We start from the raw sequence: 72089 nt of genomic DNA, 5'->3' as shown, positions 1-72089 counted from the left end.
GTGGAATGGAGAGGAATGGATTGGAACGGAATCGCATGTAAAGGAATGGAATGATGTGGAGTGGAGTGGTGAGGAGTGTAGTGCTGTGGAATGGAGCAGAAAGTAATGGGATGGTGTGGAGTGGAGTGCAGTGCAGTCGAGTGGAGAGGAGTGCAATGGCGTGGAATGGAATCGGATGTAAAGGAACGTACTGGAGTGGAGTGGAGTGGAAAGGAGTGGAATGGAATGGAATTGAATGTAATGGAAAGCAAAGGAATGGAATGGGATGCAATGGAATTTTATGCAATAGAATGCAGTTCAATAGAGAGTTGAGATGTAATGTGAGCTGAGATTGTGCCTAAGCTCTCCAGGCTGTTTGACACAGTGATATCGTGTCGAAAGAATGGAATGGAATGCAGTGGTGTGAAATGGAATGGAATGTAGTGGACAGGGGTAGAATGGAGTGGAGTGAAGAGGAACAGAGTGGAATAGAATGGGATGCAGTGGAATGGAATGCAGTGGAGTGGAGTGAAATAGAAAGAAATGGAATGGGATGGAATGGAATGCAATGGAATGGAGAACAGAAATGTGAGCTGCGATGGTATGACGACACTCCAGCCTTAGTGACCGAGTGAGATTCTGTGGAAGGAAAGAACTGATTTCAAAGGAGTGGAATGGAAGGGAATGTAGTACAGTGGAGTAGAGTGGAATGGAGTGAAACGGAATAGAATGGAGTGGAATGCAATAGAATGGAATGGAATGGAGTGGAGTGGAATAGAGAGGAGTGCACTGCAATGGAGTGGAGTGGAGTGGAAGGGAATTGAATGCAATGGAATGCAGTGGAGTGCAGTGGAGTGGAATGGAATGGAGTGGAGAGGACTGGAAGGAGTAGAGTGGACTGGAATGGAATAGAATGGAATAGAATGCAGTGGAGTGGAGGGGAGTGGAGGTGAGTGGAGTGGCATGGAGTGGAATGGAATGGAATGGAGTGAAATGGAACCCAATGGATTGGAATGGAGTGGAGTGGAGTGGAGTGGAATGGAGAGCAGTCGAATGGAATGGAAGGGAATGCAACAGAACGCAGAGGTGTGGATTGGAGTGCAGTGAAATGGAGTACTATGGAATCTAAAGGAGTGGAGTGGACTCTAGTCTAGTGGAATGGAATGGAATCAAATGGAATGGAATGGCACGGAATGGAGTGGAGTAGAGTGGAGTGGAAAGGAAGAGAGATGAGTGGACTGGAGCAGAATGGAATGGAGTGGAGTGGATTGGATTGGAATGAGCTGGAATGGAGATTAATGGAATGAAGTGGAACGGAATGGACTGCAATGGAATTGAATGGAGTGAAATGGAGAGGAGTGGAGTGGAGTGGATTGGAGTGGAAATGAATGGAATAGAGTGGAATGGAAGGGAATGGAGACAAGTGGATAGGAATTGAATGAAGCAGATTGGAGTGGAGTGGAGTGGAGTGGCATGGAATGGAATGAAGTGGAAGGGAAAGCAATGGAGTGGAATGTAATGGAATAAAATGGAATGGAGTGGAATGGAGAGGAATGGAGTGGAGTGGAGTGGAATGGAGGGGAGTAAGAGGAAGAGAATGGAATGGAATCGAAAGGAGGGAAGTGCAATTGTGTGGAGTGGAGTGGAGATGAAAGGAGTGGAGTGATGTGGAGTCGAGAGGAAAGGATTGGAATGGAATGGAATGGAGTTAAGTGGAGTGGAATGCAGTGGAAGGTAAAGGAGTGGAATGAAAAGGAGTGGATTGGAATGGAGTGGAATGGAATGGAGTGGAATGGACTGGAGTAGAATGGAGTGGGTTGCAGGGGAGTGGAATGGAGTGGAATGGAAGGGAACGGAAAGGAATGTAGTGGAAAGGAATGGAATGGAGTGGATTGAAATTGAATGGAAAGGATTGGAGTGCAGTGAACTGGAGGGGAGTGGAATAAAATGGAGTATAGTGCAGTGGAATGGAGTGGACTGGAGTGGAAATGAGTGGAGTGGACTGAAATGGAATGGAATGGAGTGGAGTGGAATGGTGTGGAGTGGGGTGGAAAGGAATGGAACAGAATGGAATGGAGAGGAATGGAGTGGCATGTAGTGGAGTGGAGTGAAGTGGAAAGGAATGGAATTGAATGGAATTGAACGGAGTGGAGTGGAGTGCAATAGAACGGAGTGGAGTGGAGTGGAATGCAGTGGAGTAGATTTTAGCGGAATGGAGTGTAGTGGAATGGAATGGGATGGCATGGAATGGAATGGAACGGAAGCGGAGATTGTGCGACTGTGCTCCAGGCTATGTGACAGAGTGAGATAACATTGAAAGAAAGGAATGGAATGGAATGGAATGGAGTGGACTGCATGGGAACAGAGTGGAGTGAAGTGGAGTGGCCTGGAATGGAGAGAACTGCAATGAGATGGAATGGAATGGATTGAAATGGAGCGGAGTGAGGTGGAGCGGAATACAGTGAAATGGAGATGAATGCAAGGGGATGGCGTGAAATGGAGTGGAGTGGAATGCAGTTAAGTGTAGAGGAGTGTAAAGCAGTGGTATGCAATTGGATGTAACGCAATGTAGTGGAGTGGACTGGAGTAGAATGGAAGGAAATGGAACGGAGCAGAGCCTAGCAGAGCTGAATGGAGTGGAACGGAAAGAAAAGGAACAGAACAGAACGGGAGCTGAGACTGTGCCACTGCACTCCATGCTGAGTGACAGAGTGAGATACTCTCGAAAGAAAGGAAAAGAATGCAATGGAGTACAACAGAACGGAATTGAATGGAATGGAATGGAATGGAATGGAATGGAATGGAATGGAATGGAATGGAATAGAATGGAGTAGAATGGAATGGAATGGAGTGGAATGGAGTGAAGTGGAGTGGAGTGGAATGGAATGGAGAGAAATGGAATGGGATGGAATGAACCGGAGTTGATTGAGGTGGAGAGGATAGCAGTGGAATGGAGCGGAATGGAATGAGAAGGAGTGGAATTGAGAGGAGAGCATTGCAGCAAAGTGGAGGAGTGGAATGGAGTGGAATGGATTCGGATGTAATGGAATGTAGTGCAGTGGAGTAGAGTTGATGGAACGGAGGAGAATAGAATAGAATTGAAAGTAATGGAATGGAAAGCAGTGGAAGGGAATGGAATGCAAAGAATGGATTGGAGTGGAAAGGAGTAGAATGGAATGGAGTGGAACGGAATGGAATGGAATAGAATGGAATGGATTGGAGTGGGAAAGATTGGAGTGCAGTGGAATGGAGAGGAAAAGAATGGAGTGGAGTGGAGTGGAGGGAAGAGGAATGGAGTAGAATGGAATGGAATGGAAAGGAATGGAATGGAATGGAGTGGATTGGAAAGGGAGTGGAGTGGATTAGAATGGATTGGAATGGAATGGAATGGAGTGACGCGGAATAGTTTGGAAAGGAATGGCATGGAATGGATTAGAGTGGAATGGAGGGGAATGGAATGGAATGGAATTGAGTGGAATGGAGTGGAATGGAGTGGAGTGGAGAGGAATGGAATGGAGTGGAAAGGTCTGAAAGAAGTGGAATGGAGTGGAGTGGAATGCAATGGAGTAGATTGGAATGAAGTGGAAAGGAATGGAATGGAGAGAAGTAGAGTAGAATGAAGTGGATTGGAATGGAGGGGAGCAGAGTGGAGTTAACAGCAGTGGATTGGAATACAGTGGATGGAGTAGAGTGGAAGGGAGTGTAATTATATGGAATGGAATGGATTGGATTGGATTGGAAGGTAGTGGAGTGGAGTTGAAAGTAAAGGAATCGAAAGAAGTGGAAGGGAGTGGAGTAGAGTGGATTAGAGTGGATTGGAATGGAATGGAGTGGAGTGGAATGGTGTGGAAACGAATGGAAGGGAGGGGAGTGGAATGGAACGAAATGGAATGGAATGTAGTGGAATGGAGAGGAGTGGAGTGTACTGGAGTGGAATGTAATCGAATGGAGTGTACTGGAGTGGAATGTATTTGACAGGAGGGTAATGGACAGGAATTGAGTGGAGTGGAGTGCAGTGAAATACATCGGAATGGCATGGAATTGAATGGAATGGAGGGGAGCGGAATGCAGTGGAGTGGAGTCGATTGGAGTGGTGAGGAATAGAACGGAGTGGCATGGAATGGAGCACAGTGGAATGCAATGGAGTGGAGTGGATTGGAAAGGGGTGGAGTGGAGTGACGATGGGTGAAGTGGAATGGAATGGAGTGGAGTGCAGAGGAGTCTCATGGAATGGAATGGAATGGAACGCAATGGAAGCTGAGATTGTACCACTGCGCTCCAGGATGGGTGACACAGTGTGATACTCTCGAAAGAAAGGAATGGAATGGAATGCAGTGGAATGGAATGGAATGCAATGGGGTGCATTGGAGTGGAGTGGAGTGGAGTGAAGTGGATTGGAGTGGAACGGAGAGGAAGGGAATGTAATGGAATGGAATGAAATGGACTGGAGTGGGGTGGAGTTGAGTGCAATGGAATGGAGCGAAATGGAATCAGATGCAGTGAAATGGAGTAGAGAGGTGTGCAGTAGAGTGGAAAGGAGTGCAATGGAGTGGAATGGAATCGGAAGTAATGGAAAGTAGTGGAGTGGATGGAACGGAAAGGAAAGGAGCGGAGCGGAGTGGAATGGAACGGAGCGGGAGGTGGGATGGGGCCACTGCACTCCAGGCTGGCTGACTGAGTGAGATATTCTCGAAATAAAGAAATGGAATGGAATGCCGTAGAATGGAATGGAACGGAGTGGAGTGGAGTGCAATGGAGTGAGTTGGAGCAGAGTGGAATGAAGAATGCAATGGGATGGAAGGGAATTGAATGAAATGCAGTGGAGTGCATTGCAGTGGAATGGAGCAGAATGGAATGGAAAGGAGTGGAATGGACTGGAGTGGAGTGCACTGGAGAGGAGAGGATAGGAATGCAGTGGAATGGAATTAGATGTAACGGAACGTAGAGGAGTGGAGTGGAATGGAGTGGGCCAGAGTGGAATGGAATGGAATGCAATGGAAAGGAATGGAGTGGAATAGAATGGAATGGAATGGAATGGAATGGAGTGGAATGAAATGTATTGGAGTGGAGTGAAATGGAGTGGAATGGAATGGAGTGGAGTGGAGTGGTATGTGATAGAATGGAGAGGAGGGGAATGGAGCAGAATGGAATGGAGTGCAGCGGAATGGAGTGGAGAGGAATGGAATCAAATGGAGTGGAATGGAACAGAGTGGAATGGAATGGAGTGCAATAGACTAGAATTGAGTGTAGTGTAGTGGAATTTAGTGGAATGGACTGGAATGGAGTGGAATGGAATGGAATTGAGAGGAATGGAATGGAATGGAATGGAATGGAATGGAATGGAATGGAATGGAATGGAATGGAATGGAATGGAATGGAATGGAATAGAATTGAATGCAACGGAATAAAAAGAATGCAATGGAATGCAATGGAATAGAATGCAATGGAATGTACTGTTGACATGTAATATGAGCTGAGATTGTGACACTGCACTCCAGCCAGGGTGACATAGTGATATCCTGTCGTAAGAAGTGAATGGAATGCAATGGAGTGAAATGGAATGGAATGAAATGGAATGGAGTGGAGTGGAACGGAATGGAGTGGAATGGAAGCGAATGCAGTGGAGTGGAGCGGGGTGGAGTGGAATGAAATGGAATGCAGTGGACTGTAATGGCATGGAGTGGAAAGAAGTGGAGTGGAATGGAGTGGAATGGAATTGACTGGCATAGAATGGAGTGGAATTGAATGCAATGGAATGGATAGGAAAGGAATGGAAAGGAGTAGAGTGGAGTAGAGTGGTGTGGAGTGGAGTGGAATGGAGCTGAATGTACTTCAATGGAGTACAATGGAATGGAATGGAGTGGAATGGAATGGAAAGATATGAGGTGGATTGGAGTGGAATGTAGCGGAGTGGAAGGGAATGGAATAGAATGGAATGGAGTAGACTGTAATGGAATGCAGTGGCGATAAGCGGAGTGGAATGGAATGCATTGGAGTAGAGTGGAGTGGAATGCAATGGAATGGAGTGGGGTGGAGGGAAGTGGAGTGGAATGGAATTGAGTAAAGTGGAGTGGAGTTGAATGGAATATCGTGGTGTGGAGTGGAGTGGAAGTGAATGGAGTGAATAGGAGTGGAATGGAGTGGAAGGTAACGGAGTGGAATGGAGTCGAATGGAGTGGAATGGAGTAGAGTGGATTAGAGTGGAATGGTGTCGAACGGACTGGAATGGAATGGAATGGAGTGGAATGGAATTGAATCGAATGGAATGCAGTGGAGTGGAATGGAGTGGAGTGGAGTGGAGTGGAATGAAACGAAATGGAAGGGAGTGGAGAGAAACGCAGTTGATTGGAGTGGAGTGGAGTGGAAAGGAATGGAAAGGAGTGGGATGGAGTCGTATGGATTGGAGTGGAATGGAGTGGAATGGAATGAAGTGGAAAGGAGTGGAACGGAGTGAAATTGAATTTAGTGGACTGGAGTGGAATGGAGTTAAATGGAATGAAATGGAATGGAGTGGAATGGCATGGAATGGAGTGGAGTGGAATGGAATAGAATGGAATGGAATGGAATGGAATGGAATGGAGTGGAGTGGATAGGAATGGAATGGATTGGAGTGAAGTGGAGTGGAATGGAATTGAGTGGAGCGGAGAGGAAAGGAATGGAATGGAGTGGAGTGGAATGGCATGGAATGGAGTGGAATGGAATGGATAGTAGTGGAGTGGAGTGGAGTGGATTGGAGTGTAGTGGAAGGGAATGGAGTGCAGTGTAATGGACTGGAATGGAGCAGAGCAGAATGGAGTGGACTGGAGTGGAGTGGAATGGAATGGGATGGAATGGAATGGGAGCTGAGATTTTACCAATGTGCCCTAGGCAGGGTGACTGAGTGTCATACTCTCAAAAGAAAGGAATGGAATGGAACGCAGTGGAATGGAATGGAACAGAGTGGACATTAGTGGAGTGGAATGTGGAGGAATGGAATGAAATGGAACGTAATGGCATGAATTGGAGTGGTGTGGGGTGGAATGGATTATAGTGCAATGGGGTGGAAAGGAATGGGATGGAGTGGAATGAAGTGGAGTGCAGTGGAGTGGAACGGAGTTGAATGGCATAGAATTGAGTGGACAGTAGTGGAATGTAATGGAATGCAATGGAATCCATTGTAATAGAATATAATACAATGGAAAGTTGAGATGTAGTGTGAGCTGAGATTGTGCCACTGCACTCCAGACTGGGTGACAAGTTATATCCTGTGGATAGAAAGGAATGGAATGCAATAGAGTGAAATGGAATGAAGTGGAATGGAATTGAATGGAATGGAGTGGAGTGGAGTTGAGTGGAGTCGAATGGAGACGAATGGAATTTGACGGAGTGGAATGGAACGGAGTGGCGTGGAGTATCGTTGAGTGAAATAGAATGGAATGCAATGGGTTGGAATGGAATGCAATGGACTGCTGAAAGGAAATGTGAGCTGTTATTGTTCCACTGCACTCCAGCCTTTGTGACGGAATGAAATCCTGTGTAAAAAAAGGAATGGAATGGAATGGAATGGAATGGAATGGAATGGAATGGATTGGAATGGAATGGAATGGAATGGAATGAAGTGCAGTGGTGTGGAGAGGAGTGTAGTGGAGTGGAGTGAAATGGAGTGGAGTGTCGTGGAGGAGAGTGGGATGGAGTGGAATGGAATGGGGAGGAAAGGAACGGAGTGGAGTGGAATGGAACGGAGTGGTGTGGAATGGAATCCAATGGAATGAAATGGAATTGAATCGAATGGAATGAAGAAATATGTGCAGTGATTTGGCCACGGCGCTGGAGCCTGCGTGACAGAGGGAGATCCTGTCGATAAAACAGAGTGGAATGGAAGGGATTGGAATGGAATGGAATGGAACGTATTGGAGTGGAGAGCAGTGGAATTGAGTGGAGTGGAGTGCACTGGAATGGAATGGAATGCAATGGAATGTAATGGAATGATGGAATGATATGTGAGCTGAGATTGTGCCACTGCACTCCACGCTGGGTGACAGAGTGAGATACTCTTGAAAGAAAGAAATGGAATGGAAAGAATTTTTAATTGAGTGGATTCGAGTGGACTGAAGTAGAGTGCAGTGGAATGGAGAGGAATGGAATGGAACGGAATCGCATGTAAAGGAATGGAATGATGTGGAGTGGAGTGGTGAGGAGTGTAGTGCTGTGGAATGGAGCAGAAAGTAATGGGATGGTGTGGAGTGGAGTGCAGTGCAGTGGAGTGGAGAGGAGTGCAATGGCGTGGAATGGAATCGGATGTAAAGGAACGTACTGGAGTGGAGTGGAGTGGAAAGGAGTGGAATGGAATGGAATTGAATGTAATGGAAAGCAAAGGAATGGAATGGGATGCAATGGAATTTTATGCAATAGAATGCAGTTCAATAGAGAGTTGAGATGTAATGTGAGCTGAGATTGTGCCTAAGCTCTCCAGGCTGTTTGACACAGTGATATCGTGTCGAAAGAATGGAATGGAATGCAGTGGTGTGAAATGGAATGGAATGTAGTGGACAGGGGTAGAATGGAGTGGAGTGAAGAGGAACAGAGTGGAATAGAATGGGATGCAGTGCAATGGAATGCAGTGGAGTGGAGTGAAATAGAAAGAAATGGAATGGGATGGAATGGAATGCAATGGAATGGAGAACAGAAATGTGAGCTGCGATGGTATGACGACACTCCAGCCTTAGTGACCGAGTGAGATTCTGTGGAAGGAAAGAACTGATTTCAAAGGAGTGGAATGGAAGGGAATGTAGTACAGTGGAGTAGAGTGGAATGGAGTGAAACGGAATAGAATGGAGTGGAATGCAATAGAATGGAATGGAATGGAGTGGAGTGGAATAGAGAGGAGTGCACTGCAATGGAGTGGAGTGGAGTGGAAGGGAATTGAATGCAATGGAATGCAGTGGAGTGCAGTGGAGTGGAATGGAATGGAGTGGAGAGGACTGGAAGGAGTAGAGTGGACTGGAATGGAATAGAATGGAATAGAATGCAGTGGAGTGGAGGGGAGTGGAGGTGAGTGGAGTGGCATGGAGTGGAATGGAATGGAATGGAGTGAAATGGAACCCAATGGATTGGAATGGAGTGGAGTGGAGTGGAGTGGAATGGAGAGCAGTCGAATGGAATGGAAGGGAATGCAACAGAACGCAGAGGTGTGGATTGTAGTGCAGTGAAATGGAGTACTATGGAATCTAAAGGAGTGGAGTGGAGTCTAGTCTAGTGGAATGGAATGGAACCAAATGGAATGGAATGGCACGGAATGGAGTGGAGTAGAGTGGAGTGGAAAGGAAGAGAGATGAGTGGACTGGAGCAGAATGGAATGGAGTGGAGTGGATTGGATTGGAATGAGCTGGAATGGAGATTAATGGAATGAAGAGGAACGGAATGGACTGCAATGGAATTGAATGGAGTGAAATGGAGAGGAGTGGATTGGAGTGGATTGGAGTGGAAATGAATGGAATGGAGTGGAATGGAAGGGAATGGAGACAAGTGGATAGGAATTGAATGAAGCAGATTGGAGTGGAGTGGAGTGGAGTGGCATGGAATGGAATGAAGTGGAAGGGAAAGCAATGGAGTGGAATGTAATGGAATAAAATGGAATGGAGTGGAATGGAGAGGAATGGAGTGGAGTGGAGTGGAATGGAGGGGAGTAAGAGGAAGAGAATGGAATGGTATCGAAAGTAGGGAAGTGCAATTGTGTGGAGTGGAGTGGAGATGAAAGGAGTGGAGTGATGTGGAGTCGAGAGGAAAGGATTGGAATGGAATGGAATGGAGTTAAGTGGAGTGGAATGCAGTGGAAGGTAAAGGAGTGGAATGAAAAGGAGTGGATTGGAATGGAGTGGAATGGAATGGAGTGGAATGGACTGGAGTAGAATGGAGTGGGTTGCAGGGGAGTGGAATGGAGTGGAATGGAAGGGAACGGAAAGGAATGTAGTGGAAAGGAATGGAATGGAGTGGATTGAAATTGAATGGAAAGGATTGGAGTGCAGTGAACTGGAGGGGAGTGGAATAAAATGGAGTATAGTGCAGTGGAATGGAGTGGACTGGAGTGGAAATGAGTGGAGTGGACTGAAATGGAATGGAATGGAGTGGAGTGGAATGGTGTGGAGTGGGGTGGAAAGGAATGGAACAGAATGGAATGGAGAGGAATGGAGTGGCATGTAGTGGAGTGGAGTGAATTGGAAAGGAATGGAATTGAATGGAATTGAACGCAGTGGAGTGGAGTGCAATAGAACGGAGTGGAGTGGAGTGGAATGCAGTGGAGTAGATTTTAGCGGAATGGAGTGTAGTGGAATGGAATGGGATGGCATGGAATGGAATGGAACGGAAGCGGAGATTGTGCGACTGTGCTCCAGGCTATGTGACAGAGTGAGATAACATTGAAAGAAAGGAATGGAATGGAATGGAATGGAGTGGACTGCATGGGAACAGAGTGGAGTGAAGTGGAGTGGCCTGGAATGGAGAGAACTGGAATGAGATGGAATGGAATGGATTGAAATGGAGCGGAGTGAGGTGGAGCGGAATACAGTGCAATGGAGATGAATGCAAGGGGATGGCGTGAAATGGAGTGGAGTGGAATGCAGTTAAGTGTAGAGGAGTGTAAAGCAGTGGAATGCAATTGGATGTAACGCAATGTAGTGGAGTGGACTGGAGTAGAATGGAAGGAAATGGAATGGAGCAGAGCCTAGCAGAGCTGAATGGAGTGGAACGGAAAGAAAAGGAACAGAACAGAACGGGAGCTGAGACTGTGCCACTGCACTCCATGCTGAGTGACAGAGTGAGATACTCTCGAAAGAAAGGAAAAGAATGCAATGGAGTACAACAGAACGGAATTGAATGGAATGGAATGGAATGGAATGGAATGGAATGGAATGGAATAGAATGGAGTAGAATGGAATGGAATGGAGTGGATTGGAGTGAAGTGGAGTGGAGTGGAATGGAATGGAGAGAAATGGAATGGGATGGAATGAACCGGAGTTGATTGAGGTGGAGAGGATAGCAGTGGAATGGAGCGGAATGGAATGAGAAGGAGTGGAATTGAGAGGAGAGCATTGCAGCAAAGTGGAGGAGTGGAATGGAGTGGAATGGATTCGGATGTAATGGAATGTAGTGCAGTGGAGTAGAGTTGATGGAACGGAGGAGAATAGAATAGAATTGAAAGTAATGGAATGGAAAGCAGTGGAAGGGAATGGAATGCAAAGAATGGATTGGAGTGGAAAGGAGTAGAATGGAATGGAGTGGAACGGAATGGAATGGAATAGAATGGAATGGATTGGAGTGGGAAAGATTGGAGTGCAGTTGAATGGAGAGGAAAGGAATGGAGTGGAGTGGAGTGGAGGGAAGAGGAATGGAGTAGAATGGAATGGAATGGAAAGGAATGGAATGGAATGGAGTGGATTGGAAAGGGAGTGGAGTGGATTAGAATGGATTGGAATGGAATGGAATGGAGTGACGCGGAATAGTTTGGAAAGGAATGGCATGGAATGGAGTAGAGTGGAATGGAGGGGAATGGAATGGAATGGAATTGAGTGGAATGGAGTGGAATGGAGTGGATTGGAGAGGAATGGAATGGAGTGGAAAGGTCTGAAAGGAGTGGAATGGAGTGGAGTGGAATGCAATGGAGTAGATTGGAATGAAGTGGAAAGGAATGGAATGGAGAGAAGTAGAGTAGAATGAAGTGGATTGGAATGGAGGGGAGCAGAGTGGAGTTAACAGCAGTGGATTGGAATACAGTGGATGGAGTAGAGTGGAAGGGAGTGTAATTATATGGAATGGAATGGATTGGATTGGAGTGGAAGGGAGTGGAGTGGAGTTGAAAGTAGAGGAATCGAAAGAAGTGGAAGGGAGTGGAGTAGAGTGGATTAGAGTGGATTGGAATGGAATGGAGTGGAGTGGAATGGTGTGGAAACGAATGGAAGGGAGGGGAGTGGAATGGAACGAAATGGAATGGAATGTAGTGGAATGGAGAGGAGTGGAGTGTACTGGAGTGGAATGTAATCGAATGGAGTGTACTGGAGTGGAATGTATTTGACAGGAGGGTAATGGACAGGAATTGAGTGGAGTGGAGTGGAGTGAAATACATCGGAATGGCATGGAATTGAATGGAATGGAGGGGAGTGGAATGCAGTGGAGTGGAGTCGATTGGAGTGGTGAGGAATAGAACGGAGTGGCATGGAATGGAGCACAGTGGAATGCAATGGAGTGGAGTGGATTGGAAAGGGGTGGAGTGGAGTGACGATGGGTGAAGTGGAATGGAATGGAGTGGAGTGCAGAGGAGTCTCATGGAATGGAATGGAATGGAACGCAATGGAAGCTGAGATTGTACCACTGCGCTCCAGGATGGGTGACACAGTGTGATACTCTCGAAAGAAAGGAATGGAATGGAATGCAGTGGAATGGAATGGAATGCAATGGGGTGCATTGGAGTGGAGTGGAGTGGAGTGAAGTGGATTGGAGTGGAACGGAGAGGAAGGGAATGTAATGGAATGGAATGAAATGGACTGGAGTGGGGTGGAGTTGAGTGCAATGGAATGGAGCGAAATGGAATCAGATGCAGTGAAATGGAGTAGAGAGGAGTGCAGTAGAGTGGAAAGGAGTGCAATGGAGTGGAATGGAATCGGAAGTAATGGAAAGTAGTGGAGTGGATGGAACGGAAAGGAAAGGAGCGGAGCGGAGTGGAATGGAACGGAGCGGGAGGTGGGATGGGGCCACTGCACTCCAGGCTGGCTGACTGAGTGAGATATTCTCGAAATAAAGAAATGGAATGGAATGCCGTAGAATGGAATGGAACGGAGTGGAGTGGAGTGGAATGGAGTGAGTTGGAGCAGAGTGGAATGAAGAATGCAATGGGATGGAAGGGAATTGAATGAAATGCAGTGGAGTGCATTGCAGTGGAATGGAGCAGAATGGAATGGAAAGGAGTGGAATGGACTGGAGTGGAGTGCACTGGAGAGGAGACGATAGGAATGCAGTGGAATGGAATTAGATGTAACGGAACGTAGAGGAGTGGAGTGGAATGGAGTGGGCCAGAGTAGAATGGAATGGAATGCAATGGAAAGGAATGGAGTGGAATAGAATGGAATGGAATGGAATGGAATGGAGTGGAATGAAATGTAGTGGAGTGGAGTGAAATGGAGTGGAATGGAATGGAGTGGAGTGGAGTAGAATGTGATAGAATGGAGAGGAGGGGAATGGAGCAGAATGGAATGGAGTGCAGCGGAATGGAGTGGAGAGGAATGGAATCAAATGGAGTGGAATGGAACAGAGTAGAATGGAATGGAGTGCAATAGACTAGAATTGAGTGTAGTGTAGTGGAATTTAGTGGAATGGACTAGAATGGAGTGGAATGGAATGGAATTGAGAGGAATGGAATGGAATGGAATGGAATTTAATGGAATGGAATGGAATAGAATTGAATGCAACGGAATTAAAAGAATGCAATGGAATGCAATGGAATAGAATGCAATGGAATGTATTGTTGACATGTAATATGAGCTGAGATTGTGACACTGCACTCCAGCCAGGATGACATAGTGATATCCTGTCGTAAGAAGTGAATGGAATGCAATGGAGTGAAATGGAATGGAATGAAATGGAATGGAGTGGAGTGGAACGGAATGGAGTGGAATGGAAGCGAATGCAGTGGAGTGGAGCGGGATGGAGTGGAATGAAATGGAATGCAGTGGACTGTAATGGCATGGAGTGGAAAGAAGTGGAGTGGAATGGAGTGGAATGGAATTGACTGGCATAGAATGGAGTGGAATTGAATGCAATGGAATGGATAGGAAAGGAATGGAAAGGAGTAGAGTGGAGTAGAGTGGTGTGGAGTGGAGTGGAATGGAGCTGAATGTACTTCAATGGAGTACAATGGAATGGAATGGAGTGGAATGGAATGGAAAGATATGAGGTGGATTGGAGTGGAATGTAGCGGAGTGGAAGGGAATGGAATAGAATGGAATGGAGTAGACTGTAATGGAATGCAGTGGCGATAAGCGGAGTGGAATGGAATGCATTGGAGTAGAGTGGAGTGGAATGCAATGGAATGGAGTGGGGTGGAGGGAAGTGGAGTGGAATGGAATTGAGTAAAGTGGAGTGGAGTTGAATGGAATATCGTGGTGTGGAGTGGAGTGGAAGTGAATGGAGTGAATAGGAGTGGAATGGAGTGGAAGGTAACGGAGTGGAATGGAGTCGAATGGAGTGGAATGGAGTAGAGTGGATTAGAGTGGAATGGTGTCGAACGGACTGGAATGGAATGGAATGGAGTGGAATGGAATTGAATCGAATGGAATGCAGTGGAGTGGAATGGAGTGGAGTGGAGTGGAGTGGAATGAAACGAAATGGAAGGGAGTGGAGAGAAACGCAGTTGATTGGAGTGGAGTGGAGTGGAAAGGAATGGAAAGGAGTGGGATGGAGTCGTATGGATTGGAGTGGAATGGAGTGGAATGGAATGAAGTGGAAAGGAGTGGAACGGAGTGAAATGGAATTTAGTGGACTGGAGTGGAATGGAGTTAAATGGAATGAAATGGAATGGAGTGGAATGGCATGGAATGGAGTGGAGTGGAATGGAATAGAATGGAATGGAATGGAATGGAATGGAATGGAGTGGAGTGGATAGGAGTGGAATGGATTGGAGTGAAGTGGAGTGGAATGGAATTGAGTGGAGCGGAGAGGAAAGGAATGGAATGGAGTGGAGTGGAATGGCATGGAATGGAGTGGAATGGAATGGATAGTAGTGGAGTGGAGTGGAGTGGATTGGAGTGTAGTGGAAGGGAATGGAGTGCAGTGTAATGGACTGGAATGGAGCAGAGCAGAATGGAGTGGACTGGAGTGGAGTGGAATGGAGTGGGGTGGAATGGAATGGGAGCTGAGATTTTACCAATGTGCTCTAGGCAGGGTGACTGAGTGTCATACTCTCAAAAGAAAGGAATGGAATGGAACGCAGTGGAATGGAATGGAACAGAGTGGACATTAGTGGAGTGGAATGTGGAGGAATGGAATGAAATGGAACGTAATGGCATGAATTGGAGTGGTGTGGGGTGGAATGGATTATAGTGGAATGGGGTGGAAAGGAATGGGATGGAGTGGAATGAAGTGGAGTGCAGTGGAGTGGAACGGAGTTGAATGGCATAGAATTGAGTGGACAGTAGTGGAATGTAATGGAATGCAATGGAATCCATTGTAATAGAATATAATACAATGGAAAGTTGAGATGTAGTGTGAGCTGAGATTGTGCCACTGCACTCCAGACTGGGTGACACGTTATATCCTGTGGATAGAAAGGAATGGAATGCAATAGAGTGAAATGGAATGAAGTGGAATGGAATTGAATGGAATGGAGTGGAGTGGAGTTGAGTGGAGTCGAATGGAGACGAATGGAATTTGACGGAGTGGAATGGAACGGAGTGGCGTGGAGTATCGGTGAGTGAAATAGAATGGAATGCAATGGGTTGGAATGGAATGCAATGGACTGCTGAAAGGAAATGTGAGCTCTTATTGTTCCACTGCACTCCAGCCTTTGTGACGGAATGAAATCCTGTGTAAAAATAGGAATGGAATGGAATGGAATGGAATGGAATGGAATGGAATGGATTGGAATGGAATGGAATGGAATGGAATGAAGTGCAGTGGTGTGGAGAGGAGTGTAGTGGAGTGGAGTGAAATGGAGTGGAGTGTCGTGGAGGAGAGTGGGATGGAGTGGAATGGAATGGGGAGGAAAGGAACGGAGTGGAGTGGAATGGAACGGAGTGGTGTGGAATGGAATCCAATGGAATGAAATGGAATTGAATCGAATGGAATGAAGAAATATGTGCAGTGATTTGGCCACGGCGCTGGAGCCTGCGTGACAGAGGGAGATCCTGTCGATAAAACAGAGTGGAATGGAAGGGATTGGAATGGAATGGAATGGAACGTATTGGAGTGGAGAGCAGTGGAATTGAGTGGAGTGGAGTGCACTGGAATGGAATGGAATGCAATGGAATGTAATGGAATGATGGAATGATATGTGAGCTGAGATTGTGCCACTGCACTCCACGCTGGGTGACAGAGTGAGATACTCTTGAAAGAAAGAAATGGAATGGAAAGAATTTTTAATTGAGTGGATTCGAGTGGACTGAAGTAGAGTGCAGTGGAATGGAGAGGAATGGAATGGAACGGAATCGCATGTAAAGGAATGGAATGATGTGGAGTGGAGTGGTGAGGAGTGTAGTGCTGTGGAATGGAGCAGAAAGTAATGGGATGGTGTGGAGTGGAGTGCAGTGCAGTGGAGTGGAGAGGAGTGCAATGGCGTGGAATGGAATCGGATGTAAAGGAACGTACTGGAGTGGAGTGGAGTGGAAAGGAGTGGAATGGAATGGAATTGAATGTAATGGAAAGCAAAGGAATGGAATGGGATGTAATGGAATTTAATGCAATAGAATGCAGTTCAATAGAGAGTTGAGATGTAATGTGAGCTGAGATTGTGCCTAAGCTCTCCAGGCTGTTTGACACAGTGATATCGTGTCGAAAGAATGGAATGGAATGCAGTGGTGTGAAATGGAATGGAATGTAGTGGACAGGGGTAGAATGGAGTGGAGTGAAGAGGAACAGAGTGGAATAGAATGGGATGCAGTGGAATGGAATGCAGTGGAGTGGAGTGAAATAGAAAGAAATGGAATGGGATGGAATGGAATGCAATGGAATGGAGAACAGAAATGTGAGCTGCGATGGTATGACGACACTCCAGCCTTAGTGACCGAGTGAGATTCTGTGGAAGGAAAGAACTGATTTCAAAGGAGTGGAATGGAAGGGAATGTAGTACAGTGGAGTAGAGTGGAATGGAGTGAAACGGAATAGAATGGAGTGGAATGCAATAGAATGGAATGGAATGGAGTGGAGTGGAATAGAGAGGAGTGCACTGCAATGGAGTGGAGTGGAGTGGAAGGTAATTGAATGCAATGGAATGCAGTGGAGTGCAGTGGAGTGGAATGGAGTGGGGTGGAGAGGACTGGAAGGAGTAGAGTGGACTGGAATGGAATAGAATGGAATAGAATGCAGTGGAGTGGAGGGGAGTGGAGGTGAGTGGAGTGGCATGGAGTGGAATGGAATGGAATGGAGTGAAATGGAACCCAATGGATTGGAATGGAGTGGAGTGGAGTGGAGTGGAATGGAGAGCAGTCGAATGGAATGGAAGGGAATGCAACAGAACGCAGAGGTGTGGATTGGAGTGCAGTGAAATGGAGTACTATGGAATCTAAAGGAGTAGAGTGGAGTCTAGTCTAGTGGAATGGAATGGAACCAAATGGAATGGAATGGCACGGAATGGAGTGGAGTAGAGTGGAGTGGAAAGGAAGAGAGATGAGTGGACTGGAGCAGAATGGAATGGAGTGGAGTGGATTGGATTGCAATGAGCTGGAATGGAGATTAATGGAATGAAGTGGAACGGAATGGACTGCAATGGAATTGAATGGAGTGAAATGGAGAGGAGTGGAGTGGAGTGGATTGGAGTGGAAATGAATGGAATGGAGTGGAATGGAAGGGAATGGAGACAAGTGGATAGGAATTGAATGAAGCAGATTGGAGTGGAGTGGAGTGGAGTGGCATGGAATGGAATGAAGTGGAAGGGAAAGCAATGGAGTGGAATGTAATGGAATAAAATGGAATGGAGTGGAATGGAGAGGAATGGAGTGGAGTGGAGTGGAATGGAGGGGAGTAAGAGGAAGAGAATGGAATGGAATCGAAAGGAGGGAAGTGCAATTGTGTGGAGTGGAGTGGAGATGAAAGGAGTGGAGTGATGTGGAGTCGAGAGGAAAGGATTGGAATGGAATGGAATGGAGTTAAGTGGACTGGAATGCAGTGGAAGGTAAAGGAGTGGAATGAAAAGGAGTGGATTGGAATGGAGTGGAATGGAATGGAGTGGAATGGACTGGAGTAGAATGGAGTGGGTTGCAGGGGAGTGGAATGGAGTGGAATGGAAGGGAACGGAAAGGAATGTAGTGGAAAGGAATGGAATGGAGTGGATTGAAATTGAATGGAATGGATTGGAGTGCAGTGAACTGGAGGGGAGTGGAAAAAAATGGAGTATAGTGCAGTGGAATGGAGTGGACTGGAGTGGAAATGAGTGGAGTGGACTGAAATGGAATGGAATGGAGTGGAGTGGAATGGTGTGGAGTGGGGTGGAAAGGAATGGAACAGAATGGAATGGAGAGGAATGGAGTGGCATGTAGTGGAGTGGAGTGAAGTGGAAAGGAATGGAATTGAATGGAATTGAACGGAGTGGAGTGGAGTGCAATAGAACGGAGTGGAGTGGAGTGGAATGCAGTGGAGTAGATTTTAGCGGAATGGAGTGTAGTGGAATGGAATGGGATGGCATGGAATGGAATGGAACGGAAGCGGAGATTGTGCGACTGTGCTCCAGGCTATGTGACGGAGTGAGATAACGTTGAAAGAAAGGAATGGAATGGAATGGAATGGAGTGGACTGCATGGGAACAGAGTGGAGTGAAGTGGAGTGGCCTGGAATGGAGAGAACTGGAATGAGATGGAATGGAATGGATTGAAATGGAGCGGAGTGAGGTGGAGCGGAATACAGTGCAATGGAGATGAATGCAAGGGGATGGCGTGAAATGGAGTGGAGTGGAATGCAGTTAAGTGTAGAGGAGTGTAAAGCAGTGGTATCCAATTGGATGTAACGCAATGTAGTGGAGTGGACTGGAGTAGAATGGAAGGAAATGGAACGGAGCAGAGCCTAGCAGAGCTGAATGGAGTGGAACGGAAAGAAAAGGAACAGAACAGAACGGGAGCTGAGACTGTGCCACTGCACTCCATGCTGAGTGACAGAGTGAGATACTCTCGAAAGAAAGGAAAAGAATGCAATGGAGTACAACAGAACGGAATTGAATGGAATGGAATGGAATGGAATGGAATGGAATAGAATGGAGTAGAATGGAATGGAATGGAGTGGATTGGAGTGAAGTGGAGTGGAGTGGAATGGAATGGAGAGAAATGGAATGGGATGGAATGAACCGGAGTTGATTGAGGTGGAGAGGATAGCAGTGGAATGGAGCGGAATGGAATGAGAAGGAATGGAATTGAGAGGAGAGCATTGCAGCAAAGTGGAGGAGTGGAATGGAGTGGAATGGATTCGGATGTAATGGAATGTAGTGCAGTGGAGTAGAGTTGATGGAACGGAGGAGAATAGAATAGAATTGAAAGTAATGGAATGGAAAGCAGTGGAAGGGAATGGAATGCAAAGAATGGATTGGAGTGGAAAGGAGTAGAATGGAATGGAGTGGAACGGAATGGAATGGAATAGAATGGAATGGATTGGAGTGGGAAAGATTGGAGTGCAGTGGAATGGAGAGGAAAAGAATGGAGTGGAGTGGAGTGGAGGGAAGAGGAATGGAGTAGAATGGAATGGAATGGAAAGGAATGGAATGGAATGGAGTGGATTGGAAAGGGAGTGGAGTGGATTAGAATGGATTGGAATGGAATGGAATGGAGTGACGCGGAATAGTTTGGAAAGGAATGGCATGGAATGGATTAGAGTGGAATGGAGGGGAATGGAATGGAATGGAATTGAGTGGAATGGAGTGGAATGGAGTGGAGTGGAGAGGAATGGAATGGAGTGGAAAGGTCTGAAAGGAGTGGAATGGAGTGGAGTGGAATGCAATGGAGTAGATTGGAATGAAGTGGAAAGGAATGGAATGGAGAGAAGTAGAGTAGAATGAAGTGGATTGGAATGGAGGGGAGCAGAGTGGAGTTAACAGCAGTGGATTGGAATACAGTGGATGGAGTAGAGTGGAAGGGAGTGTAATTATATGGAATGGAATGGATTGGATTGGAGTGGAAGGTAGTGGAGTGGAGTTGAAAGTAAAGGAATCGAAAGAAGTGGAAGGGAGTGGAGTAGAGTGGATTAGAGTGGATTGGAATGGAATGGAGTGGAGTGGAATGGTGTGGAAACGAATGGAAGGGAGGGGAGTGGAATGGAACGAAATGGAATGGAATGTAGTGGAATGGAGAGGAGTGGAGTGTACTGGAGTGGAATGTAATCGAATGGAGTGTACTGGAGTGGAATGTATTTGACAGGAGGGTAATGGACAGGAATTGAGTGGAGTGGAATGGAGTGAAATACATCGGAATGGCATGGAATTGAATGGAATGGAGGGGAGCGGAATGCAGTGGAGTGGAGTCGATTGGAGTGGTGAGGAATAGAACGGAGTGGCATGGAATGGAGCACAGTGGAATGCAATGGAGTGGAGTGGATTGGAAAGGGGTGGAGTGGAGTGACGATGGGTGAAGTGGAATGGAATGGAGTGGAGTGCAGAGGAGTCTCATGGAATGGAATGGAATGGAACGCAATGGAAGCTGAGATTGTACCACTGCGCTCCAGGATGGGTGACACAGTGTGATACTCTCGAAAGAAAGGAATGGAATGGAATGCAGTGGAATGGAATGGAATGCAATGGGGTGCATTGGAGTGGAGTGGAGTGGAGTGAAGTGGATTGGAGTGGAACGGAGAGGAAGGGAATGTAATGGAATGGAATGAAATGGACTGGAGTGGGGTGGAGTTGAGTGCAATGGAATGGAGCGAAATGGAATCAGATGCAGTGAAATGGAGTAGAGAGGAGTGCAGTAGAGTGGAAAGGAGTGCAATGGAGTGGAATGGAATCGGAAGTAATGGAAAGTAGTGGAGTGGATGGAACGGAAAGGAAAGGAGCGGAGCGGAGTGGAATGGAACGGAGCGGGAGGTGGGATGGGCCACTGCACTCCAGGCTGGCTGACTGAGTGAGATATTCTCGAAATAAAGAAATGGAATGGAATGCCGTAGAATGGAATGGAACGGAGTGGAGTGGAGTGCAATGGAGTGAGTTGGAGCAGAGTGGAATGAAGAATGCAATGGGATGGAAGGGAATTGAATGAAATGCAGTGGAGTGCATTGCAGTGGAATGGAGCAGAATGGAATGGAAAGGAGTGGAATGGACTGGAGTGGAGTGCACTGGAGAGGAGAGGATAGGAATGCAGTGGAATGGAATTAGATGTAACGGAACGTAGAGGAGTGGAGTGGAATGGAGTGGGCCAGAGTGGAATGGAATGGAATGCAATGGAAAGGAATGGAGTGGAATAGAATGGAATGGAATGGAATGGAATGGAGTGGAATGAAATGTATTGGAGTGGAGTGAAATGGAGTGGAATGGAATGGAGTGGAGTGGAGTGGAATGTGATAGAATGGAGAGGAGGGGAATGGAGCAGAATGGAATGGAGTGCAGCGGAATGGAGTGGAGAGGAATGGAATCAAATGGAGTGGAATGGAACAGAGTGGAATGGAATGGAGTGCAATAGACTAGAATTGAGTGTAGTGTAGTGGAATTTAGTGGAATGGACTGGAATGGAGTGGAATGGAATGGAATTGAGAGGAATGGAATGGAATGGAATGGAATGGAATGGAATGGAATGGAATGGAATGGAATGGAATAGAATTGAATGCAACGGAATAAAAAGAATGCAATGGAATGCAATGGAATAGAATGCAATGGAATGTACTGTTGACATGTAATATGAGCTGAGATTGTGACACTGCACTCCAGCCAGGGTGACATAGTGATATCCTGTCGTAAGAAGTGAATGGAATGCAATGGAGTGAAATGGAATGGAATGAAATGGAATGGAGTGGAGTGGAACGGAATGGAGTGGAATGGAAGCGAATGCAGTGGAGTGGAGCGGGGTGGAGTGGAATGAAATGGAATGCAGTGGACTGTAATGGCATGGAGTGGAAAGAAGTGGAGTGGAATGGAGTGGAATGGAATTGACTGGCATAGAATGGAGTGGAATTGAATGCAATGGAATGGATAGGAAAGGAATGGAAAGGAGTAGAGTGGAGTAGAGTGGTGTGGAGTGGAGTGGAATGGAGCTGAATGTACTTAAATGGAGTACAATGGAATGGAATGGAGTGGAATGGAATGGAAAGATATGAGGTGGATTGGAGTGGAATGTAGCGGAGTGGAAGGGAATGGAATAGAATGGAATGGAGTAGACTGTAATGGAATGCAGTGGCGATAAGCGGAGTGGAATGGAATGCATTGGAGTAGAGTGGAGTGGAATGCAATGGAATGGAGTGGGGTGGAGGGAAGTGGAGTGGAATGTAATTGAGTAAAGTGGAGTGGAGTTGAATGGAATATCGTGGTGTGGAGTGGAGTGGAAGTGAATGGAGTGAATAGGAGTGGAATGGAGTGGAAGGTAACGGAGTGGAATGGAGTCGAATGGAGTGGAATGGAGTAGAGTGGATTAGAGTGGAATGGTGTCGAACGGACTGGAATGGAATGGAATGGAGTGGAATGGAATTGAATCGAATGGAATGCAGTGGAGTGGAATGGAGTGGAGTGGAGTGGAGTGGAATGAAACGAAATGGAAGGGAGTGGAGAGAAACGCAGTTGATTGGAGTGGAGTGGAGTGGAAAGGAATGGAAAGGAGTGGGATGGAGTCGTATGGATTGGAGTGGAATGGAGTGGAATGGAATGAAGTGGAAAGGAGTGGAACGGAGTGAAATTGAATTTAGTGGACTGGAGTGGAATGGAGTTAAATGGAATGAAATGGAATGGAGTGGAATGGCATGGAATGGAGTGGAGTGGAATGGAATAGAATGGAATGGAATGGAATGGAATGGAATGGAGTGGAGTGGATAGGAATGGAATGGATTGGAGTGAAGTGGAGTGGAATGGAATTGAGTGGAGCGGAGAGGAAAGGAATGGAATGGAGTGGAGTGGAATGGCATGGAATGGAGTGGAATGGAATGGATAGTAGTGGAGTGGAGTGGAGTGGATTGGAGTGTAGTGGAAGGGAATGGAGTGCAGTGTAATGGACTGGAATGGAGCAGAGCAGAATGGAGTGGACTGGAGTGGAGTGGAATGGAATGGGATGGAATGGAATGGGAGCTGAGATTTTACCAATGTGCCCTAGGCAGGGTGACTGAGTGTCATACTCTCAAAAGAAAGGAATGGAATGGAACGCAGTGGAATGGAATGGAACAGAGTGGACATTAGTGGAGTGGAATGTGGAGGAATGGAATGAAATGGAACGTAATGGCATGAATTGGAGTGGTGTGGGGTGGAATGGATTATAGTGCAATGGGGTGGAAAGGAATGGGATGGAGTGGAATGAAGTGGAGTGCAGTGGAGTGGAACGGAGTTGAATGGCATAGAATTGAGTGGACAGTAGTGGAATGTAATGGAATGCAATGGAATCCATTGTAATAGAATATAATACAATGGAAAGTTGAGATGTAGTGTGAGCTGAGATTGTGCCACTGCACTCCAGACTGGGTGACAAGTTATATCCTGTGGATAGAAAGGAATGGAATGCAATAGAGTGAAATGGAATGAAGTGGAATGGAATTGAATGGAATGGAGTGGAGTGGAGTTGAGTGGAGTCGAATGGAGACGAATGGAATTTGACGGAGTGGAATGGAACGGAGTGGCGTGGAGTATCGTTGAGTGAAATAGAATGGAATGCAATGGGTTGGAATGGAATGCAATGGACTGCTGAAAGGAAATGTGAGCTGTTATTGTTCCACTGCACTCCAGCCTTTGTGACGGAATGAAATCCTGTGTAAAAAAAGGAATGGAATGGAATGGAATGGAATGGAATGGAATGGAATGGATTGGAATGGAATGGAATGGAATGGAATGAAGTGCAGTGGTGTGGAGAGGAGTGTAGTGGAGTGGAGTGAAATGGAGTGGAGTGTCGTGGAGGAGAGTGGGATGGAGTGGAATGGAATGGGGAGGAAAGGAACGGAGTGGAGTGGAATGGAACGGAGTGGTGTGGAATGGAATCCAATGGAATGAAATGGAATTGAATCGAATGGAATGAAGAAATATGTGCAGTGATTTGGCCACGGCGCTGGAGCCTGCGTGACAGAGGGAGATCCTGTCGATAAAACAGAGTGGAATGGAAGGGATTGGAATGGAATGGAATGGAACGTATTGGAGTGGAGAGCAGTGGAATTGAGTGGAGTGGAGTGCACTGGAATGGAATGGAATGCAATGGAATGTAATGGAATGATGGAATGATATGTGAGCTGAGATTGTGCCACTGCACTCCACGCTGGGTGACAGAGTGAGATACTCTTGAAAGAAAGAAATGGAATGGAAAGAATTTTTAATTGAGTGGATTCGAGTGGACTGAAGTAGAGTGCAGTGGAATGGAGAGGAATGGAATGGAACGGAATCGCATGTAAAGGAATGGAATGATGTGGAGTGGAGTGGTGAGGAGTGTAGTGCTGTGGAATGGAGCAGAAAGTAATGGGATGGTGTGGAGTGGAGTGCAGTGCAGTCGAGTGGAGAGGAGTGCAATGGCGTGGAATGGAATCGGATGTAAAGGAACGTACTGGAGTGGAGTGGAGTGGAAAGGAGTGGAATGGAATGGAATTGAATGTAATGGAAAGCAAAGGAATGGAATGGGATGCAATGGAATTTTATGCAATAGAATGCAGTTCAATAGAGAGTTGAGATGTAATGTGAGCTGAGATTGTGCCTAAGCTCTCCAGGCTGTTTGACACAGTGATATCGTGTCGAAAGAATGGAATGGAATGCAGTGGTGTGAAATGGAATGGAATGTAGTGGACAGGGGTAGAATGGAGTGGAGTGAAGAGGAACAGAGTGGAATAGAATGGGATGCAGTGGAATGGAATGCAGTGGAGTGGAGTGAAATAGAAAGAAATGGAATGGGATGGAATGGAATGCAATGGAATGGAGAACAGAAATGTGAGCTGCGATGGTATGACGACACTCCAGCCTTAGTGACCGAGTGAGATTCTGTGGAAGGAAAGAACTGATTTCAAAGGAGTGGAATGGAAGGGAATGTAGTACAGTGGAGTAGAGTGGAATGGAGTGAAACGGAATAGAATGGAGTGGAATGCAATAGAATGGAATGGAATGGAGTGGAGTGGAATAGAGAGGAGTGCACTGCAATGGAGTGGAGTGGAGTGGAAGGGAATTGAATGCAATGGAATGCAGTGGAGTGCAGTGGAGTGGAATGGAATGGAGTGGAGAGGACTGGAAGGAGTAGAGTGGACTGGAATGGAATAGAATGGAATAGAATGCAGTGGAGTGGAGGGGAGTGGAGGTGAGTGGAGTGGCATGGAGTGGAATGGAATGGAATGGAGTGAAATGGAACCCAATGGATTGGAATGGAGTGGAGTGGAGTGGAGTGGAATGGAGAGCAGTCGAATGGAATGGAAGGGAATGCAACAGAACGCAGAGGTGTGGATTGGAGTGCAGTGAAATGGAGTACTATGGAATCTAAAGGAGTGGAGTGGACTCTAGTCTAGTGGAATGGAATGGAACCAAATGGAATGGAATGGCACGGAATGGAGTGGAGTAGAGTGGAGTGGAAAGGAAGAGAGATGAGTGGACTGGAGCAGAATGGAATGGAGTGGAGTGGATTGGATTGGAATGAGCTGGAATGGAGATTAATGGAATGAAGTGGAACGGAATGGACTGCAATGGAATTGAATGGAGTGAAATGGAGAGGAGTGGAGTGGAGTGGATTGGAGTGGAAATGAATGGAATAGAGTGGAATGGAAGGGAATGGAGACAAGTGGATAGGAATTGAATGAAGCAGATTGGAGTGGAGTGGAGTGGAGTGGCATGGAATGGAATGAAGTGGAAGGGAAAGCAATGGAGTGGAATGTAATGGAATAAAATGGAATGGAGTGGAATGGAGAGGAATGGAGTGGAGTGGAGTGGAATGGAGGGGAGTAAGAGGAAGAGAATGGAATGGAATCGAAAGGAGGGAAGTGCAATTGTGTGGAGTGGAGTGGAGATGAAAGGAGTGGAGTGATGTGGAGTCGAGAGGAAAGGATTGGAATGGAATGGAATGGAGTTAAGTGGAGTGGAATGCAGTGGAAGGTAAAGGAGTGGAATGAAAAGGAGTGGATTGGAATGGAGTGGAATGGAATGGAGTGGAATGGACTGGAGTAGAATGGAGTGGGTTGCAGGGGAGTGGAATGGAGTGGAATGGAAGGGAACGGAAAGGAATGTAGTGGAAAGGAATGGAATGGAGTGGATTGAAATTGAATGGAAAGGATTGGAGTGCAGTGAACTGGAGGGGAGTGGAATAAAATGGAGTATAGTGCAGTGGAATGGAGTGGACTGGAGTGGAAATGAGTGGAGTGGACTGAAATGGAATGGAATGGAGTGGAGTGGAATGGTGTGGAGTGGGGTGGAAAGGAATGGAACAGAATGGAATGGAGAGGAATGGAGTGGCATGTAGTGGAGTGGAGTGAAGTGGAAAGGAATGGAATTGAATGGAATTGAACGGAGTGGAGTGGAGTGCAATAGAACGGAGTGGAGTGGAGTGGAATGCAGTGGAGTAGATTTTAGCGGAATGGAGTGTAGTGGAATGGAATGGGATGGCATGGAATGGAATGGAACGGAAGCGGAGATTGTGCGACTGTGCTCCAGGCTATGTGACAGAGTGAGATAACATTGAAAGAAAGGAATGGAATGGAATGGAATGGAGTGGACTGCATGGGAACAGAGTGGAGTGAAGTGGAGTGGCCTGGAATGGAGAGAACTGCAATGAGATGGAATGGAATGGATTGAAATGGAGCGGAGTGAGGTGGAGCGGAATACAGTGAAATGGAGATGAATGCAAGGGGATGGCGTGAAATGGAGTGGAGTGGAATGCAGTTAAGTGTAGAGGAGTGTAAAGCAGTGGTATGCAATTGGATGTAACGCAATGTAGTGGAGTGGACTGGAGTAGAATGGAAGGAAATGGAACGGAGCAGAGCCTAGCAGAGCTGAATGGAGTGGAACGGAAAGAAAAGGAACAGAACAGAACGGGAGCTGAGACTGTGCCACTGCACTCCATGCTGAGTGACAGAGTGAGATACTCTCGAAAGAAAGGAAAAGAATGCAATGGAGTACAACAGAACGGAATTGAATGGAATGGAATGGAATGGAATGGAATGGAATGGAATGGAATGGAATGGAATAGAATGGAGTAGAATGGAATGGAATGGAGTGGAATGGAGTGAAGTGGAGTGGAGTGGAATGGAATGGAGAGAAATGGAATGGGATGGAATGAACCGGAGTTGATTGAGGTGGAGAGGATAGCAGTGGAATGGAGCGGAATGGAATGAGAAGGAGTGGAATTGAGAGGAGAGCATTGCAGCAAAGTGGAGGAGTGGAATGGAGTGGAATGGATTCGGATGTAATGGAATGTAGTGCAGTGGAGTAGAGTTGATGGAACGGAGGAGAATAGAATAGAATTGAAAGTAATGGAATGGAAAGCAGTGGAAGGGAATGGAATGCAAAGAATGGATTGGAGTGGAAAGGAGTAGAATGGAATGGAGTGGAACGGAATGGAATGGAATAGAATGGAATGGATTGGAGTGGGAAAGATTGGAGTGCAGTGGAATGGAGAGGAAAAGAATGGAGTGGAGTGGAGTGGAGGGAAGAGGAATGGAGTAGAATGGAATGGAATGGAAAGGAATGGAATGGAATGGAGTGGATTGGAAAGGGAGTGGAGTGGATTAGAATGGATTGGAATGGAATGGAATGGAGTGACGCGGAATAGTTTGGAAAGGAATGGCATGGAATGGATTAGAGTGGAATGGAGGGGAATGGAATGGAATGGAATTGAGTGGAATGGAGTGGAATGGAGTGGAGTGGAGAGGAATGGAATGGAGTGGAAAGGTCTGAAAGAAGTGGAATGGAGTGGAGTGGAATGCAGTGGAGTAGATTTGAATGAAGTGGAAAGGAATGGAATGGAGAGAAGTAGAGTAGAATGAAGTGGATTGGAATGGAGGGGAGCAGAGTGGAGTTAACAGCAGTGGATTGGAATACAGTGGATGGAGTAGAGTGGAAGGGAGTGTAATTATATGGAATGGAATGGATTGGATTGGATTGGAAGGTAGTGGAGTGGAGTTGAAAGTAAAGGAATCGAAAGAAGTGGAAGGGAGTGGAGTAGAGTGGATTAGAGTGGATTGGAATGGAATGGAGTGGAGTGGAATGGTGTGGAAACGAATGGAAGGGAGGGGAGTGGAATGGAACGAAATGGAATGGAATGTAGTGGAATGGAGAGGAGTGGAGTGTACTGGAGTGGAATGTAATGGAATGGAGTGTACTGGAGTGGAATGTATTTGACAGGAGGGTAATGGACAGGAATTGAGTGGAGTGGAGTGGAGTGAAATACATCGGAATGGCATGGAATTGAATGGAATGGAGGGGAGCGGAATGCAGTGGAGTGGAGTCGATTGGAGTGGTGAGGAATAGAACGGAGTGGCATGGAATGGAGCACAGTGGAATGCAATGGAGTGGAGTGGATTGGAAAGGGGTGGAGTGGAGTGACGATGGGTGAAGTGGAATGGAATGGAGTGGAGTGCAGAGGAGTCTCATGGAATGGAATGGAATGGAACGCAATGGAAGCTGAGATTGTACCACTGCGCTCCAGGATGGGTGACACAGTGTGATACTCTCGAAAGAAAGGAATGGAATGGAATGCAGTGGAATGGAATGGAATGCAATGGGGTGCATTGGAGTGGAGTGGAGTGGAGTGAAGTGGATTGGAGTGGAACGGAGAGGAAGGGAATGTAATGGAATGGAATGAAATGGACTGGAGTGGGGTGGAGTTGAGTGCAATGGAATGGAGCGAAATGGAATCAGATGCAGTGAAATGGAGTAGAGAGGAGTGCAGTAGAGTGGAAAGGAGTGCAATGGAGTGGAATGGAATCGGAAGTAATGGAAAGTAGTGGAGTGGATGGAACGGAAAGGAAAGGAGCGGAGCGGAGTGGAATGGAACGGAGCGGGAGGTGGGATGGGGCCACTGCACTCCAGGCTGGCTGACTGAGTGAGATATTCTCGAAATAAAGAAATGGAATGGAATGCCGTAGAATGGAATGGAACGGAGTGGAGTGGAGTGCAATGGAGTGAGTTGGAGCAGAGTGGAATGAAGAATGCAATGGGATGGAAGGGAATTGAATGAAATGCAGTGGAGTGCATTGCAGTGGAATGGAGCAGAATGGAATGGAAAGGAGTGGAATGGACTGGAGTGGAGTGCACTGGAGAGGAGAGGATAGGAATGCAGTGGAATGGAATTAGATGTAACGGAACGTAGAGGAGTGGAGTGGAATGGAGTGGGCCAGAGTGGAATGGAATGGAATGCAATGGAAAGGAATGGAGTGGAATAGAATGGAATGGAATGGAATGGAATGGAGTGGAATGAAATGTATTGGAGTGGAGTGAAATGGAGTGGAATGGAATGGAGTGGAGTGGAGTGGTATGTGATAGAATGGAGAGGAGGGGAATGGAGCAGAATGGAATGGAGTGCAGCGGAATGGAGTGGAGAGGAATGGAATCAAATGGAGTGGAATGGAACAGAGTGGAATGGAATGGAGTGCAATAGACTAGAATTGAGTGTAGTGTAGTGGAATTTAGTGGAATGGACTGGAATGGAGTGGAATGGAATGGAATTGAGAGGAATGGAATGGAATGGAATGGAATGGAATGGAATGGAATTGAATGGAATGGAATGGAATAGAATTGAATGCAACGGAATAAAAAGAATGCAATGGAATGCAATGGAATAGAATGCAATGGAATGTACTGTTGACATGTAATATGAGCTGAGATTGTGACACTGCACTCCAGCCAGGGTGACATAGTGATATCCTGTCGTAAGAAGTGAATGGAATGCAATGGAGTGAAATGGAATGGAATGAAATGGAATGGAGTGGAGTGGAACGGAATGGAGTGGAATGGAAGCGAATGCAGTGGAGTGGAGCGGGGTGGAGTGGAATGAAATGGAATGCAGTGGACTGTAATGGCATGGAGTGGAAAGAAGTGGAGTGGAATGGAGTGGAATGGAATTGACTGGCATAGAATGGAGTGGAATTGAATGCAATGGAATGGATAGGAAAGGAATGGAAAGGAGTAGAGTGGAGTAGAGTGATGTGGAGTGGAGTGGAATGGAGCTGAATGTACTTCAATGGAGTACAATGGAATGGAATGGAGTGGAATGGAATGGAAAGATATGAGGTGGATTGGAGTGGAATGTAGCGGAGTGGAAGGGAATGGAATAGAATGGAATGGAGTAGACTGTAATGGAATGCAGTGGCGATAAGCGGAGTGGAATGGAATGCATTGGAGTAGAGTGGAGTGGAATGCAATGGAATGGAGTGGGGTGGAGGGAAGTGGAGTGGAATGGAATTGAGTAAAGTGGAGTGGAGTTGAATGGAATATCGTGGTGTGGAGTGGAGTGGAAGTGAATGGAGTGAATAGGAGTGGAATGGAGTGGAAGGTAACGGAGTGGAATGGAGTCGAATGGAGTGGAATGGAGTAGAGTGGATTAGAGTGGAATGGTGTCGAACGGACTGGAATGGAATGGAATGGAGTGGAATGGAATTGAATCGAATGGAATGCAGTGGAGTGGAATGGAGTGGAGTGGAGTGGAGTGGAATGAAACGAAATGGAAGGGAGTGGAGAGAAACGCAGTTGATTGGAGTGGAGTGGAGTGGAAAGGAATGGAAAGGAGTGGGATGGAGTCGTATGGATTGGAGTGGAATGGAGTGGAATGGAATGAAGTGGAAAGGAGTGGAACGGAGTGAAATTGAATTTAGTGGACTGGAGTGGAATGGAGTTAAATGGAATGAAATGTAATGGAGTGGAATGGCATGGAATGGAGTGGAGTGGAATGGAATAGAATGGAATGGAATGGAATGGAATGGAATGGAGTGGAGTGGATAGGAATGGAATGGATTGGAGTGAAGTGGAGTGGAATGGAATTGAGTGGAGCGGAGAGGAAAGGAATGGAATGGAGTGGAGTGGAATGGCATGGAATGGAGTGGAATGGAATGGATAGTAGTGGAGTGGAGTGGAGTGGATTGGAGTGTAGTGGAAGGGAATGGAGTGCAGTGTAATGGACTGGAATGGAGCAGAGCAGAATGGAGTGGACTGGAGTGGAGTGGAATGGAATGGGATGGAATGGAATGGGAGCTGAGATTTTACCAATGTGCCCTAGGCAGGGTGACTGAGTGTCATACTCTCAAAAGAAAGGAATGGAATGGAACGCAGTGGAATGGAATGGAACAGAGTGGACATTAGTGGAGTGGAATGTGGAGGAATGGAATGAAATGGAACGTAATGGCATGAATTGGAGTGGTGTGGGGTGGAATGGATTATAGTGCAATGGGGTGGAAAGGAATGGGATGGAGTGGAATGAAGTGGAGTGCAGTGGAGTGGAACGGAGTTGAATGGCATAGAATTGAGTGGACAGTAGTGGAATGTAATGGAATGCAATGGAATCCATTGTAATAGAATATAATACAATGGAAAGTTGAGATGTAGTGTGAGCTGAGATTGTGCCACTGCACTCCAGACTGGGTGACAAGTTATATCCTGTGGATAGAAAGGAATGGAATGCAATAGAGTGAAATGGAATGAAGTGGAATGGAATTGAATGGAATGGAGTGGAGTGGAGTTGAGTGGAGTCGAATGGAGACGAATGGAATTTGACGGAGTGGAATGGAACGGAGTGGCGTGGAGTATCGTTGAGTGAAATAGAATGGAATGCAATGGGTTGGAATGGAATGCAATGGACTGCTGAAAGGAAATGTGAGCTGTTATTGTTCCACTGCACTCCAGCCTTTGTGACGGAATGAAATCCTGTGTAAAAAAAGGAATGGAATGGAATGGAATGGAATGGAATGGAATGGAATGGATTGGAATGGAATGGAATGGAATGGAATGAAGTGCAGTGGTGTGGAGAGGAGTGTAGTGGAGTGGAGTGAAATGGAGTGGAGTGTCGTGGAGGAGAGTGGGATGGAGTGGAATGGAATGGGGAGGAAAGGAACAGAGTGGAGTGGAATGGAACGGAGTGGTGTGGAATGGAATCCAATGGAATGAAATGGAATTGAATCGAATGGAATGAAGAAATATGTGCAGTGATTTGGCCACGGCGCTGGAGCCTGCGTGACAGAGGGAGATCCTGTCGATAAAACAGAGTGGAATGGAAGGGATTGGAATGGAATGGAATGGAACGTATTGGAGTGGAGAGCAGTGGAATTGAGTGGAGTGGAGTGCACTGGAATGGAATGGATTGCAATGGAATGTAATGGAATGATGGAATGATATGTGAGCTGAGATTGTGCCACTGCACTCCACGCTGGGTGACAGAGTGAGATACTCTTGAAAGAAAGAAATGGAATGGAAAGAATTTTTAATTGAGTGGATTCGAGTGGACTGAAGTAGAGTGCAGTGGAATGGAGAGGAATGGAATGGAACGGAATCGCATGTAAAGGAATGGAATGATGTGGAGTGGAGTGGTGAGGAGTGTAGTGCTGTGGAATGGAGCAGAAAGTAATGGGATGGTGTGGAGTGGAGTGCAGTGCAGTCGAGTGGAGAGGAGTGCAATGGCGTGGAATGGAATCGGATGTAAAGGAACGTACTGGAGTGGAGTGGAGTGGAAAGGAGTGGAATGGAATGGAATTGAATGTAATGGAAAGCAAAGGAATGGAATGGGATGCAATGGAATTTTATGCAATAGAATGCAGTTCAATAGAGAGTTGAGATGTAATGTGAGCTGAGATTGTGCCTAAGCTCTCCAGGCTGTTTGACACAGTGATATCGTGTCGAAAGAATGGAATGGAATGCAGTGGTGTGAAATGGAATGGAATGTAGTGGACAGGGGTAGAATGGAGTGGAGTGAAGAGGAACAGAGTGGAATAGAATGGGATGCAGTGCAATGGAATGCAGTGGAGTGGAGTGAAATAGAAAGAAATGGAATGGGATGGAATGGAATGCAATGGAATGGAGAACAGAAATGTGAGCTGCGATGGTATGACGACACTCCAGCCTTAGTGACCGAGTGAGATTCTGTGGAAGGAAAGAACTGATTTCAAAGGAGTGGAATGGAAGGGAATGTAGTACAGTGGAGTAGAGTGGAATGGAGTGAAACGGAATAGAATGGAGTGGAATGCAATAGAATGGAATGGAATGGAGTGGAGTGGAATAGAGAGGAGTGCACTGCAATGGAGTGGAGTGGAGTGGAAGGGAATTGAATGCAATGGAATGCAGTGGAGTGCAGTGGAGTGGAATGGAATGGAGTGGAGAGGACTGGAAGGAGTAGAGTGGACTGGAATGGAATAGAATGGAATAGAATGCAGTGGAGTGGAGGGGAGTGGAGGTGAGTGGAGTGGCATGGAGTGGAATGGAATGGAATGGAGTGAAATGGAACCCAATGGATTGGAATGGAGTGGAGTGGAGTGGAGTGGAATGGAGAGCAGTCGAATGGAATGGAAGGGAATGCAACAGAACGCAGAGGTGTGGATTGTAGTGCAGTGAAATGGAGTACTATGGAATCTAAAGGAGTGGAGTGGAGTCTAGTCTAGTGGAATGGAATGGAACCAAATGGAATGGAATGGCACGGAATGGAGTGGAGTAGAGTGGAGTGGAAAGGAAGAGAGATGAGTGGACTGGAGCAGAATGGAATGGAGTGGAGTGGATTGGATTGGAATGAGCTGGAATGGAGATTAATGGAATGAAGAGGAACGGAATGGACTGCAATGGAATTGAATGGAGTGAAATGGAGAGGAGTGGATTGGAGTGGATTGGAGTGGAAATGAATGGAATGGAGTGGAATGGAAGGGAATGGAGACAAGTGGATAGGAATTGAATGAAGCAGATTGGAGTGGAGTGGAGTGGAGTGGCATGGAATGGAATGAAGTGGAAGGGAAAGCAATGGAGTGGAATGTAATGGAATAAAATGGAATGGAGTGGAATGGAGAGGAATGGAGTGGAGTGGAGTGGAATGGAGGGGAGTAAGAGGAAGAGAATGGAATGGAATCGAAAGGAGGGAAGTGCAATTGTGTGGAGTGGAGTGGAGATGAAAGGAGTGGAGTGATGTGGAGTCGAGAGGAAAGGATTGGAATGGAATGGAATGGAGTTAAGTGGAGTGGAATGCAGTGGAAGGTAAAGGAGTGGAATGAAAAGGAGTGGATTGGAATGGAGTGGAATGGAATGGAGTGGAATGGACTGGAGTAGAATGGAGTGGGTTGCAGGGGAGTGGAATGGAGTGGAATGGAAGGGAACGGAAAGGAATGTAGTGGAAAGGAATGGAATGGAGTGGATTGAAATTGAATGGAAAGGATTGGAGTGCAGTGAACTGGAGGGGAGTGGAATAAAATGGAGTATAGTGCAGTGGAATGGAGTGGACTGGAGTGGAAATGAGTGGAGTGGACTGAAATGGAATGGAATGGAGTGGAGTGGAATGGTGTGGAGTGGGGTGGAAAGGAATGGAACAGAATGGAATGGAGAGGAATGGAGTGGCATGTAGTGGAGTGGAGTGAATTGGAAAGGAATGGAATTGAATGGAATTGAACGCAGTGGAGTGGAGTGCAATAGAACGGAGTGGAGTGGAGTGGAATGCAGTGGAGTAGATTTTAGCGGAATGGAGTGTAGTGGAATGGAATGGGATGGCATGGAATGGAATGGAACGGAAGCGGAGATTGTGCGACTGTGCTCCAGGCTATGTGACAGAGTGAGATAACATTGAAAGAAAGGAATGGAATGGAATGGAATGGAGTGGACTGCATGGGAACAGAGTGGAGTGAAGTGGAGTGGCCTGGAATGGAGAGAACTGGAATGAGATGGAATGGAATGGATTGAAATGGAGCGGAGTGAGGTGGAGCGGAATACAGTGCAATGGAGATGAATGCAAGGGGATGGCGTGAAATGGAGTGGAGTGGAATGCAGTTAAGTGTAGAGGAGTGTAAAGCAGTGGAATGCAATTGGATGTAACGCAATGTAGTGGAGTGGACTGGAGTAGAATGGAAGGAAATGGAATGGAGCAGAGCCTAGCAGAGCTGAATGGAGTGGAACGGAAAGAAAAGGAACAGAACAGAACGGGAGCTGAGACTGTGCCACTGCACTCCATGCTGAGTGACAGAGTGAGATACTCTCGAAAGAAAGGAAAAGAATGCAATGGAGTACAACAGAACGGAATTGAATGGAATGGAATGGAATGGAATGGAATGGAATGGAATGGAATAGAATGGCGTAGAATGGAATGGAATGGAGTGGATTGGAGTGAAGTGGAGTGGAGTGGAATGGAATGGAGAGAAATGGAATGGGATGGAATGAACCGGAGTTGATTGAGGTGGAGAGGATAGCAGTGGAATGGAGCGGAATGGAATGAGAAGGAGTGGAATTGAGAGGAGAGCATTGCAGCAAAGTGGAGGAGTGGAATGGAGTGGAATGGATTCGGATGTAATGGAATGTAGTGCAGTGGAGTAGAGTTGATGGAACGGAGGAGAATAGAATAGAATTGAAAGTAATGGAATGGAAAGCAGTGGAAGGGAATGGAATGCAAAGAATGGATTGGAGTGGAAAGGAGTAGAATGGAATGGAGTGGAACGGAATGGAATGGAATAGAATGGAATGGATTGGAGTGGGAAAGATTGGAGTGCAGTTGAATGGAGAGGAAAGGAATGGAGTGGAGTGGAGTGGAGGGAAGAGGAATGGAGTAGAATGGAATGGAATGGAAAGGAATGGAATGGAATGGAGTGGATTGGAAAGGGAGTGGAGTGGATTAGAATGGATTGGAATGGAATGGAATGGAGTGACGCGGAATAGTTTGGAAAGGAATGGCATGGAATGGAGTAGAGTGGAATGGAGGGGAATGGAATGGAATGGAATTGAGTGGAATGGAGTGGAATGGAGTGGATTGGAGAGGAATGGAATGGAGTGGAAAGGTCTGAAAGGAGTGGAATGGAGTGGAGTGGAATGCAATGGAGTAGATTGGAATGAAGTGGAAAGGAATGGAATGGAGAGAAGTAGAGTAGAATGAAGTGGATTGGAATGGAGGGGAGCAGAGTGGAGTTAACAGCAGTGGATTGGAATACAGTGGATGGAGTAGAGTGGAAGGGAGTGGAATTATATGGAATGGAATGGATTGGATTGGAGTGGAAGGGAGTGGAGTGGAGTTGAAAGTAGAGGAATCGAAAGAAGTGGAAGGGAGTGGAGTAGAGTGGATTAGAGTGGATTGGAATGGAATGGAGTGGAGTGGAATGGTGTGGAAACGAATGGAAGGGAGGGGAGTGGAATGGAACGAAATGGAATGGAATGTAGTGGAATGGAGAGGAGTGGAGTGTACTGGAGTGGAATGTAATCGAATGGAGTGTACTGGAGTGGAATGTATTTGACAGGAGGGTAATGGACAGGAATTGAGTGGAGTGGAGTGGAGTGAAATACATCGGAATGGCATGGAATTGAATGGAATGGAGGGGAGTGGAATGCAGTGGAGTGGAGTCGATTGGAGTGGTGAGGAATAGAACGGAGTGGCATGGAATGGAGCACAGTGGAATGCAATGGAGTGGAGTGGATTGGAAAGGGGTGGAGTGGAGTGACGATGGGTGAAGTGGAATGGAATGGAGTGGAGTGCAGAGGAGTCTCATGGAATGGAATGGAATGGAACGCAATGGAAGCTGAGATTGTACCACTGCGCTCCAGGATGGGTGACACAGTGTGATACTCTCGAAAGAAAGGAATGGAATGGAATGCAGTGGAATGGAATGGAATGCAATGGGGTGCATTGGAGTGGAGTGGAGTGGAGTGAAGTGGATTGGAGTGGAACGGAGAGGAAGGGAATGTAATGGAATGGAATGAAATGGACTGGAGTGGGGTGGAGTTGAGTGCAATGGAATGGAGCGAAATGGAATCAGATGCAGTGAAATGGAGTAGAGAGGAGTGCAGTAGAGTGGAAAGGAGTGCAATGGAGTGGAATGGAATCGGAAGTAATGGAAAGTAGTGGAGTGGATGGAACGGAAAGGAAAGGAGCGGAGCGGAGTGGAATGGAACGGAGCGGGAGGTGGGATGGGGCCACTGCACTCCAGGCTGGCTGACTGAGTGAGATATTCTCGAAATAAAGAAATGGAATGGAATGCCGTAGAATGGAATGGAACGGAGTGGAGTGGAGTGGAATGGAGTGAGTTGGAGCAGAGTGGAATGAAGAATGCAATGGGATGGAAGGGAATTGAATGAAATGCAGTGGAGTGCATTGCAGTGGAATGGAGCAGAATGGAATGGAAAGGAGTGGAATGGACTGGAGTGGAGTGCACTGGAGAGGAGAGGATAGGAATGCAGTGGAATGGAATTAGATGTAACGGAACGTAGAGGAGTGGAGTGGAATGGAGTGGGCCAGAGTAGAATGGAATGGAATGCAATGGAAAGGAATGGAGTGGAATAGAATGGAATGGAATGGAATGGAATGGAGTGGAATGAAATGTAGTGGAGTGGAGTGAAATGGAGTGGAATGGAATGGAGTGGAGTGGAGTAGAATGTGATAGAATGGAGAGGAGGGGAATGGAGCAGAATGGAATGGAGTGCAGCGGAATGGAGTGGAGAGGAATGGAATCAAATGGAGTGGAATGGAACAGAGTAGAATGGAATGGAGTGCAATAGACTAGAATTGAGTGTAGTGTAGTGGAATTTAGTGGAATGGACTAGAATGGAGTGGAATGGAATGGAATTGAGAGGAATGGAATGGAATGGAATGGAATGGAATGGAATGGAATGGAATAGAATTGAATGCAACGGAATTAAAAGAATGCAATGGAATGCAATGGAATAGAATGCAATGGAATGTATTGTTGACATGTAATATGAGCTGAGATTGTGACACTGCACTCCAGCCAGGATGACATAGTGATATCCTGTCGTAAGAAGTGAATGGAATGCAATGGAGTGAAATGGAATGGAATGAAATGGAATGGAGTGGAGTGGAACGGAATGGAGTGGAATGGAAGCGAATGCAGTGGAGTGGAGCGGGATGGAGTGGAATGAAATGGAATGCAGTGGACTGTAATGGCATGGAGTGGAAAGAAGTGGAGTGGAATGGAATTGACTGGCGTAGAATGGATTGGAATTGAATGCAATGGAATGGATAGGAAAGGAATGGAAAGGAGTAGAGTGGAGTAGAGTGGTGTGGAGTGGAGTGGAATGGAGCTGAATGTACTTCAATGGAGTACAATGGAATGGAATGGAGTGGAATGGAATGGAAAGATATGAGGTGGATTGGAGTGGAATGTAGCGGAGTGGAAGGGAATGGAATAGAATGGAATGGAGTAGACTGTAATGGAATGCAGTGGCGATAAGCGGAGTGGAATGGAATGCATTGGAGTAGAGTGGAGTGGAATGCAATGGAATGGAGTGGGGTGGAGGGAAGTGGAGTGGAATGGAATTGAGTAAAGTGGAGTGGAGTTGAATGGAATATCGTGGTGTGGAGTGGAGTGGAAGTGAATGGAGTGAATAGGAGTGGAATGGAGTGGAAGGTAACGGAGTGGAATGGAGTCGAATGGAGTGGAATGGAGTAGAGTGGATTAGAGTGGAATGGTGTCGAACGGACTGGAATGGAATGGAATGGAGTGGAATGGAATTGAATCGAATGGAATGCAGTGGTGTGGAATGGAGTGGAGTGGAGTGGAGTGGAATGAAACGAAATGGAAGGGAGTGGAGAGAAACGCAGTTGATTGGAGTGGAGTGGAGTGGAAAGGAATGGAAAGGAGTGGGATGGAGTCGTATGGATTGGAGTGGAATGGAGTGGAATGGAATGAAGTGGAAAGGAGTGGAACGGAGTGAAATTGAATTTAGTGGACTGGAGTGGAATGGAGTTAAATGGAATGAAATGGAATGGAGTGGAATGGCATGGAATGGAGTGGAGTGGAATGGAATAGAATGGAATGGAATGGAATGGAATGGAATGGAGTGGAGTGGATAGGAGTGGAATGGATTGGAGTGAAGTGGAGTGGAATGGAATTGAGTGGAGCGGAGAGGAAAGGAATGGAATGGAGTGGAGTGGAATGGCATGGAATGGAGTGGAATGGAATGGATAGTAGTGGAGTGGAGTGGAGTGGATTGGAGTGTAGTGGAAGGGAATGGAGTGCAGTGTAATGGACTGGAATGGAGCAGAGCAGAACGGAGTGGACTGGAGTGGAGTGGAATGGAATGGGATGGAATGGAATGGGAGCTGAGATTTTACCAATGTGCCCTAGGCAGGGTGACTGAGTGTCATACTCTCAAAAGAAAGGAATGGAATGGAACGCAGTGGAATGCAATGGAACAGAGTGGACATTAGTGGAGTGGAATGTGGAGGAATGGAATGAAATGGAACGTAATGGCATGAATTGGAGTGGTGTGGGGTGGAATGGATTATAGTGCAATGGGGTGGAAAGGAATGGGATGGAGTGGAATGAAGTGGAGTGCAGTGGAGTGGAACGGAGTTGAATGGCATAGAATTGAGTGGACAGTAGTGGAATGTAATGGAATGCAATGGAATCCATTGTAATAGAATATAATACAATGGAAAGTTGAGATGTAGTGTGAGCTGAGATTGTGCCACTGCACTCCAGACTGGGTGACAAGTTATATCCTGTGGATAGAAAGGAATGGAATGCAATAGAGTGAAATGGAATGAAGTGGAATGGAATTGAATGGAATGGAGTGGAGTGGAGTTGAGTGGAGTCGAATGGAGACGAATGGAATTTGACGGAGTGGAATGGAACGGAGTGGCGTGGAGTATCGTTGAGTGAAATAGAATGGAATGCAATGGGTTGGAATGGAATGCAATGGACTGCTGAAAGGAAATGTGAGCTGTTATTGTTCCACTGCACTCCAGCCTTTGTGACGGAATGAAATCCTGTGTAAAAAAAGGAATGGAATGGAATGGAATGGAATGGAATGGAATGGAATGGATTGGAATGGAATGGAATGGAATGGAATGAAGTGCAGTGGTGTGGAGAGGAGTGTAGTGGAGTGGAGTGAAATGGAGTGGAGTGTCGTGGAGGAGAGTGGGATGGAGTGGAATGGAATGGGGAGGAAAGGAACGGAGTGGAGTGGAATGGAACGGAGTGGTGTGGAATGGAATCCAATGGAATGAAATGGAATTGAATCGAATGGAATGAAGAAATATGTGCAGTGATTTGGCCACGGCGCTGGAGCCTGCGTGACAGAGGGAGATCCTGTCGATAAAACAGAGTGGAATGGAAGGGATTGGAATGGAATGGAATGGAACGTATTGGAGTGGAGAGCAGTGGAATTGAGTGGAGTGGAGTGCACTGGAATGGAATGGAATGCAATGGAATGTAATGGAATGATGGAATGATATGTGAGCTGAGATTGTGCCACTGCACTCCACGCTGGGTGACAGAGTGAGATACTCTTGAAAGAAAGAAATGGAATGGAAAGAATTTTTAATTGAGTGGATTCGAGTGGACTGAAGTAGAGTGCAGTGGAATGGAGAGGAATGGAATGGAACGGAATCGCATGTAAAGGAATGGAATGATGTGGAGTGGAGTGGTGAGGAGTGTAGTGCTGTGGAATGGAGCAGAAAGTAATGGGATGGTGTGGAGTGGAGTGCAGTGCAGTGGAGTGGAGAGGAGTGCAATGGCGTGGAATGGAATCGGATGTAAAGGAACGTACTGGAGTGGAGTGGAGTGGAAAGGAGTGGAATGGAATGGAATTGAATGTAATGGAAAGCAAAGGAATGGAATGGGATGCAATGGAATTTTATGCAATAGAATGCAGTTCAATAGAGAGTTGAGATGTAATGTGAGCTGAGATTGTGCCTAAGCTCTCCAGGCTGTTTGACACAGTGATATCGTGTCGAAAGAATGGAATGGAATGCAGTGGTGTGAAATGGAATGGAATGTAGTGGACAGGGGTAGAATGGAGTGGAGTGAAGAGGAACAGAGTGGAATAGAATGGGATGCAGTGCAATGGAATGCAGTGGAGTGGAGTGAAATAGAAAGAAATGGAATGGGATGGAATGGAATGCAATGGAATGGAGAACAGAAATGTGAGCTGCGATGGTATGACGACACTCCAGCCTTAGTGACCGAGTGAGATTCTGTGGAAGGAAAGAACTGATTTCAAAGGAGTGGAATGGAAGGGAATGTAGTACAGTGGAGTAGAGTGGAATGGAGTGAAACGGAATAGAATGGAGTGGAATGCAATAGAATGGAATGGAATGGAGTGGAGTGGAATAGAGAGGAGTGCACTGCAATGGAGTGGAGTGGAGTGGAAGGGAATTGAATGCAATGGAATGCAGTGGAGTGCAGTGGAGTGGAATGGAATGGAGTGGAGAGGACTGGAAGGAGTAGAGTGGACTGGAATGGAATAGAATGGAATAGAATGCAGTGGAGTGGAGGGGAGTGGAGGTGAGTGGAGTGGCATGGAGTGGAATGGAATGGAATGGAGTGAAATGGAACCCAATGGATTGGAATGGAGTGGAGTGGAGTGGAGTGGAATGGAGAGCAGTCGAATGGAATGGAAGGGAATGCAACAGAACGCAGAGGTGTGGATTGTAGTGCAGTGAAATGGAGTACTATGGAATCTAAAGGAGTGGAGTGGAGTCTAGTCTAGTGGAATGGAATGGAACCAAATGGAATGGAATGGCACGGAATGGAGTGGAGTAGAGTGGAGTGGAAAGGAAGAGAGATGAGTGGACTGGAGCAGAATGGAATGGAGTGGAGTGGATTGGATTGGAATGAGCTGGAATGGAGATTAATGGAATGAAGAGGAACGGAATGGACTGCAATGGAATTGAATGGAGTGAAATGGAGAGGAGTGGATTGGAGTGGATTGGAGTGGAAATGAATGGAATGGAGTGGAATGGAAGGGAATGGAGACAAGTGGATAGGAATTGAATGAAGCAGATTGGAGTGGAGTGGAGTGGAGTGGCATGGAATGGAATGAAGTGGAAGGGAAAGCAATGGAGTGGAATGTAATGGAATAAAATGGAATGGAGTGGAATGGAGAGGAATGGAGTGGAGTGGAGTGGAATGGAGGGGAGTAAGAGGAAGAGAATGGAATGGTATCGAAAGTAGGGAAGTGCAATTGTGTGGAGTGGAGTGGAGATGAAAGGAGTGGAGTGATGTGGAGTCGAGAGGAAAGGATTGGAATGGAATGGAATGGAGTTAAGTGGAGTGGAATGCAGTGGAAGGTAAAGGAGTGGAATGAAAAGGAGTGGATTGGAATGGAGTGGAATGGAATGGAGTGGAATGGACTGGAGTAGAATGGAGTGGGTTGCAGGGGAGTGGAATGGAGTGGAATGGAAGGGAACGGAAAGGAATGTAGTGGAAAGGAATGGAATGGAGTGGATTGAAATTGAATGGAAAGGATTGGAGTGCAGTGAACTGGAGGGGAGTGGAATAAAATGGAGTATAGTGCAGTGGAATGGAGTGGACTGGAGTGGAAATGAGTGGAGTGGACTGAAATGGAATGGAATGGAGTGGAGTGGAATGGTGTGGAGTGGGGTGGAAAGGAATGGAACAGAATGGAATGGAGAGGAATGGAGTGGCATGTAGTGGAGTGGAGTGAATTGGAAAGGAATGGAATTGAATGGAATTGAACGCAGTGGAGTGGAGTGCAATAGAACGGAGTGGAGTGGAGTGGAATGCAGTGGAGTAGATTTTAGCGGAATGGAGTGTAGTGGAATGGAATGGGATGGCATGGAATGGAATGGAACGGAAGCGGAGATTGTGCGACTGTGCTCCAGGCTATGTGACAGAGTGAGATAACATTGAAAGAAAGGAATGGAATGGAATGGAATGGAGTGGACTGCATGGGAACAGAGTGGAGTGAAGTGGAGTGGCCTGGAATGGAGAGAACTGGAATGAGATGGAATGGAATGGATTGAAATGGAGCGGAGTGAGGTGGAGCGGAATACAGTGCAATGGAGATGAATGCAAGGGGATGGCGTGAAATGGAGTGGAGTGGAATGCAGTTAAGTGTAGAGGAGTGTAAAGCAGTGGAATGCAATTGGATGTAACGCAATGTAGTGGAGTGGACTGGAGTAGAATGGAAGGAAATGGAATGGAGCAGAGCCTAGCAGAGCTGAATGGAGTGGAACGGAAAGAAAAGGAACAGAACAGAACGGGAGCTGAGACTGTGCCACTGCACTCCATGCTGAGTGACAGAGTGAGATACTCTCGAAAGAAAGGAAAAGAATGCAATGGAGTACAACAGAACGGAATTGAATGGAATGGAATGGAATGGAATGGAATGGAATGGAATGGAATAGAATGGAGTAGAATGGAATGGAATGGAGTGGATTGGAGTGAAGTGGAGTGGAGTGGAATGGAATGGAGAGAAATGGAATGGGATGGAATGAACCGGAGTTGATTGAGGTGGAGAGGATAGCAGTGGAATGGAGCGGAATGGAATGAGAAGGAGTGGAATTGAGAGGAGAGCATTGCAGCAAAGTGGAGGAGTGGAATGGAGTGGAATGGATTCGGATGTAATGGAATGTAGTGCAGTGGAGTAGAGTTGATGGAACGGAGGAGAATAGAATAGAATTGAAAGTAATGGAATGGAAAGCAGTGGAAGGGAATGGAATGCAAAGAATGGATTGGAGTGGAAAGGAGTAGAATGGAATGGAGTGGAACGGAATGGAATGGAATAGAATGGAATGGATTGGAGTGGGAAAGATTGGAGTGCAGTTGAATGGAGAGGAAAGGAATGGAGTGGAGTGGAGTGGAGGGAAGAGGAATGGAGTAGAATGGAATGGAATGGAAAGGAATGGAATGGAATGGAGTGGATTGGAAAGGGAGTGGAGTGGATTAGAATGGATTGGAATGGAATGGAATGGAGTGACGCGGAATAGTTTGGAAAGGAATGGCATGGAATGGAGTAGAGTGGAATGGAGGGGAATGGAATGGAATGGAATTGAGTGGAATGGAGTGGAATGGAGTGGATTGGAGAGGAATGGAATGGAGTGGAAAGGTCTGAAAGGAGTGGAATGGAGTGGAGTGGAATGCAATGGAGTAGATTGGAATGAAGTGGAAAGGAATGGAATGGAGAGAAGTAGAGTAGAATGAAGTGGATTGGAATGGAGGGGAGCAGAGTGGAGTTAACAGCAGTGGATTGGAATACAGTGGATGGAGTAGAGTGGAAGGGAGTGTAATTATATGGAATGGAATGGATTGGATTGGAGTGGAAGGGAGTGGAGTGGAGTTGAAAGTAGAGGAATCGAAAGAAGTGGAAGGGAGTGGAGTAGAGTGGATTAGAGTGGATTGGAATGGAATGGAGTGGAGTGGAATGGTGTGGAAACGAATGGAAGGGAGGGGAGTGGAATGGAACGAAATGGAATGGAATGTAGTGGAATGGAGAGGAGTGGAGTGTACTGGAGTGGAATGTAATCGAATGGAGTGTACTGGAGTGGAATGTATTTGACAGGAGGGTAATGGACAGGAATTGAGTGGAGTGGAGTGGAGTGAAATACATCGGAATGGCATGGAATTGAATGGAATGGAGGGGAGTGGAATGCAGTGGAGTGGAGTCGATTGGAGTGGTGAGGAATAGAACGGAGTGGCATGGAATGGAGCACAGTGGAATGCAATGGAGTGGAGTGGATTGGAAAGGGGTGGAGTGGAGTGACGATGGGTGAAGTGGAATGGAATGGAGTGGAGTGCAGAGGAGTCTCATGGAATGGAATGGAATGGAACGCAATGGAAGCTGAGATTGTACCACTGCGCTCCAGGATGGGTGACACAGTGTGATACTCTCGAAAGAAAGGAATGGAATGGAATGCAGTGGAATGGAATGGAATGCAATGGGGTGCATTGGAGTGGAGTGGAGTGGAGTGAAGTGGATTGGAGTGGAACGGAGAGGAAGGGAATGTAATGGAATGGAATGAAATGGACTGGAGTGGGGTGGAGTTGAGTGCAATGGAATGGAGCGAAATGGAATCAGATGCAGTGAAATGGAGTAGAGAGGAGTGCAGTAGAGTGGAAAGGAGTGCAATGGAGTGGAATGGAATCGGAAGTAATGGAAAGTAGTGGAGTGGATGGAACGGAAAGGAAAGGAGCGGAGCGGAGTGGAATGGAACGGAGCGGGAGGTGGGATGGGGCCACTGCACTCCAGGCTGGCTGACTGAGTGAGATATTCTCGAAATAAAGAAATGGAATGGAATGCCGTAGAATGGAATGGAACGGAGTGGAGTGGAGTGGAATGGAGTGAGTTGGAGCAGAGTGGAATGAAGAATGCAATGGGATGGAAGGGAATTGAATGAAATGCAGTGGAGTGCATTGCAGTGGAATGGAGCAGAATGGAATGGAAAGGAGTGGAATGGACTGGAGTGGAGTGCACTGGAGAGGAGACGATAGGAATGCAGTGGAATGGAATTAGATGTAACGGAACGTAGAGGAGTGGAGTGGAATGGAGTGGGCCAGAGTAGAATGGAATGGAATGCAATGGAAAGGAATGGAGTGGAATAGAATGGAATGGAATGGAATGGAATGGAGTGGAATGAAATGTAGTGGAGTGGAGTGAAATGGAGTGGAATGGAATGGAGTGGAGTGGAGTAGAATGTGATAGAATGGAGAGGAGGGGAATGGAGCAGAATGGAATGGAGTGCAGCGGAATGGAGTGGAGAGGAATGGAATCAAATGGAGTGGAATGGAACAGAGTAGAATGGAATGGAGTGCAATAGACTAGAATTGAGTGTAGTGTAGTGGAATTTAGTGGAATGGACTAGAATGGAGTGGAATGGAATGGAATTGAGAGGAATGGAATGGAATGGAATGGAATTTAATGGAATGGAATGGAATAGAATTGAATGCAACGGAATTAAAAGAATGCAATGGAATGCAATGGAATAGAATGCAATGGAATGTATTGTTGACATGTAATATGAGCTGAGATTGTGACACTGCACTCCAGCCAGGATGACATAGTGATATCCTGTCGTAAGAAGTGAATGGAATGCAATGGAGTGAAATGGAATGGAATGAAATGGAATGGAGTGGAGTGGAACGGAATGGAGTGGAATGGAAGCGAATGCAGTGGAGTGGAGCGGGATGGAGTGGAATGAAATGGAATGCAGTGGACTGTAATGGCATGGAGTGGAAAGAAGTGGAGTGGAATGGAGTGGAATGGAATTGACTGGCATAGAATGGAGTGGAATTGAATGCAATGGAATGGATAGGAAAGGAATGGAAAGGAGTAGAGTGGAGTAGAGTGGTGTGGAGTGGAGTGGAATGGAGCTGAATGTACTTCAATGGAGTACAATGGAATGGAATGGAGTGGAATGGAATGGAAAGATATGAGGTGGATTGGAGTGGAATGTAGCGGAGTGGAAGGGAATGGAATAGAATGGAATGGAGTAGACTGTAATGGAATGCAGTGGCGATAAGCGGAGTGGAATGGAATGCATTGGAGTAGAGTGGAGTGGAATGCAATGGAATGGAGTGGGGTGGAGGGAAGTGGAGTGGAATGGAATTGAGTAAAGTGGAGTGGAGTTGAATGGAATATCGTGGTGTGGAGTGGAGTGGAAGTGAATGGAGTGAATAGGAGTGGAATGGAGTGGAAGGTAACGGAGTGGAATGGAGTCGAATGGAGTGGAATGGAGTAGAGTGGATTAGAGTGGAATGGTGTCGAACGGACTGGAATGGAATGGAATGGAGTGGAATGGAATTGAATCGAATGGAATGCAGTGGAGTGGAATGGAGTGGAGTGGAGTGGAGTGGAATGAAACGAAATGGAAGGGAGTGGAGAGAAACGCAGTTGATTGGAGTGGAGTGGAGTGGAAAGGAATGGAAAGGAGTGGGATGGAGTCGTATGGATTGGAGTGGAATGGAGTGGAATGGAATGAAGTGGAAAGGAGTGGAACGGAGTGAAATGGAATTTAGTGGACTGGAGTGGAATGGAGTTAAATGGAATGAAATGGAATGGAGTGGAATGGCATGGAATGGAGTGGAGTGGAATGGAATAGAATGGAATGGAATGGAATGGAATGGAATGGAGTGGAGTGGATAGGAGTGGAATGGATTGGAGTGAAGTGGAGTGGAATGGAATTGAGTGGAGCGGAGAGGAAAGGAATGGAATGGAGTGGAGTGGAATGGCATGGAATGGAGTGGAATGGAATGGATAGTAGTGGAGTGGAGTGGAGTGGATTGGAGTGTAGTGGAAGGGAATGGAGTGCAGTGTAATGGACTGGAATGGAGCAGAGCAGAATGGAGTGGACTGGAGTGGAGTGGAATGGAGTGGGGTGGAATGGAATGGGAGCTGAGATTTTACCAATGTGCTCTAGGCAGGGTGACTGAGTGTCATACTCTCAAAAGAAAGGAATGGAATGGAACGCAGTGGAATGGAATGGAACAGAGTGGACATTAGTGGAGTGGAATGTGGAGGAATGGAATGAAATGGAACGTAATGGCATGAATTGGAGTGGTGTGGGGTGGAATGGATTATAGTGGAATGGGGTGGAAAGGAATGGGATGGAGTGGAATGAAGTGGAGTGCAGTGGAGTGGAACGGAGTTGAATGGCATAGAATTGAGTGGACAGTAGTGGAATGTAATGGAATGCAATGGAATCCATTGTAATAGAATATAATACAATGGAAAGTTGAGATGTAGTGTGAGCTGAGATTGTGCCACTGCACTCCAGACTGGGTGACACGTTATATCCTGTGGATAGAAAGGAATGGAATGCAATAGAGTGAAATGGAATGAAGTGGAATGGAATTGAATGGAATGGAGTGGAGTGGAGTTGAGTGGAGTCGAATGGAGACGAATGGAATTTGACGGAGTGGAATGGAACGGAGTGGCGTGGAGTATCGGTGAGTGAAATAGAATGGAATGCAATGGGTTGGAATGGAATGCAATGGACTGCTGAAAGGAAATGTGAGCTCTTATTGTTCCACTGCACTCCAGCCTTTGTGACGGAATGAAATCCTGTGTAAAAATAGGAATGGAATGGAATGGAATGGAATGGAATGGAATGGAATGGATTGGAATGGAATGGAATGGAATGGAATGAAGTGCAGTGGTGTGGAGAGGAGTGTAGTGGAGTGGAGTGAAATGGAGTGGAGTGTCGTGGAGGAGAGTGGGATGGAGTGGAATGGAATGGGGAGGAAAGGAACGGAGTGGAGTGGAATGGAACGGAGTGGTGTGGAATGGAATCCAATGGAATGAAATGGAATTGAATCGAATGGAATGAAGAAATATGTGCAGTGATTTGGCCACGGCGCTGGAGCCTGCGTGACAGAGGGAGATCCTGTCGATAAAACAGAGTGGAATGGAAGGGATTGGAATGGAATGGAATGGAACGTATTGGAGTGGAGAGCAGTGGAATTGAGTGGAGTGGAGTGCACTGGAATGGAATGGAATGCAATGGAATGTAATGGAATGATGGAATGATATGTGAGCTGAGATTGTGCCACTGCACTCCACGCTGGGTGACAGAGTGAGATACTCTTGAAAGAAAGAAATGGAATGGAAAGAATTTTTAATTGAGTGGATTCGAGTGGACTGAAGTAGAGTGCAGTGGAATGGAGAGGAATGGAATGGAACGGAATCGCATGTAAAGGAATGGAATGATGTGGAGTGGAGTGGTGAGGAGTGTAGTGCTGTGGAATGGAGCAGAAAGTAATGGGATGGTGTGGAGTGGAGTGCAGTGCAGTGGAGTGGAGAGGAGTGCAATGGCGTGGAATGGAATCGGATGTAAAGGAACGTACTGGAGTGGAGTGGAGTGGAAAGGAGTGGAATGGAATGGAATTGAATGTAATGGAAAGCAAAGGAATGGAATGGGATGTAATGGAATTTAATGCAATAGAATGCAGTTCAATAGAGAGTTGAGATGTAATGTGAGCTGAGATTGTGCCTAAGCTCTCCAGGCTGTTTGACACAGTGATATCGTGTCGAAAGAATGGAATGGAATGCAGTGGTGTGAAATGGAATGGAATGTAGTGGACAGGGGTAGAATGGAGTGGAGTGAAGAGGAACAGAGTGGAATAGAATGGGATGCAGTGGAATGGAATGCAGTGGAGTGGAGTGAAATAGAAAGAAATGGAATGGGATGGAATGGAATGCAATGGAATGGAGAACAGAAATGTGAGCTGCGATGGTATGACGACACTCCAGCCTTAGTGACCGAGTGAGATTCTGTGGAAGGAAAGAACTGATTTCAAAGGAGTGGAATGGAAGGGAATGTAGTACAGTGGAGTAGAGTGGAATGGAGTGAAACGGAATAGAATGGAGTGGAATGCAATAGAATGGAATGGAATGGAGTGGAGTGGAATAGAGAGGAGTGCACTGCAATGGAGTGGAGTGGAGTGGAAGGTAATTGAATGCAATGGAATGCAGTGGAGTGCAGTGGAGTGGAATGGAGTGGGGTGGAGAGGACTGGAAGGAGTAGAGTGGACTGGAATGGAATAGAATGGAATAGAATGCAGTGGAGTGGAGGGGAGTGGAGGTGAGTGGAGTGGCATGGAGTGGAATGGAATGGAATGGAGTGAAATGGAACCCAATGGATTGGAATGGAGTGGAGTGGAGTGGAGTGGAATGGAGAGCAGTCGAATGGAATGGAAGGGAATGCAACAGAACGCAGAGGTGTGGATTGGAGTGCAGTGAAATGGAGTACTATGGAATCTAAAGGAGTAGAGTGGAGTCTAGTCTAGTGGAATGGAATGGAACCAAATGGAATGGAATGGCACGGAATGGAGTGGAGTAGAGTGGAGTGGAAAGGAAGAGAGATGAGTGGACTGGAGCAGAATGGAATGGAGTGGAGTGGATTGGATTGCAATGAGCTGGAATGGAGATTAATGGAATGAAGTGGAACGGAATGGACTGCAATGGAATTGAATGGAGTGAAATGGAGAGGAGTGGAGTGGAGTGGATTGGAGTGGAAATGAATGGAATGGAGTGGAATGGAAGGGAATGGAGACAAGTGGATAGGAATTGAATGAAGCAGATTGGAGTGGAGTGGAGTGGAGTGGCATGGAATGGAATGAAGTGGAAGGGAAAGCAATGGAGTGGAATGTAATGGAATAAAATGGAATGGAGTGGAATGGAGAGGAATGGAGTGGAGTGGAGTGGAATGGAGGGGAGTAAGAGGAAGAGAATGGAATGGAATCGAAAGGAGGGAAGTGCAATTGTGTGGAGTGGAGTGGAGATGAAAGGAGTGGAGTGATGTGGAGTCGAGAGGAAAGGATTGGAATGGAATGGAATGGAGTTAAGTGGACTGGAATGCAGTGGAAGGTAAAGGAGTGGAATGAAAAGGAGTGGATTGGAATGGAGTGGAATGGAATGGAGTGGAATGGACTGGAGTAGAATGGAGTGGGTTGCAGGGGAGTGGAATGGAGTGGAATGGAAGGGAACGGAAAGGAATGTAGTGGAAAGGAATGGAATGGAGTGGATTGAAATTGAATGGAATGGATTGGAGTGCAGTGAACTGGAGGGGAGTGGAAAAAAATGGAGTATAGTGCAGTGGAATGGAGTGGACTGGAGTGGAAATGAGTGGAGTGGACTGAAATGGAATGGAATGGAGTGGAGTGGAATGGTGTGGAGTGGGGTGGAAAGGAATGGAACAGAATGGAATGGAGAGGAATGGAGTGGCATGTAGTGGAGTGGAGTGAAGTGGAAAGGAATGGAATTGAATGGAATTGAACGGAGTGGAGTGGAGTGCAATAGAACGGAGTGGAGTGGAGTGGAATGCAGTGGAGTAGATTTTAGCGGAATGGAGTGTAGTGGAATGGAATGGGATGGCATGGAATGGAATGGAACGGAAGCGGAGATTGTGCGACTGTGCTCCAGGCTATGTGACGGAGTGAGATAACGTTGAAAGAAAGGAATGGAATGGAATGGAATGGAGTGGACTGCATGGGAACAGAGTGGAGTGAAGTGGAGTGGCCTGGAATGGAGAGAACTGGAATGAGATGGAATGGAATGGATTGAAATGGAGCGGAGTGAGGTGGAGCGGAATACAGTGCAATGGAGATGAATGCAAGGGGATGGCGTGAAATGGAGTGGAGTGGAATGCAGTTAAGTGTAGAGGAGTGTAAAGCAGTGGTATCCAATTGGATGTAACGCAATGTAGTGGAGTGGACTGGAGTAGAATGGAAGGAAATGGAACGGAGCAGAGCCTAGCAGAGCTGAATGGAGTGGAACGGAAAGAAAAGGAACAGAACAGAACGGGAGCTGAGACTGTGCCACTGCACTCCATGCTGAGTGACAGAGTGAGATACTCTCGAAAGAAAGGAAAAGAATGCAATGGAGTACAACAGAACGGAATTGAATGGAATGGAATGGAATGGAATGGAATGGAATAGAATGGAGTAGAATGGAATGGAATGGAGTGGATTGGAGTGAAGTGGAGTGGAGTGGAATGGAATGGAGAGAAATGGAATGGGATGGAATGAACCGGAGTTGATTGAGGTGGAGAGGATAGCAGTGGAATGGAGCGGAATGGAATGAGAAGGAATGGAATTGAGAGGAGAGCATTGCAGCAAAGTGGAGGAGTGGAATGGAGTGGAATGGATTCGGATGTAATGGAATGTAGTGCAGTGGAGTAGAGTTGATGGAACGGAGGAGAATAGAATAGAATTGAAAGTAATGGAATGGAAAGCAGTGGAAGGGAATGGAATGCAAAGAATGGATTGGAGTGGAAAGGAGTAGAATGGAATGGAGTGGAACGGAATGGAATGGAATAGAATGGAATGGATTGGAGTGGGAAAGATTGGAGTGCAGTGGAATGGAGAGGAAAAGAATGGAGTGGAGTGGAGTGGAGGGAAGAGGAATGGAGTAGAATGGAATGGAATGGAAAGGAATGGAATGGAATGGAGTGGATTGGAAAGGGAGTGGAGTGGATTAGAATGGATTGGAATGGAATGGAATGGAGTGACGCGGAATAGTTTGGAAAGGAATGGCATGGAATGGATTAGAGTGGAATGGAGGGGAATGGAATGGAATGGAATTGAGTGGAATGGAGTGGAATGGAGTGGAGTGGAGAGGAATGGAATGGAGTGGAAAGGTCTGAAAGGAGTGGAATGGAGTGGAGTGGAATGCAATGGAGTAGATTGGAATGAAGTGGAAAGGAATGGAATGGAGAGAAGTAGAGTAGAATGAAGTGGATTGGAATGGAGGGGAGCAGAGTGGAGTTAACAGCAGTGGATTGGAATACAGTGGATGGAGTAGAGTGGAAGGGAGTGTAATTATATGGAATGGAATGGATTGGATTGGAGTGGAAGGTAGTGGAGTGGAGTTGAAAGTAAAGGAATCGAAAGAAGTGGAAGGGAGTGGAGTAGAGTGGATTAGAGTGGATTGGAATGGAATGGAGTGGAGTGGAATGGTGTGGAAACGAATGGAAGGGAGGGGAGTGGAATGGAACGAAATGGAATGGAATGTAGTGGAATGGAGAGGAGTGGAGTGTACTGGAGTGGAATGTAATCGAATGGAGTGTACTGGAGTGGAATGTATTTGACAGGAGGGTAATGGACAGGAATTGAGTGGAGTGGAATGGAGTGAAATACATCGGAATGGCATGGAATTGAATGGAATGGAGGGGAGCGGAATGCAGTGGAGTGGAGTCGATTGGAGTGGTGAGGAATAGAACGGAGTGGCATGGAATGGAGCACAGTGGAATGCAATGGAGTGGAGTGGATTGGAAAGGGGTGGAGTGGAGTGACGATGGGTGAAGTGGAATGGAATGGAGTGGAGTGCAGAGGAGTCTCATGGAATGGAATGGAATGGAACGCAATGGAAGCTGAGATTGTACCACTGCGCTCCAGGATGGGTGACACAGTGTGATACTCTCGAAAGAAAGGAATGGAATGGAATGCAGTGGAATGGAATGGAATGCAATGGGGTGCATTGGAGTGGAGTGGAGTGGAGTGAAGTGGATTGGAGTGGAACGGAGAGGAAGGGAATGTAATGGAATGGAATGAAATGGACTGGAGTGGGGTGGAGTTGAGTGCAATGGAATGGAGCGAAATGGAATCAGATGCAGTGAAATGGAGTAGAGAGGAGTGCAGTAGAGTGGAAAGGAGTGCAATGGAGTGGAATGGAATCGGAAGTAATGGAAAGTAGTGGAGTGGATGGAACGGAAAGGAAAGGAGCGGAGCGGAGTGGAATGGAACGGAGCGGGAGGTGGGATGGGCCACTGCACTCCAGGCTGGCTGACTGAGTGAGATATTCTCGAAATAAAGAAATGGAATGGAATGCCGTAGAATGGAATGGAACGGAGTGGAGTGGAGTGCAATGGAGTGAGTTGGAGCAGAGTGGAATGAAGAATGCAATGGGATGGAAGGGAATTGAATGAAATGCAGTGGAGTGCATTGCAGTGGAATGGAGCAGAATGGAATGGAAAGGAGTGGAATGGACTGGAGTGGAGTGCACTGGAGAGGAGAGGATAGGAATGCAGTGGAATGGAATTAGATGTAACGGAACGTAGAGGAGTGGAGTGGAATGGAGTGGGCCAGAGTGGAATGGAATGGAATGCAATGGAAAGGAATGGAGTGGAATAGAATGGAATGGAATGGAATGGAATGGAGTGGAATGAAATGTATTGGAGTGGAGTGAAATGGAGTGGAATGGAATGGAGTGGAGTGGAGTGGAATGTGATAGAATGGAGAGGAGGGGAATGGAGCAGAATGGAATGGAGTGCAGCGGAATGGAGTGGAGAGGAATGGAATCAAATGGAGTGGAATGGAACAGAGTGGAATGGAATGGAGTGCAATAGACTAGAATTGAGTGTAGTGTAGTGGAATTTAGTGGAATGGACTGGAATGGAGTGGAATGGAATGGAATTGAGAGGAATGGAATGGAATGGAATGGAATGGAATGGAATGGAATGGAATGGAATGGAATGGAATAGAATTGAATGCAACGGAATAAAAAGAATGCAATGGAATGCAATGGAATAGAATGCAATGGAATGTACTGTTGACATGTAATATGAGCTGAGATTGTGACACTGCACTCCAGCCAGGGTGACATAGTGATATCCTGTCGTAAGAAGTGAATGGAATGCAATGGAGTGAAATGGAATGGAATGAAATGGAATGGAGTGGAGTGGAACGGAATGGAGTGGAATGGAAGCGAATGCAGTGGAGTGGAGCGGGGTGGAGTGGAATGAAATGGAATGCAGTGGACTGTAATGGCATGGAGTGGAAAGAAGTGGAGTGGAATGGAGTGGAATGGAATTGACTGGCATAGAATGGAGTGGAATTGAATGCAATGGAATGGATAGGAAAGGAATGGAAAGGAGTAGAGTGGAGTAGAGTGGTGTGGAGTGGAGTGGAATGGAGCTGAATGTACTTAAATGGAGTACAATGGAATGGAATGGAGTGGAATGGAATGGAAAGATATGAGGTGGATTGGAGTGGAATGTAGCGGAGTGGAAGGGAATGGAATAGAATGGAATGGAGTAGACTGTAATGGAATGCAGTGGCGATAAGCGGAGTGGAATGGAATGCATTGGAGTAGAGTGGAGTGGAATGCAATGGAATGGAGTGGGGTGGAGGGAAGTGGAGTGGAATGTAATTGAGTAAAGTGGAGTGGAGTTGAATGGAATATCGTGGTGTGGAGTGGAGTGGAAGTGAATGGAGTGAATAGGAGTGGAATGGAGTGGAAGGTAACGGAGTGGAATGGAGTCGAATGGAGTGGAATGGAGTAGAGTGGATTAGAGTGGAATGGTGTCGAACGGACTGGAATGGAATGGAATGGAGTGGAATGGAATTGAATCGAATGGAATGCAGTGGAGTGGAATGGAGTGGAGTGGAGTGGAGTGGAATGAAACGAAATGGAAGGGAGTGGAGAGAAACGCAGTTGATTGGAGTGGAGTGGAGTGGAAAGGAATGGAAAGGAGTGGGATGGAGTCGTATGGATTGGAGTGGAATGGAGTGGAATGGAATGAAGTGGAAAGGAGTGGAACGGAGTGAAATTGAATTTAGTGGACTGGAGTGGAATGGAGTTAAATGGAATGAAATGGAATGGAGTGGAATGGCATGGAATGGAGTGGAGTGGAATGGAATAGAATGGAATGGAATGGAATGGAATGGAATGGAGTGGAGTGGATAGGAATGGAATGGATTGGAGTGAAGTGGAGTGGAATGGAATTGAGTGGAGCGGAGAGGAAAGGAATGGAATGGAGTGGAGTGGAATGGCATGGAATGGAGTGGAATGGAATGGATAGTAGTGGAGTGGAGTGGAGTGGATTGGAGTGTAGTGGAAGGGAATGGAGTGCAGTGTAATGGACTGGAATGGAGCAGAGCAGAATGGAGTGGACTGGAGTGGAGTGGAATGGAATGGGATGGAATGGAATGGGAGCTGAGATTTTACCAATGTGCCCTAGGCAGGGTGACTGAGTGTCATACTCTCAAAAGAAAGGAATGGAATGGAACGCAGTGGAATGGAATGGAACAGAGTGGACATTAGTGGAGTGGAATGTGGAGGAATGGAATGAAATGGAACGTAATGGCATGAATTGGAGTGGTGTGGGGTGGAATGGATTATAGTGCAATGGGGTGGAAAGGAATGGGATGGAGTGGAATGAAGTGGAGTGCAGTGGAGTGGAACGGAGTTGAATGGCATAGAATTGAGTGGACAGTAGTGGAATGTAATGGAATGCAATGGAATCCATTGTAATAGAATATAATACAATGGAAAGTTGAGATGTAGTGTGAGCTGAGATTGTGCCACTGCACTCCAGACTGGGTGACAAGTTATATCCTGTGGATAGAAAGGAATGGAATGCAATAGAGTGAAATGGAATGAAGTGGAATGGAATTGAATGGAATGGAGTGGAGTGGAGTTGAGTGGAGTCGAATGGAGACGAATGGAATTTGACGGAGTGGAATGGAACGGAGTGGCGTGGAGTATCGTTGAGTGAAATAGAATGGAATGCAATGGGTTGGAATGGAATGCAATGGACTGCTGAAAGGAAATGTGAGCTGTTATTGTTCCACTGCACTCCAGCCTTTGTGACGGAATGAAATCCTGTGTAAAAAAAGGAATGGAATGGAATGGAATGGAATGGAATGGAATGGAATGGATTGGAATGGAATGGAATGGAATGGAATGAAGTGCAGTGGTGTGGAGAGGAGTGTAGTGGAGTGGAGTGAAATGGAGTGGAGTGTCGTGGAGGAGAGTGGGATGGAGTGGAATGGAATGGGGAGGAAAGGAACGGAGTGGAGTGGAATGGAACGGAGTGGTGTGGAATGGAATCCAATGGAATGAAATGGAATTGAATCGAATGGAATGAAGAAATATGTGCAGTGATTTGGCCACGGCGCTGGAGCCTGCGTGACAGAGGGAGATCCTGTCGATAAAACAGAGTGGAATGGAAGGGATTGGAATGGAATGGAATGGAACGTATTGGAGTGGAGAGCAGTGGAATTGAGTGGAGTGGAGTGCACTGGAATGGAATGGAATGCAATGGAATGTAATGGAATGATGGAATGATATGTGAGCTGAGATTGTGCCACTGCACTCCACGCTGGGTGACAGAGTGAGATACTCTTGAAAGAAAGAAATGGAATGGAAAGAATTTTTAATTGAGTGGATTCGAGTGGACTGAAGTAGAGTGCAGTGGAATGGAGAGGAATGGAATGGAACGGAATCGCATGTAAAGGAATGGAATGATGTGGAGTGGAGTGGTGAGGAGTGTAGTGCTGTGGAATGGAGCAGAAAGTAATGGGATGGTGTGGAGTGGAGTGCAGTGCAGTCGAGTGGAGAGGAGTGCAATGGCGTGGAATGGAATCGGATGTAAAGGAACGTACTGGAGTGGAGTGGAGTGGAAAGGAGTGGAATGGAATGGAATTGAATGTAATGGAAAGCAAAGGAATGGAATGGGATGCAATGGAATTTTATGCAATAGAATGCAGTTCAATAGAGAGTTGAGATGTAATGTGAGCTGAGATTGTGCCTAAGCTCTCCAGGCTGTTTGACACAGTGATATCGTGTCGAAAGAATGGAATGGAATGCAGTGGTGTGAAATGGAATGGAATGTAGTGGACAGGGGTAGAATGGAGTGGAGTGAAGAGGAACAGAGTGGAATAGAATGGGATGCAGTGGAATGGAATGCAGTGGAGTGGAGTGAAATAGAAAGAAATGGAATGGGATGGAATGGAATGCAATGGAATGGAGAACAGAAATGTGAGCTGCGATGGTATGACGACACTCCAGCCTTAGTGACCGAGTGAGATTCTGTGGAAGGAAAGAACTGATTTCAAAGGAGTGGAATGGAAGGGAATGTAGTACAGTGGAGTAGAGTGGAATGGAGTGAAACGGAATAGAATGGAGTGGAATGCAATAGAATGGAATGGAATGGAGTGGAGTGGAATAGAGAGGAGTGCACTGCAATGGAGTGGAGTGGAGTGGAAGGGAATTGAATGCAATGGAATGCAGTGGAGTGCAGTGGAGTGGAATGGAATGGAGTGGAGAGGACTGGAAGGAGTAGAGTGGACTGGAATGGAATAGAATGGAATAGAATGCAGTGGAGTGGAGGGGAGTGGAGGTGAGTGGAGTGGCATGGAGTGGAATGGAATGGAATGGAGTGAAATGGAACCCAATGGATTGGAATGGAGTGGAGTGGAGTGGAGTGGAATGGAGAGCAGTCGAATGGAATGGAAGGGAATGCAACAGAACGCAGAGGTGTGGATTGGAGTGCAGTGAAATGGAGTACTATGGAATCTAAAGGAGTGGAGTGGACTCTAGTCTAGTGGAATGGAATGGAACCAAATGGAATGGAATGGCACGGAATGGAGTGGAGTAGAGTGGAGTGGAAAGGAAGAGAGATGAGTGGACTGGAGCAGAATGGAATGGAGTGGAGTGGATTGGATTGGAATGAGCTGGAATGGAGATTAATGGAATGAAGTGGAACGGAATGGACTGCAATGGAATTGAATGGAGTGAAATGGAGAGGAGTGGAGTGGAGTGGATTGGAGTGGAAATGAATGGAATAGAGTGGAATGGAAGGGAATGGAGACAAGTGGATAGGAATTGAATGAAGCAGATTGGAGTGGAGTGGAGTGGAGTGGCATGGAATGGAATGAAGTGGAAGGGAAAGCAATGGAGTGGAATGTAATGGAATAAAATGGAATGGAGTGGAATGGAGAGGAATGGAGTGGAGTGGAGTGGAATGGAGGGGAGTAAGAGGAAGAGAATGGAATGGAATCGAAAGGAGGGAAGTGCAATTGTGTGGAGTGGAGTGGAGATGAAAGGAGTGGAGTGATGTGGAGTCGAGAGGAAAGGATTGGAATGGAATGGAATGGAGTTAAGTGGAGTGGAATGCAGTGGAAGGTAAAGGAGTGGAATGAAAAGGAGTGGATTGGAATGGAGTGGAATGGAATGGAGTGGAATGGACTGGAGTAGAATGGAGTGGGTTGCAGGGGAGTGGAATGGAGTGGAATGGAAGGGAACGGAAAGGAATGTAGTGGAAAGGAATGGAATGGAGTGGATTGAAATTGAATGGAAAGGATTGGAGTGCAGTGAACTGGAGGGGAGTGGAATAAAATGGAGTATAGTGCAGTGGAATGGAGTGGACTGGAGTGGAAATGAGTGGAGTGGACTGAAATGGAATGGAATGGAGTGGAGTGGAATGGTGTGGAGTGGGGTGGAAAGGAATGGAACAGAATGGAATGGAGAGGAATGGAGTGGCATGTAGTGGAGTGGAGTGAAGTGGAAAGGAATGGAATTGAATGGAATTGAACGGAGTGGAGTGGAGTGCAATAGAACGGAGTGGAGTGGAGTGGAATGCAGTGGAGTAGATTTTAGCGGAATGGAGTGTAGTGGAATGGAATGGGATGGCATGGAATGGAATGGAACGGAAGCGGAGATTGTGCGACTGTGCTCCAGGCTATGTGACAGAGTGAGATAACATTGAAAGAAAGGAATGGAATGGAATGGAATGGAGTGGACTGCATGGGAACAGAGTGGAGTGAAGTGGAGTGGCCTGGAATGGAGAGAACTGCAATGAGATGGAATGGAATGGATTGAAATGGAGCGGAGTGAGGTGGAGCGGAATACAGTGAAATGGAGATGAATGCAAGGGGATGGCGTGAAATGGAGTGGAGTGGAATGCAGTTAAGTGTAGAGGAGTGTAAAGCAGTGGTATGCAATTGGATGTAACGCAATGTAGTGGAGTGGACTGGAGTAGAATGGAAGGAAATGGAACGGAGCAGAGCCTAGCAGAGCTGAATGGAGTGGAACGGAAAGAAAAGGAACAGAACAGAACGGGAGCTGAGACTGTGCCACTGCACTCCATGCTGAGTGACAGAGTGAGATACTCTCGAAAGAAAGGAAAAGAATGCAATGGAGTACAACAGAACGGAATTGAATGGAATGGAATGGAATGGAATGGAATGGAATGGAATGGAATGGAATGGAATAGAATGGAGTAGAATGGAATGGAATGGAGTGGAATGGAGTGAAGTGGAGTGGAGTGGAATGGAATGGAGAGAAATGGAATGGGATGGAATGAACCGGAGTTGATTGAGGTGGAGAGGATAGCAGTGGAATGGAGCGGAATGGAATGAGAAGGAGTGGAATTGAGAGGAGAGCATTGCAGCAAAGTGGAGGAGTGGAATGGAGTGGAATGGATTCGGATGTAATGGAATGTAGTGCAGTGGAGTAGAGTTGATGGAACGGAGGAGAATAGAATAGAATTGAAAGTAATGGAATGGAAAGCAGTGGAAGGGAATGGAATGCAAAGAATGGATTGGAGTGGAAAGGAGTAGAATGGAATGGAGTGGAACGGAATGGAATGGAATAGAATGGAATGGATTGGAGTGGGAAAGATTGGAGTGCAGTGGAATGGAGAGGAAAAGAATGGAGTGGAGTGGAGTGGAGGGAAGAGGAATGGAGTAGAATGGAATGGAATGGAAAGGAATGGAATGGAATGGAGTGGATTGGAAAGGGAGTGGAGTGGATTAGAATGGATTGGAATGGAATGGAATGGAGTGACGCGGAATAGTTTGGAAAGGAATGGCATGGAATGGATTAGAGTGGAATGGAGGGGAATGGAATGGAATGGAATTGAGTGGAATGGAGTGGAATGGAGTGGAGTGGAGAGGAATGGAATGGAGTGGAAAGGTCTGAAAGAAGTGGAATGGAGTGGAGTGGAATGCAGTGGAGTAGATTTGAATGAAGTGGAAAGGAATGGAATGGAGAGAAGTAGAGTAGAATGAAGTGGATTGGAATGGAGGGGAGCAGAGTGGAGTTAACAGCAGTGGATTGGAATACAGTGGATGGAGTAGAGTGGAAGGGAGTGTAATTATATGGAATGGAATGGATTGGATTGGATTGGAAGGTAGTGGAGTGGAGTTGAAAGTAAAGGAATCGAAAGAAGTGGAAGGGAGTGGAGTAGAGTGGATTAGAGTGGATTGGAATGGAATGGAGTGGAGTGGAATGGTGTGGAAACGAATGGAAGGGAGGGGAGTGGAATGGAACGAAATGGAATGGAATGTAGTGGAATGGAGAGGAGTGGAGTGTACTGGAGTGGAATGTAATGGAATGGAGTGTACTGGAGTGGAATGTATTTGACAGGAGGGTAATGGACAGGAATTGAGTGGAGTGGAGTGGAGTGAAATACATCGGAATGGCATGGAATTGAATGGAATGGAGGGGAGCGGAATGCAGTGGAGTGGAGTCGATTGGAGTGGTGAGGAATAGAACGGAGTGGCATGGAATGGAGCACAGTGGAATGCAATGGAGTGGAGTGGATTGGAAAGGGGTGGAGTGGAGTGACGATGGGTGAAGTGGAATGGAATGGAGTGGAGTGCAGAGGAGTCTCATGGAATGGAATGGAATGGAACGCAATGGAAGCTGAGATTGTACCACTGCGCTCCAGGATGGGTGACACAGTGTGATACTCTCGAAAGAAAGGAATGGAATGGAATGCAGTGGAATGGAATGGAATGCAATGGGGTGCATTGGAGTGGAGTGGAGTGGAGTGAAGTGGATTGGAGTGGAACGGAGAGGAAGGGAATGTAATGGAATGGAATGAAATGGACTGGAGTGGGGTGGAGTTGAGTGCAATGGAATGGAGCGAAATGGAATCAGATGCAGTGAAATGGAGTAGAGAGGAGTGCAGTAGAGTGGAAAGGAGTGCAATGGAGTGGAATGGAATCGGAAGTAATGGAAAGTAGTGGAGTGGATGGAACGGAAAGGAAAGGAGCGGAGCGGAGTGGAATGGAACGGAGCGGGAGGTGGGATGGGGCCACTGCACTCCAGGCTGGCTGACTGAGTGAGATATTCTCGAAATAAAGAAATGGAATGGAATGCCGTAGAATGGAATGGAACGGAGTGGAGTGGAGTGCAATGGAGTGAGTTGGAGCAGAGTGGAATGAAGAATGCAATGGGATGGAAGGGAATTGAATGAAATGCAGTGGAGTGCATTGCAGTGGAATGGAGCAGAATGGAATGGAAAGGAGTGGAATGGACTGGAGTGGAGTGCACTGGAGAGGAGAGGATAGGAATGCAGTGGAATGGAATTAGATGTAACGGAACGTAGAGGAGTGGAGTGGAATGGAGTGGGCCAGAGTGGAATGGAATGGAATGCAATGGAAAGGAATGGAGTGGAATAGAATGGAATGGAATGGAATGGAATGGAGTGGAATGAAATGTATTGGAGTGGAGTGAAATGGAGTGGAATGGAATGGAGTGGAGTGGAGTGGTATGTGATAGAATGGAGAGGAGGGGAATGGAGCAGAATGGAATGGAGTGCAGCGGAATGGAGTGGAGAGGAATGGAATCAAATGGAGTGGAATGGAACAGAGTGGAATGGAATGGAGTGCAATAGACTAGAATTGAGTGTAGTGTAGTGGAATTTAGTGGAATGGACTGGAATGGAGTGGAATGGAATGGAATTGAGAGGAATGGAATGGAATGGAATGGAATGGAATGGAATGGAATTGAATGGAATGGAATGGAATAGAATTGAATGCAACGGAATAAAAAGAATGCAATGGAATGCAATGGAATAGAATGCAATGGAATGTACTGTTGACATGTAATATGAGCTGAGATTGTGACACTGCACTCCAGCCAGGGTGACATAGTGATATCCTGTCGTAAGAAGTGAATGGAATGCAATGGAGTGAAATGGAATGGAATGAAATGGAATGGAGTGGAGTGGAACGGAATGGAGTGGAATGGAAGCGAATGCAGTGGAGTGGAGCGGGGTGGAGTGGAATGAAATGGAATGCAGTGGACTGTAATGGCATGGAGTGGAAAGAAGTGGAGTGGAATGGAGTGGAATGGAATTGACTGGCATAGAATGGAGTGGAATTGAATGCAATGGAATGGATAGGAAAGGAATGGAAAGGAGTAGAGTGGAGTAGAGTGATGTGGAGTGGAGTGGAATGGAGCTGAATGTACTTCAATGGAGTACAATGGAATGGAATGGAGTGGAATGGAATGGAAAGATATGAGGTGGATTGGAGTGGAATGTAGCGGAGTGGAAGGGAATGGAATAGAATGGAATGGAGTAGACTGTAATGGAATGCAGTGGCGATAAGCGGAGTGGAATGGAATGCATTGGAGTAGAGTGGAGTGGAATGCAATGGAATGGAGTGGGGTGGAGGGAAGTGGAGTGGAATGGAATTGAGTAAAGTGGAGTGGAGTTGAATGGAATATCGTGGTGTGGAGTGGAGTGGAAGTGAATGGAGTGAATAGGAGTGGAATGGAGTGGAAGGTAACGGAGTGGAATGGAGTCGAATGGAGTGGAATGGAGTAGAGTGGATTAGAGTGGAATGGTGTCGAACGGACTGGAATGGAATGGAATGGAGTGGAATGGAATTGAATCGAATGGAATGCAGTGGAGTGGAATGGAGTGGAGTGGAGTGGAGTGGAATGAAACGAAATGGAAGGGAGTGGAGAGAAACGCAGTTGATTGGAGTGGAGTGGAGTGGAAAGGAATGGAAAGGAGTGGGATGGAGTCGTATGGATTGGAGTGGAATGGAGTGGAATGGAATGAAGTGGAAAGGAGTGGAACGGAGTGAAATTGAATTTAGTGGACTGGAGTGGAATGGAGTTAAATGGAATGAAATGTAATGGAGTGGAATGGCATGGAATGGAGTGGAGTGGAATGGAATAGAATGGAATGGAATGGAATGGAATGGAATGGAGTGGAGTGGATAGGAATGGAATGGATTGGAGTGAAGTGGAGTGGAATGGAATTGAGTGGAGCGGAGAGGAAAGGAATGGAATGGAGTGGAGTGGAATGGCATGGAATGGAGTGGAATGGAATGGATAGTAGTGGAGTGGAGTGGAGTGGATTGGAGTGTAGTGGAAGGGAATGGAGTGCAGTGTAATGGACTGGAATGGAGCAGAGCAGAATGGAGTGGACTGGAGTGGAGTGGAATGGAATGGGATGGAATGGAATGGGAGCTGAGATTTTACCAATGTGCCCTAGGCAGGGTGACTGAGTGTCATACTCTCAAAAGAAAGGAATGGAATGGAACGCAGTGGAATGGAATGGAACAGAGTGGACATTAGTGGAGTGGAATGTGGAGGAATGGAATGAAATGGAACGTAATGGCATGAATTGGAGTGGTGTGGGGTGGAATGGATTATAGTGCAATGGGGTGGAAAGGAATGGGATGGAGTGGAATGAAGTGGAGTGCAGTGGAGTGGAACGGAGTTGAATGGCATAGAATTGAGTGGACAGTAGTGGAATGTAATGGAATGCAATGGAATCCATTGTAATAGAATATAATACAATGGAAAGTTGAGATGTAGTGTGAGCTGAGATTGTGCCACTGCACTCCAGACTGGGTGACAAGTTATATCCTGTGGATAGAAAGGAATGGAATGCAATAGAGTGAAATGGAATGAAGTGGAATGGAATTGAATGGAATGGAGTGGAGTGGAGTTGAGTGGAGTCGAATGGAGACGAATGGAATTTGACGGAGTGGAATGGAACGGAGTGGCGTGGAGTATCGTTGAGTGAAATAGAATGGAATGCAATGGGTTGGAATGGAATGCAATGGACTGCTGAAAGGAAATGTGAGCTGTTATTGTTCCACTGCACTCCAGCCTTTGTGACGGAATGAAATCCTGTGTAAAAAAAGGAATGGAATGGAATGGAATGGAATGGAATGGAATGGAATGGATTGGAATGGAATGGAATGGAATGGAATGAAGTGCAGTGGTGTGGAGAGGAGTGTAGTGGAGTGGAGTGAAATGGAGTGGAGTGTCGTGGAGGAGAGTGGGATGGAGTGGAATGGAATGGGGAGGAAAGGAACAGAGTGGAGTGGAATGGAACGGAGTGGTGTGGAATGGAATCCAATGGAATGAAATGGAATTGAATCGAATGGAATGAAGAAATATGTGCAGTGATTTGGCCACGGCGCTGGAGCCTGCGTGACAGAGGGAGATCCTGTCGATAAAACAGAGTGGAATGGAAGGGATTGGAATGGAATGGAATGGAACGTATTGGAGTGGAGAGCAGTGGAATTGAGTGGAGTGGAGTGCACTGGAATGGAATGGATTGCAATGGAATGTAATGGAATGATGGAATGATATGTGAGCTGAGATTGTGCCACTGCACTCCACGCTGGGTGACAGAGTGAGATACTCTTGAAAGAAAGAAATGGAATGGAAAGAATTTTTAATTGAGTGGATTCGAGTGGACTGAAGTAGAGTGCAGTGGAATGGAGAGGAATGGAATGGAACGGAATCGCATGTAAAGGAATGGAATGATGTGGAGTGGAGTGGTGAGGAGTGTAGTGCTGTGGAATGGAGCAGAAAGTAATGGGATGGTGTGGAGTGGAGTGCAGTGCAGTCGAGTGGAGAGGAGTGCAATGGCGTGGAATGGAATCGGATGTAAAGGAACGTACTGGAGTGGAGTGGAGTGGAAAGGAGTGGAATGGAATGGAATTGAATGTAATGGAAAGCAAAGGAATGGAATGGGATGCAATGGAATTTTATGCAATAGAATGCAGTTCAATAGAGAGTTGAGATGTAATGTGAGCTGAGATTGTGCCTAAGCTCTCCAGGCTGTTTGACACAGTGATATCGTGTCGAAAGAATGGAATGGAATGCAGTGGTGTGAAATGGAATGGAATGTAGTGGACAGGGGTAGAATGGAGTGGAGTGAAGAGGAACAGAGTGGAATAGAATGGGATGCAGTGCAATGGAATGCAGTGGAGTGGAGTGAAATAGAAAGAAATGGAATGGGATGGAATGGAATGCAATGGAATGGAGAACAGAAATGTGAGCTGCGATGGTATGACGACACTCCAGCCTTAGTGACCGAGTGAGATTCTGTGGAAGGAAAGAACTGATTTCAAAGGAGTGGAATGGAAGGGAATGTAGTACAGTGGAGTAGAGTGGAATGGAGTGAAACGGAATAGAATGGAGTGGAATGCAATAGAATGGAATGGAATGGAGTGGAGTGGAATAGAGAGGAGTGCACTGCAATGGAGTGGAGTGGAGTGGAAGGGAATTGAATGCAATGGAATGCAGTGGAGTGCAGTGGAGTGGAATGGAATGGAGTGGAGAGGACTGGAAGGAGTAGAGTGGACTGGAATGGAATAGAATGGAATAGAATGCAGTGGAGTGGAGGGGAGTGGAGGTGAGTGGAGTGGCATGGAGTGGAATGGAATGGAATGGAGTGAAATGGAACCCAATGGATTGGAATGGAGTGGAGTGGAGTGGAGTGGAATGGAGAGCAGTCGAATGGAATGGAAGGGAATGCAACAGAACGCAGAGGTGTGGATTGTAGTGCAGTGAAATGGAGTACTATGGAATCTAAAGGAGTGGAGTGGAGTCTAGTCTAGTGGAATGGAATGGAACCAAATGGAATGGAATGGCACGGAATGGAGTGGAGTAGAGTGGAGTGGAAAGGAAGAGAGATGAGTGGACTGGAGCAGAATGGAATGGAGTGGAGTGGATTGGATTGGAATGAGCTGGAATGGAGATTAATGGAATGAAGAGGAACGGAATGGACTGCAATGGAATTGAATGGAGTGAAATGGAGAGGAGTGGATTGGAGTGGATTGGAGTGGAAATGAATGGAATGGAGTGGAATGGAAGGGAATGGAGACAAGTGGATAGGAATTGAATGAAGCAGATTGGAGTGGAGTGGAGTGGAGTGGCATGGAATGGAATGAAGTGGAAGGGAAAGCAATGGAGTGGAATGTAATGGAATAAAATGGAATGGAGTGGAATGGAGAGGAATGGAGTGGAGTGGAGTGGAATGGAGGGGAGTAAGAGGAAGAGAATGGAATGGAATCGAAAGGAGGGAAGTGCAATTGTGTGGAGTGGAGTGGAGATGAAAGGAGTGGAGTGATGTGGAGTCGAGAGGAAAGGATTGGAATGGAATGGAATGGAGTTAAGTGGAGTGGAATGCAGTGGAAGGTAAAGGAGTGGAATGAAAAGGAGTGGATTGGAATGGAGTGGAATGGAATGGAGTGGAATGGACTGGAGTAGAATGGAGTGGGTTGCAGGGGAGTGGAATGGAGTGGAATGGAAGGGAACGGAAAGGAATGTAGTGGAAAGGAATGGAATGGAGTGGATTGAAATTGAATGGAAAGGATTGGAGTGCAGTGAACTGGAGGGGAGTGGAATAAAATGGAGTATAGTGCAGTGGAATGGAGTGGACTGGAGTGGAAATGAGTGGAGTGGACTGAAATGGAATGGAATGGAGTGGAGTGGAATGGTGTGGAGTGGGGTGGAAAGGAATGGAACAGAATGGAATGGAGAGGAATGGAGTGGCATGTAGTGGAGTGGAGTGAATTGGAAAGGAATGGAATTGAATGGAATTGAACGCAGTGGAGTGGAGTGCAATAGAACGGAGTGGAGTGGAGTGGAATGCAGTGGAGTAGATTTTAGCGGAATGGAGTGTAGTGGAATGGAATGGGATGGCATGGAATGGAATGGAACGGAAGCGGAGATTGTGCGACTGTGCTCCAGGCTATGTGACAGAGTGAGATAACATTGAAAGAAAGGAATGGAATGGAATGGAATGGAGTGGACTGCATGGGAACAGAGTGGAGTGAAGTGGAGTGGCCTGGAATGGAGAGAACTGGAATGAGATGGAATGGAATGGATTGAAATGGAGCGGAGTGAGGTGGAGCGGAATACAGTGCAATGGAGATGAATGCAAGGGGATGGCGTGAAATGGAGTGGAGTGGAATGCAGTTAAGTGTAGAGGAGTGTAAAGCAGTGGAATGCAATTGGATGTAACGCAATGTAGTGGAGTGGACTGGAGTAGAATGGAAGGAAATGGAATGGAGCAGAGCCTAGCAGAGCTGAATGGAGTGGAACGGAAAGAAAAGGAACAGAACAGAACGGGAGCTGAGACTGTGCCACTGCACTCCATGCTGAGTGACAGAGTGAGATACTCTCGAAAGAAAGGAAAAGAATGCAATGGAGTACAACAGAACGGAATTGAATGGAATGGAATGGAATGGAATGGAATGGAATGGAATGGAATAGAATGGCGTAGAATGGAATGGAATGGAGTGGATTGGAGTGAAGTGGAGTGGAGTGGAATGGAATGGAGAGAAATGGAATGGGATGGAATGAACCGGAGTTGATTGAGGTGGAGAGGATAGCAGTGGAATGGAGCGGAATGGAATGAGAAGGAGTGGAATTGAGAGGAGAGCATTGCAGCAAAGTGGAGGAGTGGAATGGAGTGGAATGGATTCGGATGTAATGGAATGTAGTGCAGTGGAGTAGAGTTGATGGAACGGAGGAGAATAGAATAGAATTGAAAGTAATGGAATGGAAAGCAGTGGAAGGGAATGGAATGCAAAGAATGGATTGGAGTGGAAAGGAGTAGAATGGAATGGAGTGGAACGGAATGGAATGGAATAGAATGGAATGGATTGGAGTGGGAAAGATTGGAGTGCAGTTGAATGGAGAGGAAAGGAATGGAGTGGAGTGGAGTGGAGGGAAGAGGAATGGAGTAGAATGGAATGGAATGGAAAGGAATGGAATGGAATGGAGTGGATTGGAAAGGGAGTGGAGTGGATTAGAATGGATTGGAATGGAATGGAATGGAGTGACGCGGAATAGTTTGGAAAGGAATGGCATGGAATGGAGTAGAGTGGAATGGAGGGGAATGGAATGGAATGGAATTGAGTGGAATGGAGTGGAATGGAGTGGATTGGAGAGGAATGGAATGGAGTGGAAAGGTCTGAAAGGAGTGGAATGGAGTGGAGTGGAATGCAATGGAGTAGATTGGAATGAAGTGGAAAGGAATGGAATGGAGAGAAGTAGAGTAGAATGAAGTGGATTGGAATGGAGGGGAGCAGAGTGGAGTTAACAGCAGTGGATTGGAATACAGTGGATGGAGTAGAGTGGAAGGGAGTGGAATTATATGGAATGGAATGGATTGGATTGGAGTGGAAGGGAGTGGAGTGGAGTTGAAAGTAGAGGAATCGAAAGAAGTGGAAGGGAGTGGAGTAGAGTGGATTAGAGTGGATTGGAATGGAATGGAGTGGAGTGGAATGGTGTGGAAACGAATGGAAGGGAGGGGAGTGGAATGGAACGAAATGGAATGGAATGTAGTGGAATGGAGAGGAGTGGAGTGTACTGGAGTGGAATGTAATCGAATGGAGTGTACTGGAGTGGAATGTATTTGACAGGAGGGTAATGGACAGGAATTGAGTGGAGTGGAGTGGAGTGAAATACATCGGAATGGCATGGAATTGAATGGAATGGAGGGGAGTGGAATGCAGTGGAGTGGAGTCGATTGGAGTGGTGAGGAATAGAACGGAGTGGCATGGAATGGAGCACAGTGGAATGCAATGGAGTGGAGTGGATTGGAAAGGGGTGGAGTGGAGTGACGATGGGTGAAGTGGAATGGAATGGAGTGGAGTGCAGAGGAGTCTCATGGAATGGAATGGAATGGAACGCAATGGAAGCTGAGATTGTACCACTGCGCTCCAGGATGGGTGACACAGTGTGATACTCTCGAAAGAAAGGAATGGAATGGAATGCAGTGGAATGGAATGGAATGCAATGGGGTGCATTGGAGTGGAGTGGAGTGGAGTGAAGTGGATTGGAGTGGAACGGAGAGGAAGGGAATGTAATGGAATGGAATGAAATGGACTGGAGTGGGGTGGAGTTGAGTGCAATGGAATGGAGCGAAATGGAATCAGATGCAGTGAAATGGAGTAGAGAGGAGTGCAGTAGAGTGGAAAGGAGTGCAATGGAGTGGAATGGAATCGGAAGTAATGGAAAGTAGTGGAGTGGATGGAACGGAAAGGAAAGGAGCGGAGCGGAGTGGAATGGAACGGAGCGGGAGGTGGGATGGGGCCACTGCACTCCAGGCTGGCTGACTGAGTGAGATATTCTCGAAATAAAGAAATGGAATGGAATGCCGTAGAATGGAATGGAACGGAGTGGAGTGGAGTGGAATGGAGTGAGTTGGAGCAGAGTGGAATGAAGAATGCAATGGGATGGAAGGGAATTGAATGAAATGCAGTGGAGTGCATTGCAGTGGAATGGAGCAGAATGGAATGGAAAGGAGTGGAATGGACTGGAGTGGAGTGCACTGGAGAGGAGAGGATAGGAATGCAGTGGAATGGAATTAGATGTAACGGAACGTAGAGGAGTGGAGTGGAATGGAGTGGGCCAGAGTAGAATGGAATGGAATGCAATGGAAAGGAATGGAGTGGAATAGAATGGAATGGAATGGAATGGAATGGAGTGGAATGAAATGTAGTGGAGTGGAGTGAAATGGAGTGGAATGGAATGGAGTGGAGTGGAGTAGAATGTGATAGAATGGAGAGGAGGGGAATGGAGCAGAATGGAATGGAGTGCAGCGGAATGGAGTGGAGAGGAATGGAATCAAATGGAGTGGAATGGAACAGAGTAGAATGGAATGGAGTGCAATAGACTAGAATTGAGTGTAGTGTAGTGGAATTTAGTGGAATGGACTAGAATGGAGTGGAATGGAATGGAATTGAGAGGAATGGAATGGAATGGAATGGAATGGAATGGAATGGAATGGAATAGAATTGAATGCAACGGAATTAAAAGAATGCAATGGAATGCAATGGAATAGAATGCAATGGAATGTATTGTTGACATGTAATATGAGCTGAGATTGTGACACTGCACTCCAGCCAGGATGACATAGTGATATCCTGTCGTAAGAAGTGAATGGAATGCAATGGAGTGAAATGGAATGGAATGAAATGGAATGGAGTGGAGTGGAACGGAATGGAGTGGAATGGAAGCGAATGCAGTGGAGTGGAGCGGGATGGAGTGGAATGAAATGGAATGCAGTGGACTGTAATGGCATGGAGTGGAAAGAAGTGGAGTGGAATGGAATTGACTGGCGTAGAATGGATTGGAATTGAATGCAATGGAATGGATAGGAAAGGAATGGAAAGGAGTAGAGTGGAGTAGAGTGGTGTGGAGTGGAGTGGAATGGAGCTGAATGTACTTCAATGGAGTACAATGGAATGGAATGGAGTGGAATGGAATGGAAAGATATGAGGTGGATTGGAGTGGAATGTAGCGGAGTGGAAGGGAATGGAATAGAATGGAATGGAGTAGACTGTAATGGAATGCAGTGGCGATAAGCGGAGTGGAATGGAATGCATTGGAGTAGAGTGGAGTGGAATGCAATGGAATGGAGTGGGGTGGAGGGAAGTGGAGTGGAATGGAATTGAGTAAAGTGGAGTGGAGTTGAATGGAATATCGTGGTGTGGAGTGGAGTGGAAGTGAATGGAGTGAATAGGAGTGGAATGGAGTGGAAGGTAACGGAGTGGAATGGAGTCGAATGGAGTGGAATGGAGTAGAGTGGATTAGAGTGGAATGGTGTCGAACGGACTGGAATGGAATGGAATGGAGTGGAATGGAATTGAATCGAATGGAATGCAGTGGTGTGGAATGGAGTGGAGTGGAGTGGAGTGGAATGAAACGAAATGGAAGGGAGTGGAGAGAAACGCAGTTGATTGGAGTGGAGTGGAGTGGAAAGGAATGGAAAGGAGTGGGATGGAGTCGTATGGATTGGAGTGGAATGGAGTGGAATGGAATGAAGTGGAAAGGAGTGGAACGGAGTGAAATTGAATTTAGTGGACTGGAGTGGAATGGAGTTAAATGGAATGAAATGGAATGGAGTGGAATGGCATGGAATGGAGTGGAGTGGAATGGAATAGAATGGAATGGAATGGAATGGAATGGAATGGAGTGGAGTGGATAGGAGTGGAATGGATTGGAGTGAAGTGGAGTGGAATGGAATTGAGTGGAGCGGAGAGGAAAGGAATGGAATGGAGTGGAGTGGAATGGCATGGAATGGAGTGGAATGGAATGGATAGTAGTGGAGTGGAGTGGAGTGGATTGGAGTGTAGTGGAAGGGAATGGAGTGCAGTGTAATGGACTGGAATGGAGCAGAGCAGAACGGAGTGGACTGGAGTGGAGTGGAATGGAATGGGATGGAATGGAATGGGAGCTGAGATTTTACCAATGTGCCCTAGGCAGGGTGACTGAGTGTCATACTCTCAAAAGAAAGGAATGGAATGGAACGCAGTGGAATGCAATGGAACAGAGTGGACATTAGTGGAGTGGAATGTGGAGGAATGGAATGAAATGGAACGTAATGGCATGAATTGGAGTGGTGTGGGGTGGAATGGATTATAGTGCAATGGGGTGGAAAGGAATGGGATGGAGTGGAATGAAGTGGAGTGCAGTGGAGTGGAACGGAGTTGAATGGCATAGAATTGAGTGGACAGTAGTGGAATGTAATGGAATGCAATGGAATCCATTGTAATAGAATATAATAGAATGGAAAGTTGAGATGTAGTGTGAGCTGGGATTGTGCCACTGCACTCCAGACTGGGTGACACGTTATATCCTGTGGATAGAAAGGAATGGAATGCAATAGAGTGAAATGGAATGAAGTGGAATGGAATTGAATGGAATGGAGTGGAGTGGAGTTGAGTGGAGTCGAATGGAGACGAATGGAATTTGACGGAGTGGAATGGAACGGAGTGGCGTGGAGTATCGTTGAGTGAAATAGAATGGAATGCAATGGGTTGGAATGGAATGCAATGGACTGCTGAAAGGAAATGTGAGCTGTTATTGTTCCACTGCACTCCAGCCTTTGTGACGGAATGAAATTCTGTGTAAAAAAAGGAATGGAATGGAATGGAATGGAATGGAATGGAATGGAATGGAATGGAATGGAATGGAATGGAATGGAATGAAGTGCAGTGGTGTGGAGAGGAGTGTAGTGGAGTGGAGTGAAATGGAGTGGAGTGTCGTGGAGGAGAGTGGGATGGAGTGGAATGGAATGGGGAGGAAAGGAACGGAGTGGAGTGGAATGGAACGGAGTGGTGTGGAATGGAATCCAATGGAATGAAATGGAATTGAATCGAATGGAATGAAGAAATAT

Source organism: Pongo abelii, chromosome Y, assembly GCF_028885655.2.
Source record: "Pongo abelii isolate AG06213 chromosome Y, NHGRI_mPonAbe1-v2.0_pri, whole genome shotgun sequence".
In the NCBI taxonomy this organism is placed as follows: Eukaryota; Metazoa; Chordata; class Mammalia; order Primates; family Hominidae; genus Pongo; species Pongo abelii.
Note: the sequence above shows the minus strand (reverse complement) of the source record.